This window comes from Amblyomma mixtum, chromosome 1 (genome assembly GCF_055824585.1).
Source record: "Amblyomma mixtum isolate Tamu chromosome 1, ASM5582458v1, whole genome shotgun sequence".
In the NCBI taxonomy this organism is placed as follows: domain Eukaryota; kingdom Metazoa; phylum Arthropoda; class Arachnida; order Ixodida; family Ixodidae; genus Amblyomma; species Amblyomma mixtum.
This window is the reverse complement of record NC_143012.1, coordinates 178531142-178603230: the sequence shown is the minus strand read 5'-3', so window position 1 is coordinate 178603230 and position 72089 is coordinate 178531142. Positions and strand designations below refer to the sequence as shown.

The window sequence follows — 72089 nt, the reverse complement described above, 5'->3', positions numbered from 1 at the left end:
CGGGGATAGGGTGGCAGCAGCTGGCACAGGACAGGGTTAACTGGAGAAAGACGGGAGAGGCCTTTGTACAGCAGTGGGCGTAGTCGGGCTGATTATGGTGACGATTCATATCTCATTAACTGTAGAACGTTTTTGGAGAGCTCTATCACTCGCTCCCTATACCTCGCAAACAAGAATTGAACGCCATTAACGTTTTTGCGCCACTGACATGTTACGTGGCACTGGAAACTGCTACTGAAAATATTTTTGTAGTCAGTAAGATTTGCACGTATTTTTCTGTTTACATCCCGCTCTTTTACACTGTCTTATTTGTGCAGATCACCGAAGTGTGAGTTGTATGCCACGTGTCATGCACGTGTATGTATGCCACGTGTCAGAATCTCAATGCTCAGACGCTATGTCTGTTTGTGCGTAAGTCAGAGAATTTAATGAGGTCTGTTGTGTTGCTGAATTCTTCATTTGTAATCTTTTGGAGCAAGTGTTTGCTTGAACGTTTTCTATGACTACAAGCTCACTATTTGTATTAGCTCATTCTCCCGTGCCTTCTCTTCCTTCCTAATTGTGTGAGCGCCTGATTGTATGTTTTTTTTTTATCTGCGCAGCTTATGCTTGCATTAATGGAAATTTCTGTCCTCCGTATGTGCTGAAACACAAGCCGAATTCACTCTGAAGTGCAGCATTATTTGCAGCACTCTTATGCCGTTTGTGCACAGTAGGCAAATGGCTTATCACGCTCTTTACGCGTACATTTTTAAACATGTGTTGTGCCTAATTCAGCAGCCTCTTGTTGCGCCACTATTCTGAGTGTCAGTTGTGTGTTGTTGTTCACCGAGAGCAAACTCGGTGAACACAATTCTGTCGCAGCCCAGTGCTCTCTGCTCGAAAGCAGCTCCCAAACAGGGAGTCAGTCTACTAGAACTGTGCTTCTCGGGGATTGAGATGAATAGCTGGGCCTCTTGATATATCAACCCCTTAAAATTCAAAGCGATACATTAGGCAAGGTCGCTGTGCTTCGCGCATGATAGCCTTAGCCGCTTATGCGCCATTAAACACAAAACAACATAAACAACTAGGCAAAGTGGAAGGTCAAAGGAACAACCATCGCTGACTACATAAAAATTGCGTTGGCAATCAGCACTCGTGTGTTCTTTCTTACCCTTGTCTCGAGTGTCGCGCTCAACGTCGAAGCATCCGAGTATTTCTTTTTCGCGCCAGACATCACGTAATGTTGTTTTTTTCTTGCTTTATACTAGATTGCAACTGTTCAGTCGTCCACTCTGCGCTGGCTCTGCACTAGAACAGGCCGAGTTTCTCACACATGGAATTTTATTGCAGCTACGCTACCGCACTACTTCTACCTTGACACATATATCAGCAGCAAGTTTTTACGCTCAGTATCGTGTTTTGTCCTCCGCCCCGTTTTCATAGCATTGAAAACCTCGCGTTGGAACGGCTCTTACTTGATTAAAATAAAAAAAGCATCATGTTTACCTGACTCCATTCAGGAGGAAAAAAAAGAAGAAAAATCACGCACAGCAAAAAAAAATTAACCTGATAGAAGAGTAGAATGGGCCACCACATGTAGGCCTTGTAATGCCACGCTGTAAATTCCAAAAACAGGGGAAGTTCTGCACATAAGTTTACTCCAAGCAAGCGCTTCCTCCTAGTGCATTTGTTTTCTGAATTGGAAAAGTGTCATAAAGCTGTCATAACGCGGCGCAGCGGCCACGCACGCAGCAGGGTTTGCTTCTCTGCGACACACGGTGCGTAATTTTGGTTTGCTTCATCAATATTACGAGCTTACAGGGTGTTCCACCTATGACTTTACACAACTTTACGTATTGATTTTTGAGTTAGACGAGCGCTTTCTTCGGCACAGCATTGCCAGTGGTGTAGTACATCAGAGTACGGCTAATACTTACTAACTAGAAGGCAAGGTAATTATTATTGAATAGTGAAGTTAGCTGTTGTTAGGCTCCTTAATTATTAAGAGGCATGTAGCCCACCGTAACTAATATTCACATCAGTTTCTAGAATTTCTGAAACATGGTTTCCCTTGGCACTGTGGCCCAACAAATTTTCCCTACATCGAATCGAAATACATGCACCTTGGAGACGTTTGCAGGCAAAGCAACCTCTCCAGTGCACGTAACAGCACCGAGGGTAACCGCTTTTTCGAAATTCTAGAAACTCATAAGGATATCTCTTACGATCGGCTACATGTATTTCAGTAATTAGGGACCCTAACAGTAATAAGTAGAAAGTTAACTATGGAGTATTAGTTAATTCTAATGTACTACACCACTGACAGTGCTATGCTGAAAAAAGCGCTCTTCTTATCCAAAAGCCCATTTTTTGACAATTGTGTAAAGCCTTAGGTGAAACACCCTGTACATTGCATGCATATCCCTATGAAAGTGTCTGAGTGAGACTGCTTGTTAAAAACTGCTTGATAGAAAGGACGGCAGTCGACGAGCCGGCGGGGGCAGTTCTTAACTGAGCGTTGAAAGGCAAGAAGTGAAGTGTGGTTAAGTCGCACACCATGCCGATGATTTCTGAGCGGAATGGTTGGTGCAACTATTTCTCTTATCGTTCAGAAAAAACTAAGACGAAACTTTGATTCTTTGCGACAAGCACACAAACACATCGCGCTTGTTTTCACGAACAACGCAACTAAGTAAGGTTGAAATTTGGGCGAGTTGAATCTTATTCATGAAGTAGTTAGCGCCGAAATCGAGGGCCAAGGTTGAAGAAAGACACAACACTAGCGCTGTTCCGCAACTAAAACTTTAATGGAAAAACACATGATATATATCCATCTCGTGTGTTTCTTTTGATTTACTTTCACGAGATGGGCATATATCATGTGTTTTTCTATTAAAGTTTTAGTTGCGAAAAAGCGCTCGTGTTTTGTCTTCCTCCCACTTTGGTCCTCGTTTTTGGCGCTAACTTTATCGTGGACAACTATATTCGTAGGGGTTATGCTGGTCCAGTCTCGAATAGAAGCAGATAACATGAGCGGCGTGCCTGTATTCGCTCATTATATTATTCTCTCTCATACATTATCAAGCGGCTTAAAAGTACGGCATACGCATATAACAAATAATTAAGCTTTTTTTTTTCATTGCTAACGTACTTGCATAGAGGACGGGTGAGTAGCACTCACCGTTTTCAGTACAGCTGACAAGAGTGTTATTTCCTGCAGGTACGCTTATTTTCACTGGGCCTTTACTTAAACACATGTGCTCCACCGGCCTCAACAGAAAATTCGCTCGAATGCCAATGAGCATTTATTCCTTGTGCAGTTTCTTTTCAGTACTATGATGAATACCGTGACACCACTGGTCATTTTTTTTGAGCGAACGCACAACCCCTTTTCTTGAACTATAGCGTGTCTTGTTTTAGAAGGTCTGAAACTAAAAAAAAACATAACTTCCTTTAGATTTATTTTTGCCCTGCAGCTTATTGCGGCTACGGTGGCCACTAGGTAAGAGGCAGAATGCTTTAGTTCGCTAATGAATAAATACGTCCGTTAACTTTTCAGATCTTTATTTACAACATATTATATTATATTGCCACCTGGTGTTCTCAGGTGGCGCATGAAAGAGGAGAAGTTGAAGTGTCTCGCGCTGGCTGGCTGCCGTATTCTGCTGGTTAGCGACTTGTCGCCCTATCTTCCGTGACATATTTTGGTGGAGGTGCGGGGTATTGATCCCCGATCCCTCCGAGATGCCCTCCGATCGGCCGACTTAACGCTCAAGCCGGAGAAGTGCCACTTTGGGTACAAAAAGTTGATGTTTCTCGGTCACCTTGCGAGCACCGATGGCGTTAAGCCCGACCCTTAGAAAACTGCTTTTGTCGCCGACTTCCCTGTTCCTGCAACAAAGAAAAGTAAGCAACGCTTATTGGGTCTGTGCGCATATTACCGCCGCTTCATAGCCGACTTTTCAAAGATTGCCGCACCTCTGTACCACCTCACGCGCGATGATACACAGTTCGTGTGGGCCGCCGAGCAACAGGAGGCTTTTGCCGAGCTGCGTAGACGACTGCTAAACACCTGTTCTTGCGCACTTTGATGCAGAGGCTGAAACCGAAGTCCACACCGACGCCAGCAACGTCGGTCTCGGCGCCCTACTCGTCCAACACCAAGGTGGCGTGGAAAGAGTCATCGCGTATGCAAGCCGCACGCTTTCTCGCGCTGAAACAAATTATTCGACCACAGAAAAGGAATGCCTTGCGGTTGTGTGGGCAACCATGAAATTTGACCCCACAGCGAGCTGACCCAGACCTGCGACCTATCATTGATTATCTGGAGGGCCGAGCTTCTGACGTACCTCGACAATTTTCTACGAACCTGCCGGCCTTCTCCCTCCGGAACGGCATTTTGTTTTGAGAAGAACTCCAGCAATGTTGACCGAGCGCACCTCCTCGTCGTTCCGACAGACCTCCGCGCCCATATCCTTCTTGCTTGTCACGATGAGCCAACCTCTGGCCACTTGGGCTTTGCCGGCACACTTGCACGCGTACGCCAGGCGTATTATTGGCCCAACTTTCTCACGCCGTCCAACGTAACGTCAGAGGCTGCCGCGAGTGGAAACGTCGTAAGGCGCCTCCTCTCAAGCCAGTGGGTTCGCTCCAACCTATTGAACCTCCTCGGTCGCCGTTTGATCAAGTCGCCATCGATCTTCTGGGCCCATTCCCTGTGCCATCGGCCGGTCATAAATGAATCATAGTCGCGAGCGACTATTTAACAAGGTATGCAGAAACTAAGGCGGTGCAGCGCGGCACGTCATCTGAGATCGCCCAGTTTTTTATGCAACAAATCGTGCTGCGTCATGGTGCACCGTCCCACATAATCACTGATCGAGGCACGGCGTTTACGGCACAGCTCATGCGCGACGTGTTCGAGCTCAGTCACACGGGCCATCGCAAAACCACTGTCTATCACCCACAGACGAACGGGCTCACAGAGAGACTCAACAGAACGATCGCCGACATGATCGCAATGTATAGTGGTGAGCAGCCTTGTCTAGAGCGCTCGGGCGGTGCACTTCCTTGCAAACAAATCCAGATTTTGTGGCAGCCTCTAGGGTCCAGCTGCAACGCTTGCACGGAAGTAGCGCCAGATAGCCTCGTAAACAAAGCAGGCACGAAAACTTTGCCCTGTAATAAGGGGCTGCTCTCTAATTTCAGTTTTTGTTACCAAGTGCGCACTGCTCAAGCGCTCTAGACAAGGCTCCTCACCACTGTAAATAGACTAACAGCACAAAACATGAGACGAGATTCTCCCGTACGTCACATACACCTACACCACAGCTAACGCAGGAGACGACCCGCTTTACACCATTTCGTCTGGTCTACGGACGTGACGATCAGACGATGCTGGATGCAATGCTTCCATGCTGCACTGATGATACCCCACTCACGCCGGACGCCGAGCAGTTCGCTCAGCGCGCCGAGGAGGCACGTCAACTTGCCCGTATTCACATTCAGCGGCAGCAGAGCACGGATGCGCGCCGCTACAACCTCCGTCATCGGCACGTCGAATACCATCCCGGTGACCAAGTTTGGGTGTGGACCTCGGTACGCCGCCCAGGCTTGTCTGAAAAACTGATGTGCCGCTACTTTGGAACTTGCAGAGTTTTGCGCCGCGTCACAGAAGTGACCTACGAAGTTCTTCCTGACGGGACTGTGCAGCCTCAGCGTCGCCCAACCCGCTCTGAGGTTGTGCACGTAGTCCACATGAAACCATACTTCACGCGGTAATCAACAGTACGCTCAGTGTTCCGCTAGTTGTCGCGTGCGGGACACCTTCGCCCACCTCCCTTGTACATTTTTCTCTGCTTGTGCTGTTGTTTTTTTCCCTTTCGTTGCTCGTGCTCTAGCCCCGCTCTTATATTCCTTTTTTGGGGGGAGGGGAATAATGCCACCTGGTGTTCTCAAGTGGCGCATGAAAGAGGAGACGTTGAAGTGTCTCGCGCTGGCTGGCTGCCGTATTCTGCTGGTTAGCGACTTGTCGCCCTATCTTCCGTGGCAATATGAAATTGCCCATATTTCTCGCGAGAGAGACGCCAAATTCAACACATACCACATGACGACATGACCACCCTAGTAGCGAAGATATCATCCAGCACCGCAGAACAACTTGTCATTGTGGCATACGATAGAGAGAGTGGACTGCTTCGAGTAGTGCAAGAGAGGTCGACGGACGTAGGACTCGCAGCTCAGAAGGCTACGAAGACCACCAACTAGAAGTTGCCTCTGCACCTACACCTTAATACAACCTCCTAATTCCCCAACAGCGGGCAAGTGCCACCCTGCCTTTCACTTGCAATAAAGGCTTCATTCATTCATTCATTCATTCATTCATTCATTCATTCATTCATTCATTCATTCATTTTAGAGGCTATGTTGTAGTGGCAGAAGTGGACATCCTCCTCCAAAGAGTCTAGGTTGGAGACAAATTTCGTGAATAGATTTTTAGCGCGCGTTACAAGGCGAGAAAAAGTTACCCCGGAGGGCGGATTCACACTGTAACTTAGCAGCAATGAGCGCCTCTGTGACGTCCAACGCTCCGCCTTGCACTTTGCATCACACTGCTGTCGTCGCCTGCGGACCAGACAGGCGGGCCGGCGGTATCGTTGACAGTTTCTGTTCGCTCCGGGGCTTCGTGGATTTCCGCCGCGTCGGAGCCCAATGTGAGCTGTCATTGCGTTTGCAATACGACCTCAGAGCGACTGCGTGGCCATTGTCGTTTGTAGAAGGGAGAAAAAGAAAGACTCAAGCCATTCCCGCGAGTGGCGTGCCACAGCATCGGCCTCGGGCGTCGTGGAGTGAAGGAAAGTTCTCCCCAATAAAAAAAATGGACATAGTTGGCAGGTGAGCCGGGCAAGAGTGACGGCGAAAGCTAAGGGGCTCCTGGAGTGAGGGCCCACACAAACAATATTGATTGATTCTGTGTGTGAAATGTTTTGCTCACTCATTGATGGTTGTCGCACACGTAACCATGGAGAGGAAAAAGCGTCTGGCGGCACACGTCTTAGCTTCCAAGTACCCGAGACACCGGCTACTTTTGGAGACATGGTTTGTATTTACAGCAGATTTGCTTCTACAGCTTCGGTAGCGTAAGTACTGGACGAAGAGTTTTAAATCATCATGCTTGCGTTCGTAAGAACGAAACCAGAAGCCAGCATTCGACAAATAACCCACGGTGCCGGAGCAGGCGTGACGTCGGTGGGGACATTCCGTGTCAGGCACTACATGTATCATTTTCTTGTGAGTCTCTACCAGCAGCTTAGTGCCATAGTCTTTGAACGAATGCAGAATTTCTGTAACTGGGCCTCGATTCAGTTAGGCAGAGATCCTAGCTTTGTACTGAAGGAGATCTGGACGGATGAAGCACAGATCTGTCGCAATTCTTCTGTAAATCTGCACAATGCCTAATACTGCGATGATGTTCACGCTCACTGGCTTGGAGCGCACAAAAACCAACAAAAGTGGGCAGTGAACGCTTGGTGTGTAAAGAAGAACACGCGTGACAAAGGCGAAGATGAACAATCGCTTCAGCAGCATCGCTATCGCCGTCTGTTTTGGTGGTCGACCTGGATGATCTCGGACTGTTTCCGCGGCTGCTCCCGTCGTCGCAGTTACTTTAAATAAACCTAAGCCTTACATTTCGTGGCGGTGCGCGGTGCAGCCCTATAACTCTGCAGCCGTACCCTCCCTAACCCTGCGATGCTGGATGGCATTCAATATCAGGCCTTGCAAGTGGGCCGAGCTGTTATCTGTGCCGGCTCCCTTTGCTAACGGGACTCGGCCATCTACAGCTGTACCGATGAGCAGGGTGTCGAAGACTGGCTCACGTCTCGCGAATGCGTGAGCCTCTGTAATAAATGGGACTTTGCGACAAAAGTAAACAATGCCGTATTTTATCTCGCCTCTGTTTCTAACCTGTTGTATCGCAACCATGAGGTGGACATCCGAACTTGTTATGCCTTCTAGACGAAATTCTCCAAAGTGCTTGATCGTCAGGAAACTCCTCGCCAAAGCACGCTTGCGCGAACGGCCTCGGCAGGTCAGGGAAATTTTCACAAGCTACATAAGGTGTCCTTGACTTATGCAAGCGTGGAAACCTCCACATGTCGGAAGCTGACAAGATGAAGCACATCTTGAAGGGTATCGACGACGACGCCTTTCAGATGCTGATAGCACGCGACATGCGCACCGTTGCTAAAGTCTTCACCCTCTGCCAAATCTTCGAAGAGCTGAGCAAGTAGAAGATCACTCGTCAGCACCCCAGACAGGTTGATTAGCTTGCGGGGCTGACGCCTGCAGCTGACACCTCTGCTGCAACAAATCAAGGAATTTGTGAAGTGGCCTGCCAGCTCTTTCCTTTGCCGAGTCATCCAGAGTTACAACTACCACATTTGGCTCCGGCTCTCCGAAATGCCATCCAAGAGCAGGTTGCTGAGGCTGTTTCGTCTGCACATCCACCACACCTGTCCCCAGAGAACTCGAAGCTCCTCATCTTCCGCCCCACCAACCGTAACTTTCCCACCACGCCCATAACCGTTGCTCTGAACGATTGCCCCATCCCGGAGGTGGACAATCTTCGGGTCCTGGGCTCTCATACCCAAAAACAACGGTAGAAACAGCCTTACCATAAATAAATTTAAGCAGGTGACCAGTGCTATCTCACACCTCATCCGCAAAGTTTTGGACCACCATAAGGGTATTAAGGAGCACTACCTACGTCGTCTCAATAACGCCTTTAACCTAAGCCGGTTCCTATACACGCGCCGGTACCTCAGACTTAGGGGTGAGAAGATCGCCTGCTTGTACGCGATGCTTTGCAGAGCGTTCAAGACGGCCCTCAACCTACCCCTCAACTCTTCCACAGAAAAGCTAATCCAGCTGGGTCTTCACAATGCTGTTGAGGAGTTCGCGAAGGTCCATAGACAGACCCAGTATGTCAGATTAACACAGCTAGGCTACCACCGGACGCCACATCCTCAAGACTCTCGGCATTCACATCCCGGATAACAACTCCACACTGCCCTCCATGCTACGCCCTATCCACTCCAATCTCCTCGTCAAACCCCTTCTGGGAAACACGCATCCGCAACACCACGGGCCACGCCGCCGAGCCAGAGGACAGGATCTCCACAAATATTAGGTTCCGAGGAGTATGCCATGTGGGTGGACGCCGCATGCTCAGGCGAGGAAGCGGCGGCAGCCGTGGTGGGCCATACCTTTCAATCCCTTGCTATCTCCCGCTGCCCTCGGTGTTCTCCTCAAAAATGGCAGAAGAGGCAGCCATCGCCCTTGCGATTGGCCACACTGAAGTCCGTTATATTCTCACAGGTTCGAAAGCTGCAGTGCTAAATTTCACGCACGGGCGAATTCATGTCCCTGCTGTATGCATAATGACCTCACCCGGTGCCAACCCGCCCCGCCGCGTGGAGCTGCTCTGGGCGCCTGCGCACTCGGGAAGTCCCAACAACGATGCCGACGATAGCTTAACCGAGGTTTGATACGCCGGGCACAGGAGGCCCCCCGAGTCGGAGTTCTACCGGGAGCGCATGCGCACATTCGCTGAGCTGACTCAGGCTCACCGAGCCGAGAGAGCGCTCTACTCCCAACCACACCACTCACTTCATAATTACAACGAAACCCTACGGCGCCACCTCCAGAAGCGAACCCTCCCATCCCCTTATACTAGGTCCCGCTACTACCAAACGCTGAACAACCCTTCTTGCATCCTCTGCAACCACCCCACCACCATCCTCCTCAAAATTCTATTCCAATACCCGGCAGATCCTCTTCCGCGGGGCCTGGAGCACCTCACCAGCTGGGAGGGCTTCGAGACCCTGCTACGCTCTTAGGTCCCGGTCCGACAGAACACAGCCACGGACCGGGCCGCCGAGGTCATGGATCGTAGGAGCATGGACGTTTGAGTGTAGTTGGGTCGTGCGGAGGCCCAGGCGCCTCTGTGCCCCAAATACCTCTGTTAAATGTTTCTACCACCACCACCACTTGTCGCCGCTCCCCTTATATACGCCGACGTCGTACTTTCAGCGCCTCTGCGAGCGCCAGCACCTTACTGTCGACCGGCTCCACGAGTCAGAAATCCCTGGCTGACTGCCGACAACCGTCCTACTTGCTGTACCCGCGGTTTGCCAGACCATGCACCACGGCTGTGCCGTCGTCATCTCCAAGCCACAACACCATCTCCTCAAGCTCCTGGGTACTGGCCTTGTTCTAATCAGTACTCGGGCTGCGGAGCCGCCATCAACTTGTCCTATTTCCCCTGTTCGTTCCACCCTCTGTAGCTACCGTTCACCTTCGCCACGACGCCACTCCACCTCTCCTATGTAACGTCGCCCCAACATTACTCAAAAAGAAAACTAGGTGCCGCAGTTCCTGAGGCGAGAACTGCGCCCCCGTCGAAGTTTCAAAGGCCTCCTATATCACCTGCTAATCTTATTGAACTTTTTTTCTTGGCCGTTTGTGTCATGGCGCTTGTGGCAACGGTACGGCGATTGCAGTAATGGACAAAAGGCTTTGTAGCTCGTTAGGAAGGGTAAAAGCATTAACTGCTTGACTATCGCTGCGCACAACTAGCGCTCATCACATCAAGCCATCCACAGCGAGTACCCCCAGAGTTGTGATACAGGACTTGCTCTATACGATTGAGTTCGTCGTGCTGCCTTATTGTTATCATGCTATTATTCTGAGCTGGGATTCTCTGCCACGCCATCCGGCTATCATCGACTGTGCTCGAGCTGAAGTCGGCTTCTATGCTCTGCCCAATCCTTTGCTGAAAGCTATTCCTTCTGTTTCCTGTGTTAAAGCTCTCTCGCCCAAGACATCATCCATCCTCCATGCTCTTTCGGCCTTGTGCCCCTCTCTGACCCGCAAGTTTCTTCCGCTACCATAAGCCGTACTGACTGCCTCTGCTGGGCTATCGTTCATTTTGGTCTCTAACCAATTTTCCTCCCCTACCGCTTTGCACCTTAGTGAATGTCTAAGCAGTGTACAGCCCATCACGTCTCTGTTCATCCGCGAGGAAACTGACGATGCCCCACCTCGCCATGAACCCGCTTAGCCCGTATTCTTCTGCACCCTATCCCTCTTCTACTGTAGTGTTCTTTCTATCCATTGACGCTGATCTTCCTTTGCCGCAACGGACACAGCTTCGCAGCCTCCTTCACTAGTTCCGCTCTTCCTTCAACTCTCACCAACGTTCCTTGGCCATAACTTCCACTGTCACTCATCGCATTGAAATTAGTGCCCACACCCCGCTGCGGCAGCGCCCCTATCGCGTCTCTGCAACCGAGCGCCAGGTTTTTGAACTACAAGTCGACGAGATGTTTCGAAACGGGGTCATTCAGCCCTCAAGCATGACCTGTCATCCTTGTAAAAAAATGAAAGACGGCGCCATCCGCTTTTGTGTGGATTACCACCGCCTAAATAAGATCGGGCGGAAGGACGTCCATCCCCTCCTGCGCATAGACGACGCTCTGGACTGTTTGCAAGGGGTAGAACTTTTATAAATGCCCTTAAGGATTCAAAACTCTTTACTGTGTATGTTCAGATCATGGTGACTTCGGGTGCTCAGGTGTACAATAACTAGAGGTGTATACTTTTGTGTTTGTGCATTATGGCGCTTAATCTTAAGATGTTCTTCCCGATATTAAGTCTCCCTTTTTTTTCGAACACAGAATACCCCTGGTCGAAGGAGCATCATGAGAGGCGGCGATGCGGAGAAAAAAATTGTGCAGGACCGCTGCTGGCTCGTGCCTGTGACGATGGGGTGTGCGCTATTTCTGGTCGCCGTGCCCTACTCGAGCTTCGGCCTATTCTACGTGTTCTTCATGGACAAGTTCGGCGTGTCGCGGGAAGACGCATCATGGCCGCGGAGCGCTTCTTCCATTGCCAGTCACTTATCAGGCAAGAAAAAATATCGACCTGGTGGTCATCATTTGAGGTTACATGGTCGTATGCGTCTTTTGCAATCAGATAGCAAGTTACTCGCACCTAATGATCTCGCGTTGATCGGTGCCACCTTTCCAAACCAGAATAATACTCCACTAACAAGAAATCCCAATAAACGATCCAGTATTTTCTTGAATAGAGGGTCTAAAGGTACCAGAACAAATTTTCAGCGCGGTAATGAAAAAGGGCGTTAAGATAAATAGCAACAAGAGTTAAAGATGAACCAAGATGGTTTTACCTCTGCTTTATAACCACGTGAATCTCTCAGAGAACCAAACTGATATGATTTATAATGTCTGCCAGGTATACCAATAGAGGCAGCAGGCTGTGAACCGAGCAGGCGTTCACTTGTATTTATTGCTACCTTCCAGCTGTGGCTGAATGTGGCTACTCCAGCGCGGTCCTGGGGACATAACTGCTTTTTAAGCGCCAGGGCTATCTGCTGCTGAGCGCAGAAATTGAGAACTGGGTAAGATCGCCATTAGGTATCGTTGCGCGCCATCTGTCTGGGACGGTTCACTGTGCATAAAGAGATCTTACAGGGCTTCCACCCTTTCTGTGTGCAAATGCTTTATACGACTTGGCGATTGCCATTTTGTTCTTTATGACCAAATCGGCAAAACCACAAATCATGTGAGACGAAAAACCACTTCCAACGCTTCGCTACCTTTCGTAAGTTGATTTCCCCTTCCAAATTCTTGAACATACTTCAGTTGTCTGGATGTGTAACATCGGTTTATTTGGTGATGCCGAGGTCAACGGAAGCAGCAGCGGTCCGCTGTCGGTCAACCTAAGCAGGGTCTCGCTCGGAGCGATGGCAATGCGGCTGGGATAATGCCCACCTTCCCCACATTGGCCCCGGAGAAAAATGGGGCCCTCCTGGCGACTCATGGTGCCGATAACACAACCGGGTAGTAGTACGGCTTGAGGCGTTGAACATGCACAGTCTCGCGGCCACGGCGGCGGATATCGGCAGACGACGTGAGTAGCGTGAGGGGCTCAATGATGTAGTTAACTGGGGATGTACGCTCCAGGACGCGATAGGGGCCTTTATATTTCGAAATAACTTTCTTGGAGAGGCCGGAGTACTGTAGGGTATCCACAGCCACACGAATAAACCGGGTGGGAAGGCCGGTTCAGACTAATCTTCGGGATGACAGAGTTTTTGGCGCCCCTGAGTGTCTGCCATGAGCGGCCGTGCGATCTGGTGCCAGTGTTCCGCATGCGGGGCAGCTTCAGAGACAGTTGTACATTCAGATGCGGAAGGTCGGTACGGGAGTACTGTGTCGATGGGAGCGGATGGATGGCGGCCGTAAAGCAGAAAAAATGGAGAGGAGCCGGAGGTGGATTGTGTAGTAGTGTTATAGCCTTACGCTATATTGAGTAGAACGAGGTCCCACTTCGCGTGGTTGGCTGTGACGTACATGACCGCCATGTCACGAAGGGTGCGATTAAAACGTTCGGTTAGACCATTAAATTGTGGGTGGTAGGCGGTAGAAGTCTGATGAATTATACCGCACTCGGCGAGCACAGCTTTAACGACGTCTGTCAAGAAGACGCGTCCCCCTGTCACTGAGGAGTTCAATGGGAGCAGCGTGGCGAAGAATGAAACGTTGTAAGATGAACGACGCCACATCACGAGGTGTAGCTGCCGGCAGCGTAGCGGTTTCACCATACCTGGTCAGATGATCAAGGGCAACATTGACCCAGCGGCTGCCAGCAGCGGTGTCGGCAGATGGCCATATAAATCGATTCCAACGTGAAGGGCGAGGCGGGCAGGGTAGTGGCAGCAACTCGGCAGCCGATGAGGCTGTTGCTTAGGCGTTGATATGCTACGCACCAGTGGACATACTTGAGGATGAAGTTTTTTATTCTGCATCAGTAGTACCTGAGATGGATGCGACTGTACGTCTTGAACACGCCGGCGTGACCACATTGCAGGTCAGCGTGGAAACGTGCAGATTTGGGTGCGTAAAGGTTGTGGAATGGCGAGAAGCCATTGGCGTCCATCAGGGTTGTAGTTACGCCTATAAAGGAGGACAAAATGTGAAGCTTGGTGACGACGGGCGCGGGATAGACTCTAATCGCAGATTCAAGTCTATCCAAGGGTACGCAAGCTGAAGCGTGCGTACCCTTACAAGGTGCCCATGGCACTAAGAAAGGAAGTTGACCGACAGGTGGCAGAGCTAAGGTCGTGGGGTTTGATATATCCGATAGAAAGCTCCCATGCACATCCCGTGGTGTGCGTTGCTAAGAAAGACGGCAGTGTCAGGTTATGCTGTGACTATCGCAAGCTGAATGAACCAACGGAGCCTGATGCGTTTCCTATGAACCTGCCAGGTGACCTGATTTACGAGGTAGCGCAGGCAAAGTACATAACCCTGCTCGATATGCTAAGAGGATATTGGCAGATTGCGTTGGACGAAAAAGCCCAGGAGTACACAGCATTTGTCACCTCATCTGGACAGTACGCTTGGAAGGTTATGCCGTTTGGACTGAGAAATTCGGCAAGCACCTACCAAAGAATAATCAATCAGATCCTTGTAACCACATCGTGAATATGCGTGCGCATATATAGACGACATGTGCGTCTTCTCGCAGACATGGGAAGAGCACCTCGAACACCTCGAAAGGGTACCGGCTTCGCTAGCGGCCGCAGGGCTCACAGTTAATGTCACTAAGTGCCATTTCGCGCAAAAGTAAGTGCGGTTTCTGGGTCATATCGTGGGGTCAGGAAAACACGGCGCAGATCCAGAAAAGCTTAGAGCCATTCAAGAAATTCCTGTACCACAAACAAAAAGGCAGCTGCGTAGGTTTTTGGGGCTAGCAAATTATTACCGGGATTACGTTCCGGAGTATTCAAAGGTGGTGCTACCACTGACGAACCTGACCGGAAAGCGCGTGCCTCAGAAGATACCGTGGAAGGAGGATGCCGAGGGTGCTTTTATAAAGGTAAAGGAGTGTTTGACAAAGGCCGCAGTGTTGAGCGCACCCGATCTGAACAAAGAGTTCATTCTGGCCACTGATGCTTCAGATTATGCCGTCGGAGCATGTCTAGCACAGTTGGATGACGAAGGAAAAGAGCAACCCATTTCATTCCTGAGCAAGAAATTAAGCCCGGCCGCGTATTCGCCAACTGCAGCCTGTACAGCCACAAGGCTTGAAACCACGGTGAATTGATCACGGTGACTGAAGATTGTCACTACGGCTTACCTAAAAGGGATAATAAATCCTATTAAACGGCGTTATATGGCACTAAGCATCACGATTTGCGACCTAAAAGGGAAAAATGAAAAAAAAAATGAAAATAAAAAAAAACAATAAAATTACAGTACAGAGAGCGGAGTCGAACGGCCGACCTTCCATACGCAACACGTGGCTGTAATCCACTGCGCCATAGCGGCGATGTCAAGCCGTCGTTCTGAATGAATATTTATAACCAGCCTTAATGTGGCTGCTACCTGCCGGTGGGCGGCGCTGTCATCGCTGGCTGTACCGGCTGCATTTGGCGAACACGCAGCCCGGCCCAGTCACGATGGGCTACAATCGAGAAAGAAGCCTACGCCATCATTTGGGCGCTGGGAAAGCTTGACACGTGGCTGTTCGGTGCACGAATCAGGGTAATTACTGACCACAATCCCTTGAAATTTCTGACTCTGACCATGCCACTAAGCGCGAAGCTGACAAGGTGGGCGCTGGCTCTCCAGAAGTATAACATTGTAGTGGAGTACAAAAAGGGGTCTCTAAACGCAAATGCCGACGCTATGTCGCGTATGGTCGCCAATGACGAAAGCGAGTAAGATACCGTCGTCCGTTTTCGCGGCCTCGGTTTGCGAGAGGTATGGCATTGTTGGGTGCTGCGTTGGCGGGGGACCGAGGGGTACTTGTTGACAGATGAAGTGGGAGCAATGCGTCGAGCTCCTGTGATTGTTGTGTGCAGCAAGTTCGAAGACTGTGCCGCACAGTTTTGTGGGGAGGTGTTGGGCTCGACGCGCCGTCTGCAGCGACGACAGTTGGCTCCAGCGGGACTGGGCTACGTGAATAACGGCCGGTTTCAGCACGCTGAGTGTGTATGTGTATTTGTGTACGCGTTTGCTTGCGGTGTCCCGTTCTGGGAATTGTTTTGGTCGCGCACACGTGCGCCCGCCGGTGGCTCCTTACCCTCTCCTTCGAGGTCGAGAAACGGCCGTCGCCCCCTCGTTCACGGCCGAGAGACACTGCTGGCTAACCTTTGCGGCAGCTGTTATCGGCGGCTGCTGCGGGGGAAGCAGGGCGGCGCAACCAGGGGACGGAGGCCCCTAAATCGGCTCTCGGCGGAAACGCGTCTGTTTGGATTCTCAAGTTCGTTCAAAACTGACAGCGGACTGACAGCGAAAGGGAGTCCATCACGGGGCGGAACGGCTCCGACTTGACAGCAAGAATGTGTATATCATCTTAGTTGCCGCCAAAGGACTCCTAATTCCACGGAACGATGGGTGAACAAAATACACAAATCGACCATCTGTGCGTGGGAGGACCGGCGAGAGTGTGAATGTCCCGCCTTTTTGTCACGGTGGGAGGATCGGCGAGAGGGTGATGTTCCGCCCTTTTGTGGGCGGGTTTCGTCAAGTAATGTGATTGGCGATGTTCGAACAACCAAGTTTCCCCAGATAGGTACCTGGGGAATTGAAAATGTATAAAACGTGGCTTCAGTGTGCTTCTAGAGAGAGACTCCTGATAACCTGCTATGTAAATAAAATCGTCTATCTTGTCTGGCAGTAACCGGCTGCATCTTATTCCGCACGTTGCTGGAGAAAGGAACAACTTCGGGGACCATCCCGAGGTACGAACCACAGTGCACTAACCTATCTATGAGAATAACAATTCGCCGTCCTTCGGCGTATACGCTTAATCCTGCGCTTAATCCGCTGGATCCTGCGCTCGACACTTCGACTGCAGACGTTTTCGTTCGCTCCATCCGCGGAACCCCTCCTGCACCTCAACGCACTCAACCTCTTGCACTGCTTCATCAATTCGGTTCTTCCTTCGATTCACATTAACCCGATTTGAGCCGCACGTATACTGTCGCGCACCACATCGACACCGGTGGCGATGCGGTGGCGATGTGGTCTGCGTCAGCGCCCATATCATGTCTCCGCAACTGAGCGCCATGTTATTCAAAAACAGGTTGACATCATGCTTCAGAGCGGCGTGATTCAGGCCTCTCACAGTTCATGGGCCTACCCCGTGGCACTCGTGAAGACGAAAGATGACCCTATTCAATTCTGCATTGATAATAGCCGCCTGAAAGGAAAGACGCTTACTCTCTCTGAAGTATTGATAACGCTATGGGCTGCCTACAAGGAGCGGAACTCTTCTCTTCTCTCCATTTACGTTTTGGCTACTGGCAGGTCCACTTGGTTGCCGAATATCGCCCTGAAACCACATCTGTGACCCCTGACGGCCCGTATAAATTTAACGTTATGCCTTTCGCCCTCTATATGCTCCACCTACTTTCGAGCGTATGATGGACACTATATTGCTCAGCCTGAAGTGGAAGTCGTGCTTCTGTTATCAGGCCGACGTCGTGGTCTTTTCGCCTTACTTGGATGCTCATTTGTCCCGGCTGAAGCACGTCTTCACCTGTCTTACCGACGCCAGCCTGCCGCTCAACTTAGAAAGTGTCGCTTTGCTCCTCGCGAATTTACACTTTTAGGCTACGTTGTTTCAAAGAAGAGTGTCAGTCACGATTCCGTCAAACTTCGTGCTGTGTCTGGTTTTCCAAAATCTACTTCCATTAAAGAACTACACTGCTTCCTATGTCTATGTGCCTGTTTTCGGCATTTTACCCGCAACTTTGCTGCTAATGTTGTTCTTTTAACTCAGCTCCTAGGCAGCAACGTGGATTTCTCGACTTGGTCGCTCGCATGAGGCGACGCCTTCATCACCTTGGCCAATATCTTCACGGCAACCCCCATCCTGCGCCACTTTGACCCCGAAGCACCAGCTGAAGAACACGCAAAGCCCAGTGGTATTGTGCTCGGTGCTGTACTCGCTCAGCGGAAATCTGGATTCGGAGAATATGTAGTTGCCTACGCCAGCAGCACACTGACTAAAGCCGAGTCCAACTACTCCATCACGGAAAAAGAGTGCTCGGTCATCGCCTGGGCAGTCGGCAAGTTTCGCCCTTTGCATTATTTGGAGTGATCACGGACCACAATGCTGTTTGTTGGCTTTCTTCGTTAAAACATCACACCTGCCGGCTGCCTTGATACGTTCCCCGCCTACACCGCACGCGTCGTCTTCCGGTCGGTCTGCAAACATCAGGATGTTGATTCCTTGTCCAGCTTCACGCTAAAGGCCGAGATTGTCAGCCTCTCCGCCCTCCAAGCCTTTGCGCCTTTGCTCTTCATCTGCCACATGCCTTCAGAGCAGCGCAAAGGCCAATGGGTTGCCTCTATTCTCCACTTTCTATCTAATCAATCTGCGATTCAAGTCTATCCGGCGCCCGTCGTCACCAAGCTTCACATTTTGTCCTCCTTTATAGGCGTAACTACAACCCTGATGGACGCCAATGGCTTCTCGTCATTCCACAACATTTACGCACCCAAATCTGCACCACGCTGACCTGCAATGTGGTCATGCCGGCGTGTTCAAGACGTACAGTCGCATCCATCCCAGGTACTACTGATGCAGAATAAAAAACTTCATCCTCAAGTATGTCCACTCGTGCGCAGCATATCAACGCCTAAGCAACAGCCTCATCGGCTGGCGAGTTGCTGCCACTACCCTGCCCGCCTCGCCTCTTCACGTTGGAATCGATTTATATGGCCCTCTGCCGACACCGCTGCTGGCAGCCGCTGGGTCAATGTTGCCCTTGATCATCTGACCAGGTATGGTGAAACCGCTACGCTGCCGGCAGCTACAGCTCGTGATGTGGCGTCGTTCATCTTACAACGTTTCATTCTTCGCCACGCTGCTCCTCATGAACTCCTCAGTGACAGGGGGACGCGTCTTCTTGACAGACGTCGTTAAAGCTGTGCTCGCCGAGTGCGGTATAATTCATCAGACTTCTACCGCCTACCACCCACAATTTAATGGTCTAACCGAACGTTTTAATCGCACCCTTCGTGACATGGTGGTCATGTACGTCACAGCCAACCACGCGAAGTGGGACCTCGTTCTACTCAATATAGCGTAAGGCTATAACACTACTGCACAATCCACCTCCGGCTCCTCTCCATTTTTTCTGCTTTACGGCCGCCATCCATCCGCTCCCATCGACACAGTACTCCCGTACCGACCTTCCGCATCTGAATGTGCAACTGTCTCTGAAGCTGCCCCGCATGCGGAACACTGGCACCAGATCGCATGGCCGCTCATGGCAGACACTCAGGGGCGCCACAAACTCTGTCATCCCGAAGATCAGTCTGAACCGGCCTTCCCACCCGGTTTATTCGTGTGGCTGTGGATACCCCACAGTACTCCGGCCTCTCCAAGAAAGTTATTTCGAAATATAAAGGCCCCTATCGCGTCCTGGAGCGCACATCCCCAGTTAACTACATCATTGAGCCCCTTACGCTACTCACGCCGTCTGCCGATATCCGCTGCCGTGGCCGCGAGACTGTGTATGTTCAACGCCTCAAGCCATACTACTACCAGGTTGTGTTATCGGCACCATGAGTCGCCAGGAGGGCCCCATTTTTCTCCGGGGCCAATGTGGGGAAGGTGGGCATTATCCCAGCCGCATTGTCATCACTCCGACCGAGACCCTGCTTAGGTTGACCGACAGCGGACCGCTGCTGCTTCCGTTGATCTCGGCATCACCAAATAAACCGATGTTACACATCCAGACAACTGAAGTATGTTCAAGAATTTGGAAGGGGAAATCAACTTACGAAAGGTAGCGAAGCGTTGGAAGTGGTTTTTCGTCTCACATGATTTGTGGTTTTGCCGATTTGGTCATAAAGAACAAAATGGCAATCGCCAAGTCGTATAAAGCATTTGCACACACAAAGGGTGGAAGCCCTGTAAGATCTCTCTTTATGCACAGTGAACCGTCCCAGACATATGGCGCGCAACGAAACCTAATGGCGATCTTACCCAATTCTCAATTTCTGCGCTCAGCACCAGATAGCCCTGGCGCTTAAAAAGCAGTTATGTCCCCAGGGCCGCGCTGAAGTAGCCACATTCAGCCACAGCTGGAAGGTAGCAATAAATACAAGTGAACGCCTGCTCGGTTCACAGCCTGCTGCCTCTATTGGTATACCTGGCAGACATTCTAAATCATATCAGTTTGGTTCTCTGAGAGATTCACGTGGTTATAAAGCAGAGGTAAAACCGTCTTGGTTCATCTTTAACTCTTGTTGCTATTTATCTTAACGGCCTTTTTCATTACCGCGCTGAAAATTTGTTCTGGTACCTTTAGACCCTCTATTCAAGGAAATACTGGATCGTTTATTGGGATTTCTTGTTAGTGGAGTATTATTCTGGTTTGGAAAGGTGGCACCGATCACCGCGAGATCATTAGGTGCGAGTAACTTTTTATCTGATTGCAAAAGACGCATACGACCATGTAACCTCAAATGATGACCACCAGGTCGATATTTTTTCTTGCCTGATAGGTGACTGCCAATGGAAGAAGCGCTCCGCGGCCATGATGCGTCTTCCCGCGACACGCCGAACTTGTCCATGAAGAACACGTAGAATAGGCCGAAGCTCGAGTAGGGCACAGCAACCAGAAATAGCGCACACCCCATCGTCACAGGCACGAGCCAGCAGCGGTCCTGCACAATTTTTTTCTCCGCATCGCCGCCTCCCATGATGCTCCTTCGACCAGTGGTATTCTGTGTTCGAAAAAAAAGGGAGACTTAATATCAGGAAGAACACCTTAAGATTAAGCGCCATAATGCACAAACACAAAAGTATACACCTCTAGTTATTGTACACCTGAGCACCCGAAGTCACCATGATCTGAACATACACAGTAAAGAGTTTTAAATCTTTAAGGGCATCTATAAAAGTTGTACCCGTTGCAAAGAGTCCAGAGCGTCGTCGATGCGCAGGGGGGGATGAACGTCCTTCCGCCCGATCTTATTTAGGCGGTGGTAATCCACACAGAAGCGGATGGCGCCATCTTTCTTTTTTTACAAGGATGACAGGTCATGCTTGAGGGCTGAATGACCCCGTTTCGAAACATCTAGTCGATTTGTAGTTCAAAAACCTGGCGCTCGGTTGCAGAGACGCGATAGGGGCGCTGCCGCAGCGGGGTGTGGGCACTAATTTCGATGCGATGGGTGACAGTGGAAGTTCTGGCCAAGGAACGTTGGAGAGAGTTGAAGGAAGAGCGGAACTAGTGAAGGAGGCTGCGAAGCTGTGTCCGTTGCGGCAAAGGAAGATCAGCGTCAATGGATAGAAAGAACACTACAGTAGAAGAGGGATAGGGTGCAGAAGAATGCGGGCTAAGCGGTTTCATGGCGAGGTGGGGCATCGTCAGTCTCCTCGCGGATGAACAGAGACGTGATGGGCTGTACACTGCTTAGACATTCACTAAGGTGCAAAGCGGTAGGGGAGGAAAATTGGTTAGAGACCAAAATGAACGATAGCCCAGCAGAGGCAGTCAGTACGGCTTATGGTAGCGGAAGAGACTTGCGGGTCACAGAGGGGCACAAGGCCGAAAGAGCATGAAGGATGGATGATGTCTTGGGCGAGAGAGCTTTAACACAGGAAACAGAAGGAATAGCTTTCAGCAAAGGATTGGGCAGAGCATAGAAGCCGACTTCAGCTCCAGCACAGTCGATGATAGCCGGATGGCGTGGCAGAGAATCCCAGCTCAGAATAATAGCATGAGAACAATAAGGCAGCACGACGAACTCGATCGTATAGAGCAAGTCCTGCATCACAACTCTGGGGGTACTCGCTTTGGATGGCTTGATGTGATGAGCGCTAGTTGTGCGCAGCGATAGTCAAGCAGTTGGCGCTTTTACCCTTCCTAACGAGCTACAAAGCCTTTTGTCCATTACTGAAATCGCCGTACCGTTGCCACAAGCGCCATGACACAAACGGCCAAGAGAAAAAGTTCAATAAGATTAGCAGGTGATATAGGAGGCCTTTGAAACTTCGACGGGGGCGCAGTTCTCGCCTCAGGAACTGCGGCACCTAGTTTTCTTTTTGAGTAATGTTGGGGCGACGTTGCATAGGAGAGGTGGAGTGGCGTCGTGGCGAAGGTGAACGGTAGCTACAGAGGGTGGAACGAACAGGGGAAAGAGGACAAGTTGATGGCGGCTCCGCAGCCCGAGTACTGATTAGAACAAGGCCAGTACCCAGGAGCTTGAGGAGATGGTGTTGTGGCTTGGAGATGACGACGGCAGAGCCGTGCTACATGGCCTGGCAAACCGCGTGTATAGCAAGTAGGACGGTTGTCGGCAGTCAGCCAGGGATTTCTGACTCGTGGAGCCGGTCGAAAGTAAGGTGCTGGCGCTCGCAGAGGCGCTGGAAGTACGACGTCGGCGTATATAAGGGGAGCGGCGACAAGTGGTGGTGGTGGTAAAAACATTTAACAGAGGTATTTGGGGCACAGAGGTGCCTGGGCCTCCGCACGACCCAACTACACTCAAACGTTCATGCTCCTACGATCCATGACCTCGGCGGCCCGATCCGTGGCTGTGTTCTGTCGGACCGGGACCTCAGAGCGTAGCAGGATCTCGAAGCCCTCCCAGCTGGTGAGGTGCTCCAGGCCCCGCGGAAGAGGATCTGCCGGGTATTGGAATAGAATTTTGAGGAGGATGGTGGTGGGGTGGTTCCAGAGGATGCAAGAGGGGTTGTTCAGCGTTTGGTGGTAGCGGGACCTAGTATAAGGGGATGGGAGGGTTCGCTTCTGGAGGTGGCGCCGTAGGGTTTCGTTGTAATTATGAAGTGAGTGGTGTGGTTGGGAGTAGAGCGCTCTCTCGGCTCGGTGAGCCTGAGTCAGCTCAGCGAATGTGCGCATGCGCTCCCGGTAGAACTCCGACGCGGGGGGCCTCCTGTGCCCGGCGTATCAAACCTCGGGTTAAGCTATCCTCGGCATCGTTGTTGGGACTTCCCGAGTGCGCAGGCGCCCAGAGCAGCTCCACGCGGCGGGGCGGGTTGGCACCGGGCGAGGTCATTATGCATACAGCAGGGACATGAACTCGCCCGTGCGTGAAATTTAGCACTACAGCTTTCGAACCAGTGAGAATATAGAGGACTTCAGTGTGGCCAATCGCAAGGGCGATGGCTGCCTCTTCTGCCATTTTTGAGGAGAACACCGAGGGCAGCGGGAGATAGCAGGAGATTGAAAGGTATGGCCCACCACGGCTGCCGCCACTTCCTCGCCCGAGCATGCGGCGTCCACCCACCTGGCATACTCCTCGGAACCTAATATTTGTGGAGATCCTGTCCTCTGGCTCGGCGGCGTGGCCCGTGGTGTGGCGGATGCGTGTTTCCCAGAAGTGGTTTGACGAGGAGATTGGAGTGGATAGGGCGTAGCATGGAGGGCAGTGTGGAGTTGTTATCCGGGATGTGAATGCCGAGAGTCTTGAGGATGTGGCGTCCGGTGGTAGCCTAGCTGTGTTAATCTGACATACTGGGTCTGTCTATGGACCTTCACGAACTCCTCAACAGCATTGTGAAGACCCAGCTGTCTTAGCTTTTCTGTGGAAGAGTTGAGGGGTAGGTTGATTGCCGTCTTGAACACTCTGCAAAGCATCGCGTACAAGGAGGCGATCTTCTCACCCCTAAGTCTGAGGTACCGGCGCGTGTATAGGAACCGGCTTAGGTTAAAGGCGTTATTGAGACGACGTAGGTCATGCTCCTTCATACCCTTATGGTGGTCCAAAACTTTGCGGATGAGGTGTGAGATAGCACTGGTCACCTGCTTAAATTTCTTTATGGTAAGGCTGTTTCTACCGTTGTTTTTGGGTATGAGAGCCCAGGACACGAAGATAGTCAACCTCCGGGATGGGGCGATCGTCCAGAGCAACGGTTATGGGCGTGGTGGGAAAGTTACGGTTGGTGGGGCGGAAGATGAGGCGCTTCGATTTCTCTGGGGGCAGGTGTGGTGGATGTGCAGACGGAACAGCCTCAGCAACCTGCTCTTGGATGGCATTTCGGAGAGCCGGAGCCAAATGTGGTAGTAACTCTGGATGACTCGGCAGAGGAAAGAGCTGGCAGGCCACTTCACAAATTGCTTGATTTGTTGCAGCAGAGGTGTAAGCTGCAGGCGTCAGCCCAGCAAGCTACTCAACCTGTCTGGGGTGCTGACGAGTGATCTTCTACTTGCTCAGCTCTTCGAAGATTTGGCAGAGGGTGAAGACTTTAGCAACGGTGCGCATGTCGCGTGCTATCAGCATCTGAAAGGCGTCGTTGTCGATACCCTTCAAGATGTGCTTCATCTTGTCAGCTTCCGACATGTGGAGGTTTCCACGCTTGCATAAGTCAAGGACACTTTATGTAGCTTGTGAAACTTTCGCTGACCTGCCGAGGCCGTTCGCGCAAGCGTGCTTTGGCGAGGAGTTTCCTGACGATCAAGCACTTTGGAGAATTTCGTCTAGAAGGCATACCAAGTTCGGATGTCCACCTCATGGTTGCGATACAACAGGTTAGAAACACCGGTGAGATAAAATACGGCATTGTTTACTTTTGTCGCAAAGTCCCATTTATTACAGAAGCTCACCCATTCGCGAGACGTGAGCCAGTCTTCGACATCCTGCTCATCGGTACAGCTGTAGATGGCCGAGTCCCGTTAGCAAAGGGAGCCGGCACAGATAACAGCTCGGCCCACTTGCAAGGCCTGATATTGAATGCAATCCAGCATCGCAGGGTTAGGGAGGGTACGGCTGCAGAGTTATAGGGCTGCACCGCGCACCGCCACGAAATGTAAGGCTTAGGTTTATTTAAAGTAACTGCGACGACGGGAGCAGCCGCGGAAACAGTCCGAGATCATCCAGGTCGACCACCAAAACACACGGCAATAGCGATGCTGCTGAAGCGATTGTTCATCTTCGCCTTTGTCACGCGTGTTCTTCTTTACACACCAAGAGTTCACTACCCACTTTTGTTGGTTTTTGTGCGCTCCAAGCCAGCGAGCGTGAACATCATCGCAGTATTAGGCATTGTGCAGACTTACAGAAGAATTGCGACAGATCTGTGCTTCATCCGTCCAGATCTCCTTCAGTACAAAGCTAGGATCTCTGCCTAACTGAATCGAGGCCCAGTTACAGAAATTCTGCATTCGTTCAAAGACTATGACACTAAGCTGCTGGTAGAGACTCACAAGAAAATGATGCATGTAGTGCCTGACACGGAATGTCCCCACCGACGTCACGCCTGCTCCGGCACCGTGGGTTATTTGTCGAATGCTGGCTTCTGGTTTCGTTCTTACGAACGCAAGCATGATGATTTAAAACTCTTCGTCCAGTACTTACGCTACCGAAGCTGTAGAAGCAAATCTGCTGTAAATACAAACCATGTCTCCAAAAGTAGCCGGTGTCTCGGGTACTTGGAAGCTAAGACGTGTGCCGCCAGACGCTTTTTCCTCTCCATGGTTACGTGTGCGACAACCATCAATGAGTGAGCAAAACATTTCACACACAGAATCAATCAATATTGTTTGTGTGAGCCCTCACTCCAGGAGCCCCTTAGCTTTCGCCGTCACTCTTGCCCGGCTCACCTGCCAACTATGTCCATTTTTTTTTATTGGGGAGAACTTTCCTTCACTCCACGACGCCCGAGGCCGATGCTGTGGCACGCCACTCGCGGGAATGGCTTGAGTCTTTCTTTTTCTCCCTTCTACAAACGACAATGGCCACGCAGTCGCTCTGAGGTCGTATTGCAAACGCAATGACAGCTCACATTGGGCTCCGACGCGGCGGAAATCCACGAAGCCCCGGAGCGAACAGAAACTGTCAACGATACCGCCGGCCCGCCTGTCTGGTCCGCAGGCGACGACAGCAGTGTGATGCAAAGTGCAAGGCGGAGCGTTGGACGTCACAGAGGCGCTCATTGCTGCTAAGTTACAGTGTGAATCCGCCCTCCGGGGTAACTTTTTCTCGCCTTGTAACGCGCGCTAAAAATCTATTCACGAAATTTGTCTCCAACCTAGACTCTTTGGAGGAGGATGTCCACTTCTGCCAATACAACATAGCCTCTAAAATGAATGAATGAATGAATGAATGAATGAATGAATGAATGAATGAATGAATGAATGAATGAATGAATGAATGAATGAATGAATGAATGAAGCCTTTATTGCAAGTGAAAGGCAGGGTGGCACTTGCCCGCTGTTGGGGAATTAGGAGGTTGTATTAAGGTGTAGGTGCAGAGGCAACTTCTAGTTGGTGGTCTTCGTAGCCTTCTGAGCTGCGAGTCCTACGTCCGTCGACCTCTCTTGCACTACTCGAAGCAGTCCACTCTCTCTATCGTATGCCACAATGACAAGTTGTTCTGCGGTGCTGGATGATATCTTCGCTACTAGGGTGGTCATGTCGTCATGTGGTATGTGTTGAATTTGGCGTCTCTCTCGCGAGAAATATGGGCAATTTCATATTGCCACGGAAGATAGGGCGACAAGTCGCTAACCAGCAGAATACGGCAGCCAGCCAGCGCGAGACACTTCAACGTCTCCTCTTTCATGCGCCACTTGAGAACACCAGGTGGCATTATTCCCCTCCCCCCAAAAAAGGAATATAAGAGCGGGGCTAGAGCACGAGCAACGAAAGGGAAAAAAACAACAGCACAAGCAGAGAAAAATGTACAAGGGAGGTGGGCGAAGGTGTCCCGCACGCGACAACTAGCGGAACACTGAGCGTACTGTTGATTACCGCGTGAAGTATGGTTTCATGTGGACTACGTGCACAACCTCAGAGCGGGTTGGGCGACGCTGAGGCTGCACAGTCCCGTCAGGAAGAACTTCGTAGGTCACTTCTGTGACGCGGCGCAAAACTCTGCAAGTTCCAAAGTAGCGGCACATCAGTTTTTCAGACAAGCCTGGGCGGCGTACCGAGGTCCACACCCAAACTTGGTCACCGGGATGGTATTCGACGTGCCGATGACGGAGGTTGTAGCGGCGCGCATCCGTGCTCTGCTGCCGCTGAATGTGAATACGGGCAAGTTGACGTGCCTCCTCGGCGCGCTGAGCGAACTGCTCGGCGTCCGGCGTGAGTGGGGTATCATCAGTGCAGCATGGAAGCATTGCATCCAGCATCGTCTGATCGTCACGTCCGTAGACCAGACGAAATGGTGTAAAGCGGGTCGTCTCCTGCGTTAGCTGTGGTGTAGGTGTATGTGACGTACGGGAGAATCTCGTCTCATGTTTTGTGCTGTTAGTCTATTTACAGTGGTGAGGAGCCTTGTCTAGAGCGCTTGAGCAGTGCGCACTTGGTAACAAAAACTGAAATTAGAGAGCAGCCCCTTATTACAGGGCAAAGTTTTCGTGCCTGCTTTGTTTACGAGGCTATCTGGCGCTACTTCCGTGCAAGCGTTGCAGCTGGACCCTAGAGGCTGCCACAAAATCTGGATTTGTTTGCAAGGAAGTGCACCGCCCGAGCGCTCTAGACAAGGCTGCTCACCACTATACATTGCGATCATGTCGGCGATCGTTCTGTTGAGTCTCTCTGTGAGCCCGTTCGTCTGTGGGTGATAGACAGTGGTTTTGCGATGGCCCGTGTGACTGAGCTCGAACACGTCGCGCATGAGCTGTGCCGTAAACGCCGTGCCTCGATCAGTGATTATGTGGGACGGTGCACCATGACGCAGCACGATTTGTTGCATAAAAAACTGGGCGATCTCAGATGACGTGCCGCGCTGCACCGCCTTAGTTTCTGCATACCTTGTTAAATAGTCGCTCGCGACTATGATTCATTTATGACCGGCCGATGGCACAGGGAATGGGCCCAGAAGATCGATGGCGACTTGATCAAACGGCGACCGAGGCGGTTCAATAGGTTGGAGCGAACCCACTGGCTTGAGAGGAGGCGCCTTACGACGTTTCCACTCGCGGCAGCCTCTGACGTTACGTTGGACGGCGTGAGAAAGTTGGGCCAATAATACGCCTGGCGTACGCGTGCAAGTGTGCCGGCAAAGCCCAAGTGGCCAGAGGTTGGCTCATCGTGACAAGCAAGAAGGATATGGGCGCGGAGGTCTGCCGGAACGACGAGGAGGTGCGCTCGGCCAACATTGCTGGAGTTCTTCTCAAAACAAAATGCCGTTCCGGAGGGAGAAGGCCGGCAGGTTCGTAGAAAATTGTCGAGGTACGTCAGAAGCTCGGCCCTCCAGATAATCAATGATAGGTCGCAGGTCTGGGTCAGCTCGCTGTCGGGTCAAATTTCATGGTTGCCCACACAACCGCAAGGCATTCCTTTTCTGTGGTCGAATAATTTGTTTCAGCGCGAGAAAGCGTGCGGCTTGCATACGCGATGACTCTTTCCACGCCACCTTGGTGTTGGACGAGTAGGGCGCCGAGACCGACGTTGCTGGCGTCGGTGTGGACTTCGGTTTCAGCCTCTGCATCAAAGTGCGCAAGAACAGGTGTTTAGCAGTCGTCTACGCAGCTCGGCAAAAGCCTCCTGTTGCTCGGCGGCCCACACGAACTGTGTATCATCGCGCGTGAGGTGGTACAGAGGTGCGGCAATCTTTGAAAAGTCGGCTATGAAGCGGCGGTAATATGCGCACAGACCCAATAAGCGTTGCTTACTTTTCTTTGTTGCAGGAACAGGGAAGTCGGCGACAAAAGCAGTTTTCTAAGGGTCGGGCTTAACGCCATCGGTGCTCGCAAGGTGACCGAGAAACATCAACTTTTTGTACCCAAAGTGGCACTTCTCCGGCTTGAGCGTTAAGTCGGCCGATCGGAGGGCATCTCGGAGGGATCGGGGATCAATACCCCGCACCTCCACCAAAATATGTCACGGAAGATAGGGCGACAAGTCGCTAACCAGCAGAATACGGCAGCCAGCCAGCGCGAGACACTTCAACTTCTCCTCTTTCATGCGCCACCTGAGAACACCAGGTGGCAATATAATATAATATGTTGTAAATAAAGATCTGAAAAGTTAACGGACGTATTTATTCATTAGCGAACTAAAGCATTCTGCCTCTTACCTAGTGGCCACCGTAGCCGCAATAAGCTGCAGGGCAAAAATAAATCTAAAGGAAGTTATGTTTTTTTTTAGTTTCAGACCTTCTAAAACAAGACACGCTATAGTTCAAGAAAAGGGGTTGTGCGTTCGCTCAAAAAAAAATGACCAGTCGTGTCACGGTATTCATCATAGTACTGAAAAGAAACTGCACAAGGAATAAATGCTCATTGGCATTCGAGCGAATTTTTTGTTGAGGCCGGTGGAGCACATGTGTTTAAGTAAAGGCCCAGTGAAAATAAGCGTACCTGCAGGAAATAACACTCTTGTCAGCTGTACTGAAAACGGTGAGTGCTACTCACCCGTCCTCTATGCAAGTACGTTAGCAATGAAAAAAAAAAGCTTAATTATTTGTTATATGCGTATGCCGTACTTTTAAGCCGCTTGATAATGTATGAGAGAGAATAATATAATGAGCGAATACAGGCACGCCGCTCATGTTATCTGCTTCTATTCGAGACTGGACCAGCATAACCCCTACGAATATAGTTGTCCACGATAAAGTTAGCGCCAAAAACGAGGACCAAAGTGGGAGGAAGACAAAACACGAGCGCTTTTTCGCAACTAAAACTTTAATAGAAAAACACATGATATATGCCCATCTCGTGAAAGTAAATCAAAAGAAACACACGAGATGGATATATATCATGTGTTTTTCCATTAAAGTTTTAGTTGCGGAACAGCGCTAGTGTTGTGTCTTTCTTCAACCTTGGCCCTCGATTTCGGCGCTAACTACTTCATGAATAAGATTCAACTCGCCCAAATTTCAACCTTACTTAGTTGCGTTGTTCGTGAAAACAAGGGCGATGTGTTTGTGTGCTTGTCGCAAAGAATCAAAGTTTCGTCTTAGTTTTTTCTGAACGATAAGAGAAATAGTTGCACCAACCATTCCGCTCAGAAATCATCGGCATGGTGTGCGACTTAACCACACTTCACTTCTTGCCTTTCAACGCTCAGTTAAGAACTGCCCCCGCCGGCTCGTCGACTGCCGTCCTTTCTATCAAGCAGTTTTTAACAAGCAGTCTCACTCAGACACTTTCATAGGGATATGCATGCAATGTACAGGGTGTTTCACCTAAGGCTTTACACAATTGTCAAAAAATTGGCTTTTGGATAAGAAGAGCGCTTTTTTCAGCATAGCACTGTCAGTGGTGTAGTACATTAGAATTAACTAATACTCCATAGTTAACTTTCTACTTATTACTGTTAGGGTCCCTAATTACTGAAATACATGTAGCCGATCGTAAGAGATATCCTTATGAGTTTCTAGAATTTCGAAAAAGCGGTTACCATCGGTGCTGTTACGTGCACTGGAGAGGTTGCTTTGCCTGCAAACGTCTCCAAGGTGCATGTATTTCGATTCGATGTAGGGAAAATTTGTTGGGCCACAGTGCCAAGGGAAACCATGTTTCAGAAATTCTAGAAACTGATGTGAATATTAGTTACGGTGGGCTACATGCCTCTTAATAATTAAGGAGCCTAACAACAGCTAACTTCACTATTCAATAATAATTACCTTGCCTTCTAGTTAGTAAGTATTAGCCGTACTCTGATGTACTACACCACTGGCAATGCTGTGCCGAAGAAAGCGCTCGTCTAACTCAAAAATCAATACGTAAAGTTGTGTAAAGTCATAGGTGGAACACCCTGTAAGCTCGTAATATTGATGAAGCAAACCAAAATTACGCACCGTGTGTCGCAGAGAAGCAAACCCTGCTGCGTGCGTGGCCGCTGCGCCGCGTTATGACAGCTTTATGACACTTTTCCAATTCAGAAAACAAATGCACTAGGAGGAAGCGCTTGCTTGGAGTAAACTTATGTGCAGAACTTCCCCTGTTTTTGGAATTTACAGCGTGGCATTACAAGGCCTACATGTGGTGGCCCATTCTACTCTTCTATCAGGTTAATTTTTTTTTGCTGTGCGTGATTTTTCTTCTTTTTTTTTCCTCCTGAATGGAGTCAGGTAAACATGATGCTTTTTTTATTTTAATCAAGTAAGAGCCGTTCCAACGCGAGGTTTTCAATGCTATGAAAACGGGGCGGAGGACAAAACACGATACTGAGCGTAAAAACTTGCTGCTGATATATGTGTCAAGGTAGAAGTAGTGCGGTAGCGTAGCTGCAATAAAATTCCATGTGTGAGAAACTCGGCCTGTTCTAGTGCAGAGCCAGCGCAGAGTGGACGACTGAACAGTTGCAATCTAGTATAAAGCAAGAAAAAAACAACATTACGTGATGTCTGGCGCGAAAAAGAAATACTCGGATGCTTCGACGTTGAGCGCGACACTCGAGACAAGGGTAAGAAAGAACACACGAGTGCTGATTGCCAACGCAATTTTTATGTAGTCAGCGATGGTTGTTCCTTTGACCTTCCACTTTGCCTAGTTGTTTATGTTGTTTTGTGTTTAATGGCGCATAAGCGGCTAAGGCTATCATGCGCGAAGCACAGCGACCTTGCCTAATGTATCGCTTTGAATTTTAAGGGGTTGATATATCAAGAGGCCCAGCTATTCATCTCAATCCCCGAGAAGCACAGTTCTAGTAGACTGACTCCCTGTTTGGGAGCTGCTTTCGAGCAGAGAGCACTGGGCTGCGACAGAATTGTGTTCACCGAGTTTGCTCTCGGTGAACAACAACACACAACTGACACTCAGAATAGTGGCGCAACAAGAGGCTGCTGAATTAGGCACAACACATGTTTAAAAATGTACGCGTAAAGAGCGTGATAAGCCATTTGCCTACTGTGCACAAACGGCATAAGAGTGCTGCAAATAATGCTGCACTTCAGAGTGAATTCGGCTTGTGTTTCAGCACATACGGAGGACAGAAATTTCCATTAATGCAAGCATAAGCTGCGCAGATAAAAAAAAACATACAATCAGGCGCTCACACAATTAGGAAGGAAGAGAAGGCACGGGAGAATGAGCTAATACAAATAGTGAGCTTGTAGTCATAGAAAACGTTCAAGCAAACACTTGCTCCAAAATATTACAAATGAAGAATTCAGCAACACAACAGACCTCATTAAATTCTCTGACTTACGCACAAACAGACATAGCGTCTGAGCATTGAGATTCTGACACGTGGCATACATACACGTGCATGACACGTGGCATACAACTCACACTTCGGTGATCTGCACAAATAAGACAGTGTAAAAGAGCGGGATGTAAACAGAAAAATACGTGCAAATCTTACTGACTACAAAAATATTTTCAGTAGCAGTTTCCAGTGCCACGTAACATGTCAGTGGCGCAAAAACGTTAATGGCGTTCAATTCTTGTTTGCGAGGTATAGGGAGCGAGTGATAGAGCTCTCCAAAAACGTTCTACAGTTAATGAGATATGAATCGTCACCATCATCAGCCCGACTACGCCCACTGCTGTACAAAGGCCTCTCCCGTCTTTCTCCAGTTAACCCTGTCCTGTGCCAGCTGCTGCCACCCTATCCCCGCAGGCTTCTTATTCTCATCCGTCCACCTATCTCTCTGCCGCCCCCGGCTACGCTTGCCCTCGCTTATAATCCAGTCTGTTACCCTTAACGACCACCGGTTATCCTGCCTTCGTATTAGATGCCCTGCCCAAGCCAATTTATTCCCCTTGATTTCGATAAGCTGGGAAAGGGAACCAGCGCCTCGTTATGTAGGTTAGATAATTGTATAACATCCGGAGACCCTGCAGTGAGAAATTGGACAAAGGTGAAAGGCAAAGGAATCCTGGTCCGACAGCCATAGAAGCAATTATTTAATTTATATATTGTACCCTAAGGGCCAAGCTACTACAGAGGCTAGTAGATTAGAAATGTTTTAGGAAGAAAGCAATAGACGCAATATAATAAATGTTATTAGAACACAAATTCAACTTTCTCCAGCTTGTACAATGTTAGCTAGTGCATCGCGAAAACGTAGGTTATCTTCAAAGGCAACAATATCGGGGGGAAGGCGGTTCCACTCGACTCAAGTGCGGGGAAGGTGTGTCTGAAAACAGGCCTTGATATGGCATTTTGCGATCGTGACCTTGTGACGATGATCAACGCAACGGGTAATGTATTCGGGTGACGAAATGAAATCATCATACAGCGTTGATATATCTTGCGGAATAAAGTTTGGCGACCGATTCTCTAGCGAGATTGTTAGGATGGGCGGGAAAGGTGCCCTTTCATGGTTGTAATACTTGCGACACGGTTGTGACTGGAAAGAATGAAGCGAACAGAATTATTTTGGATCATTTTGAGAAAGATTACAAGGTTTTCATGCGTAGGTCCCGTATGGATGCTGCGTATTCAAGTTTACGACGTATTATCCTAACTTGCAATTAACGTTATTAATCACGCATTAAGTTTGGGTACGCTATGTTAAGTTTTGTCTGATATGCACACCCAGGTACTTATATGCCAGGTACTTATATGAAGAGCAATGCCATTCAAATAATATAAAAGGAGATGGTCAAGTAGAAAGCCTTCAGGTATATTTAATATGGTTGGTTGGTTTATGGGGTTTAACGTCCCAAAGCGACTAAGGCTATGAGAGACGCCGTAGTGGAGGGCTCCGGAAATTTCGATCACCTGGGGTTCTTTAACGTGCACTGACATCGCACAGTACACGGGCCTCGAATTTCTCCTCCAAAGAAATTCAGCCGCCACGGCCGGGATCGAACCCGCGTCTTTCGGGCCAGCAGCCGAGCACCATAGCCACTGAGCCACCGCGGCGGCGTATATTTAATATAGGCGCGACACTAAAGTCGCATAGATTAACGCGTCTTGAGGTGCTTTCAGAAAGGCGGAAGTCAGCGCAACCTATTTTGCCGTGGTAGAGAAAAACCTAACTGGATTCACGTGCATTTGAAAGTGCCGTAAATAACTTTTGAGCACTTCTTAGCACTCGGCACAGTGATCGGTACCCTACACACACACATAATAAGACGACGGTTCTAAATTTCCTCGAAAATGTCACCATTACTTTGGGTATTGACTTCAAGAGTCATCCCTTCAAGGTAACAGCATCATTGACATTGAGGCACTTTCCTCCATTTTTAGAGCGAAAAGCTGTAATCCTCCCATGTTAAGCCTGAAGGTCATCTGGCTCTTAGATTTGACCTCTAACGGGAGGCGCGACGCATGGGCAAAATCGCGCGCGCCAGGTGGCTCGATCTTCTTCATCGACGCCATAGCTGCGCGCTTGGCAGTCACGTCCGCCGCTGTGATGGCTGCTGCTCGCCAACTCTTCCTCGCCAGTTGTGACATATGATGTGTATCGTGATTCGCTCTTGCACTTGGCAGTCGCGTCCACTGCTGCGCCGACCGCCGCTCTTGACTCTCGCTTTTGTACTTGTGACACGTGGTGGATCACATGATTTCCTCTCGCTGAACCAATTTGCTCTCGCTGAAGTCTTGAACATAAAAAGATGAACCAAAGCTAAACGGTGTCTAACCATGCTTAACAGAGCTTTCACTCTGTGTATCCTGGCTCATCTGAGTTAAGCCACAGCCACTTTTTCATCTTTGGCCTGTACAGAATGCAAGAGCACTTCACTGAAACTCGAGGAGCGCACTCGCCGTGGTGTCTACTTTACGTATGGCATTACCTGAGGTGTGTGTGGGTTTGAATCTAAATTCCAATCGTCAAAAAAGAGCGGCCGCGTAACAGAAAACAATGTCCATCTTGATTTTGCTTTGCAACAATTTCGTAAAGGATACAAAGGTGCTGCCAGATTCTGAAAGGTGATGAACATGCCACCTTCTTCTTGGTACTCTGCGTACCAGAAAATGTCGGTAAAGTTGTCTCGAGCGACGCAAATTATTGCCATAAATATGAGAAGATCTATGGTTAATGCTAACGCTGCTAATGAAGTTTGTAATGGTATTGAGGGCAACGAGTGTCGAAGGCCTGCACATCGTAGATGCTCGGGCATTCGTCACTGAATGAGAGTGTCTCATTGATATCTGTCGGTACCAGCGAAGTAATCGACGTAAAAGGATTCTTCAGCAGATGAGCTTGCGAAATGAGACGTAAGCTGAATTCTTCAACTGTGGAATACCTTGAATGGAAGGCAAACCTCACGAAGTGTCACACCAGCCATGCTAGTGCTACAGGTGCTATGGAAGCGGTCGGTTTTACGCATGTTTGAGAGGTTGGGAACGACGCGGCATCTCAAGTACGTGGAGTTTTATGGCCACAGCGACTCCAAAGGTCGCGCTGTTGTGAAAGAAGTATATGGTAAAGACAACGTGCTTGAATGCATAGGGCATGTGCAGAAGCGTGTCGGTTGCCGCCTAAGGAAGTTGAAGAAAACAGAGCGCAGTTTTGGATGCAAAGGAAAATTTGCAGATGCCCTGATTGATCGGCTACAAATTTACTGTGGAAGTTCCATTAAGGCCAATGTTGGCAACCTGAAAGCAATGAATCAAGCCACACTCGTAAGTTTATTTCATTGTAGCTCCACGGGGTCTCTTTCCTCAAGAAGCTGGCAGTTCACATGGCTTCAACCGAGCAAAAACACTGAAGAAAGGCTGCTAAAAAGCACAAGGAAGTAGTTCCCAGCGAAATTCTGAGCAAGGTGCAAACCGTGTACAGTTACCTCTGTTCAGATGAACTTCTCAAGAATTGCCTACACGGAAACACTAAAATGCTATTGAGTGCTTCTATTGAAACGGGGGTTTGTAACCACAACGGGCATTGCCCCTTTACCTTGAGACAAGTGGGCGCTGGATGCGCCGGACTTTCTGGCAAGACTACCTTTGAGGGGATTGGATTCTTTCTGCGGAAAGTAGAGTCTTCGTCGTTCGCTGAGGAAGGAGAGGGGGAAGCCCCGGCACAGTCGTGCAGTTGGCTGGAAGACGGGGTAAGTGTTACCATAGTCCTTGTATGGTATTACTTTACTTGCCGTTGTCGGTAATGGAGAGTGCCGCCTTTCTCCTCCATCTAATAAATGTCGGATGTTGTGTTACAGAAAAAAGAATGAGTGTGGTGAGTAGTTGATAACGTCGATCGCATCCCTCCGTTACTACAGCTTCAATGGAATCATCTTTCAAAGGGTACCGAAAGATGTACATAGGACACTGCCCATTATTTTATTAGGATTGTATGATGCCGTCTGTCAGTTCAACGATGGAAACAGGCATTTTGGACGTATTGAAGTAGGCAGGCATCGGACTTGGCTGCCACAGGACGCAGGCGTGCCTCAACAGTGACTGCAACCGCGTGCGTAAGGCTGCACGTCAGTAAGCTGGGCACTCGAAACAGGTGAGATAAAGAGACTGCTGCATATAAGGAGGGCCAAAGCTGTGAGTCTGATAGTTTTTAGACGTATTGGAAGCTTTTATTAGCTGCATATTTAAATGTTCCAATCCTAAAAACTATTTTTCGTAAGAAATTTTTTTTGAATCTCAGTTACGCGAGCAGTGATAACCTCTCTTAAAATGAATATTTTGGCATGAAACTGCTGGCTGTTCTTTATAACGTAATGTGTGCAATGGAGCAGAATGACAGAGAATTACCTTTAACTTTTTATGTTAAGGGTGACTGTCTGAAAAAATCCCGCCAGATGTTAACTTCATCAGCACTTTAGCTCAGAGATATTGCAATTATGGTGGTTGGTTGCACAGATTATTGTCGTCTACACGTACCTGCCAAGTTGGTTTTGAATCGCACCTCCCGCTGCAGACTTATGACTCTTGGTACAATGCGCAGATTTCTGAAAAAATTTTATTAAGAAATTTTTATATTTTATAATTTTTTAAACAAAACGTTTCACTTGCTTAAGGTTTGAAAGGCAAACGAGAAATCTATGTTTTGGATTAAATTGTAACTTTTTTCTCGAAGGTTATCCTTGGTTATCTTGCCATCGCATTGCATAGCGTGCCCAAGCCCACTTGATTTCGGCTAGGATGTCAACAACCCGCGTTTGTTCCATGACCCACTGTGCTGTCTGACTGTCTCTCAACGTTACACTTATAATTTTTCTTTCCATAGCTCGCTGCATTGTCGTAAATTGAAGTTGACCGTGCCCATTAGCATCCATGTTTCTACCTCATAGGTGAGTACCGGTAAGATACAGCTGTTACATATTTCTATTTTGTGGGATATTGGTAAACTGTCGTTCCTAATCTGTGAATACCTGCGAAATGCACTCCACTACAATCTTGTTCAAGTTATTTCACTCTCGTGAAGCGGATCTGCGGTCGGTACCTGCCTTAAGTAGACGCATTCTCTTACCACTTCCAGCGCCTCGCTGACAACCTTAAACTGCTGTTTCCTTCCGAAAAAGGAACACGACGAGCTCGCTGCATGATCGGTACTGCTCCAGGTTCCAGGACCGTATGATCAGGTTTCTGCTGGCAACCAAGTCCTTCGAAGGTATGCCTGAAATACTTCAGAGGATGACATTTTCAAGCCACGTTCACAACATTCAAAGTACGCTTAAGCGGCCTTGAGGCTTCACTTGCTTGAAGACTCAGTATTGGCTGGTGACCATTATTCACAGTGAAACGTTTCACCACAGTCTTGGTATTTCCAACAAGCACACTTTAGGCACTGTACCAAACGACGCTATAACACCACCATTATGCGTCCAGAGTACTGTGCGCGTCGGGTGTGGTCAGCAGATGGCAGCTTTCGATAGAGAGAAAACGGTGAAAGGCTTGCTTGCAGCCTCATGTCTATCTCTGAGGCGATTTCCTGACCATTGATGAGCTTTTGGAGTCCACTTATTCGTGGTTCCACATTTAGTGCTGACACTGTGGCAGTCAAAGTTGTTTTCTTGAAGTCTGCCGACTGCGGTCACTTCTTTGGAGTACCTCCAGGATTTAGGAAAGTTGTTAAAGCCGTGGCACACGCAGTACTTTTTGCCCAATGCTGAGGGCTGCATCCGCCTCTACTTGTGGTTGCACCTTCTGCACCGCAACTGTTCCCCGCCGACCTTGCGCTCATTTGTGCGCCTTGAAACGGCATGAACGCAGCCATCTGCTTTTTGCCGCACGTTATTCTGTTGTGCGACTGACTGTAATTTAGCTTATTTGTTGCGTTTTTGGAACGTCAACCCCTTCTCACGAGAAGTTTGTCGTGTAGCTAGAGCTGCTGCTACCAAAGACGATCTGGTCCCTTACCATGCATGAAGTCATGCAACGGGCCACAGTTACATTGCGAGGCTTGCTTTTTTAAGTCACGCAGAAATTTGTCGAACAGTTCTCATTCCTCTTACTTTCTCGTTCTGCGCCAGGCGCAATGTTGCGGTGTCTTCAGCCGTTCCATGCTTCGCAGTACACCGCTGTCAAAGCTATACCGTCGTAGCCACTTACTTCTTACACCATGTATCCTAGCATGAAAGGGCGTGACAACGGAATGATAGCCAGAGCACGAAAAAAGAAAGTTTATTGGCAAGTGTTGTTTATAAAGCCCACCAAGTGATACGGGGCCGGTCGCACCACGCATGTGAGCGACACAGGCGAGCCGACATGAATGCACCCGATACACTACTCTCTCTCATTAACGTCCCGATTGCTTTGACTACTCTGTAGTTTAGAAACAATATTAGAACCTATTAAAACCATTACTGAAAAGCAGACACATCTGATTTCTGTCAACGCCTAATTTTCTCTTGGTTGCTTGTAGGCTACTTCCGTTCCCAAGAGAATGCACGATTCTCTGCATAATTTATATCCTTACATCGGTTACATTGCGCTTATTGATTAGCTTTGATAGCTATGCCAGTTCTATTCTGTCTGCGAGGTTAGATGCTTTCATACTTTGGTGGTTCTTAATCAGGTCATCCGTTTTCTGAGGTAGATTGTCCGTATCCTGTCTAACCCTCCACCGCCTACTTTTACAGTGCACTCCGTAATTACTGCTGTGAGATGATCGTTCATTGCCTAAACACTGAGATCGTCGTCCCCGGTTAAAGGCGGATATGGTCAAATATAACTGCGATTTTGAAATGACAGGAACAACACAGGAACGACATCAACACTGGTGCGCGAACTGTCAACTGAAGTTTATTGCAATGGGCACACTTATATACGCTTTTACAAATTTGTGCTTTTACAAGTTTACAAGTTGCGCTATTACAAAAGCACAATCACATATGACCATGTTTTTGACTTGTAAAAGTGTATATGTGTGCACACCGAAATGAACTTCAATTGACGGTTTGCGCACTGGTATCTGCGTCGTTCCTCTGTTGTTCCTCTCATTTCAAAAGCGCAATTATGCATGACCTTGTTAACAACAAATTAGCCCCTTGGAAACCGTTTCAAAGGCGAATATATCTGTCCTGCAGCTAGGTGCTGATTTTCCTAGTTTCCCTCTTACCGCTAACCCGTTGATCGACTTGTTCGCTACTAGTTTTTTTTCGTTCCCTTTTCAAGTCAAGGCTAATTCAAGATTTTACCATCCTATGATCGCCACATCGCACCTTTCCTAGGACCTCCATATCCAGCACGATGCCATTGTGAGTGCGCCGTATGAAGTCTATTTCTTTTAAAGCCGAAAGCCTTTAATGCCTCATTGTTGTCGACAGAAGGTTGTCAACAGAGGAGTCACACTTTTTCTAGAGAGACCAGAAAGGAAATCTTTGTGCACGATGTTATTCGAACCACCATCCTTCCGTTGCGCAACCGAGCATGCTAATGGCTACGCTACTTCCTGCCAACGCATATGTAGTTGTTCTTGTCTAGGACGCTGGAGAGTGTTGCAGAAAGGCGTCGGATCAGACGAATGCCTCCCAAACGCCCTCCAGTGTCTCTACCATTTAAGACTCCCAAAAAATTGTGTACTTAATTAACATCTTAACCACACATCAGTGACACAAGCAGCAACACCGCGTTATAAAGGCATTCGTCTCAACGCACATTAGGTCAACAAAGTGTCCCCCTGAATTTTTTAGTCTGGCTATTGGGACTCTTCGACATCCACTTCTTGTTCTCCAGTTTGTGGAAGAAGGTATTCATGATCTGGAAATTATTTCTGTCTGCGAACTCTGCTAATAAGAGTTGCCTTTTAGTGAGCATTCATACATTTGGAAATAATCGCCTGCATACAAGACAGGGCATATGTGTGTCCCTTTTCGTGTCCTGTCTGGCATCTGCGCAATTATTTCCAAAAATCTAGAGTAACTCCCCTCTACCATTCCTAGAGCCTATGCCATAGTCACCTATTGCCTTGCCTACAGCCTGTTTCTTGCCTGCCTTGGCATTAAAGTCGACCATCAGTACAATGTATTGCGTTTTTACTTTGCTCATTGCAGATTTCACGTCTTCATAGAAGCTTCTGACAACCTGGTCATAATGGCTGAATGTAGGCGCGTACGCCTGTGGCACCTTCAGTTTGTACCTATCTATAGTCTTAATTATGATAACCGCCGCTCTCTGGTTATACTATGCCGGGTGTTTCAAATTATTAAACACATATTTTTCATAGAAAAGTCGTGAGAAATACACCACAATATGGTTTGTGCATGTGCATTCTAGGTATATCTTGTAGAGCTCTATACGTAAACGATTAAGTAGATAAGTTAAAGTAATCAACTTTTTACTTTCGATTTCATCGGGCAAGATTAAGATTATACCATAAAGTTGAAACCTAGAAACATCACACGTAAGGCCAGGTTTAAAATTTTTTTTATTCTCAATGTGTTTCGAAGTATCGAATGTAAAAATACGCAAAATACCCATAAGCTGAAAATTTGTCGAAACTTGGAGAAGAGCACTCAAAGCCGCTGTCCGCCTGTTCCACTCCTGAAGAAACGGCCGGCACAGCCTCTGGAAGAACAAAATGCAGTGTTGCGGCTGTGTTGGTCTCGTGGTCAGCAATCACTGGTTAATCATGGTGAACATGGCTGTCATAGAATATGTCCGATCTCACAGTTGCGCTGTGCTTGGAAGCGGCAAGCGACACAGTAGAAGCGGCAGGTGCCGATGCGGTTGCTAGCACGGGTTATGTGCGTTTGCGGCTATATCGTCCGAAGTACTCGAAGGCCGCCTTTGCTACGAGTGATGCTTTTGTTGGGCTTCTTGATTGTAGGCATGCCGTCATCGTGCTTGAGACGACAAGCTTCGTGCATCGAAAAACAAGATAGATTGGACGGGCTCGGTTCGCCTGTAGGCTGAAGGAAATCGATGAACCACACACGTGAGCAGCCACTCATAGCTATCACTTCACGTCGTCATAGGCGCGGTGGCATGGAATGTTCGTGGCCATGCTGATGCTATAGCTAGAGCCTTGGAGTGTGGTTGCCAGCAGAGAAAAAAAAACAATAAAAATAGTGGCAATCACAAATGCCACCTTTCTACATTTATTCTATTTTATAGATACAAATAAGCGCAGTGCATCCCTAACGTTGTTTATTTTATTAGTATTTACTGGTACATGGTAAAAATGTATAACATTTTTTCATGCATATAACTATCGCAAAGGCCACTAGAGGTCGCACCAGAGGAAAATTCTCTCCAAAGTGCTCATTTCGCATATGTAGTACTGACCATGCTATCCCTCCACAGAAAGTAATTTTCGACTTAGAAGGCGGAAAATTAAACATCTCAAATAATTCGAGGTATCGCCTTGCATTGCGCAACAAAACCTACCACTTGTTCATTATAGACAGGTGCTATGTAGCAATGACAGATTTTCATCGGCAGATGTGGATCTGGCTGTGTCTGAACGGCGACGCAGCTGTCACACATCACATGTGCTCTGCCCACTGTTTCTTTTTTCCTCCTTTCTCTAATGCCACGTGTAGCGGCCGAGGACAATGAGCTGCGTTTCTCGAGTAATCTATGTGAGCGGCAGGGTGAGTTGAATGAAGGCTTCGCCGCAACGGTTGCCGCAAAACAAAGAGGCGGGACTACGCTCTTTTTTTTTTCTTTATTGCCTGGCTTTTGCAAACAAAATTGGACAAAACAAACAATCAACAAAACACAATAAACGCTATGTACATACGACTCATGGTAAGCCAGCATGAATCTGGCTTCGTCTAATTAAAATTCAGGCAATGTACAGAGCGGCTCTAATTTTGAGAGCCACTCCGGAGGGTCCGCAGCGGCCTTCTGAATGGCCAGAAACATGTCCATATTTTCGCGAAAGTAAATCCTGGCAGGTCTTGCGTCTCGGTCGCAATGATAGCCTGGCATTCTGGAGCGCCATATACAGTGGAGGCCTGTCAGCATTATTAAGTCGAAAGGCACCCCATCCTCATTTTCAACAGATAAGTACCGAATGCCGTACGGGTCTAGGGAAATTCTTTCTTTAAGGTTCGCTGCAACGCATCCCAAAAATAAACCCCTTCCCAACAGTGTAAAAAAACATGGTCTATTGTTTCCGGCTTCCTGCAAATAAAACAGTGAGATCCCCAGGGTAAAAATAATTCCTTTCCCTCTAAAAATTTTTTAACCGGTAAGGTTCCGGTGTGCAGCTTAAAAAAGAAGGTTTTTGTTCCTGGCGGCACCTGCATTTTTTTCACTCTCTTTAAAACATCTTTGCCTGGGCCTCCCCTGTACAAGGCCCTGTACAAGGGCACGGGGAAAACTATATCACACAAAGCACGGTACAGCTTCTTTCGTTTCACAGTGGACAGAAAGTCATTCGAAAACCGCGCAGAAAGAAACCTTACACTGGCAACGATTTCCTGGTAAAAACCGCTGACCCTACTGTAAACCTCAGCAGTTCCGACTACGTACTGCGGCAGCAGGCGCCGCAGCCTAACTTGGCATACGGTGCGCAAAAACGGGTCTCTTGTGTCCCGAAAAAACAAGAAACGATTCACCAGCTGCTGAAGAAACAAATGGCCCAGTCACAGCCCACCTTCCTGTACCCGTCTGAACAGGTTGGCCCGGCTGCAGCGCTCCCAGTCAGACGACCAGATGAAGACGGCGAAAATTCTGTGCAGCTTTTGAATGCTTAACCGTGAACAGTGCAACACCTGCATGACGTACCAGAGCCTGCTGATGAAGAAGAGGTTGCAAACAGTGGCTCTGGCGAAAATTGACAATGTCGTCCCTTTCCACTTATCAGCTCTCTCCCGTATCTCTTTGACCTGCCCTGCCCAATACTGTTCGCTATCACGGTACGCATCGAGCGGAACGCCCAAGTACTTATCTGGTGTCGTCGTCCAAGGCACACTGGCGAACCGTTCAGGCGTAGACGCCCACCCGCCATGCCACAGCCCGAGGCACTTCGACCAGTTAACCACGCTTCCCGTAGCTTGGCTGAAATCGCGAACACATTTAACTGCCTCGCTTATGCCTCCCTCGTCCACGGCAAACACTGCAATCTCATCAGCGTACGCTAAGAGCTTAACTTCGGCTGCTTGCAAACTGAATCCGTTTATACTCCTGTTTTTCAGTATCTTCAAACAAAGAGTCTCCACATAAATACAATATAAAAGGGGGCTGAGGGGACAGCCTTGGCGCACCGAACGCTGCACGCTGATGAGGGCCCCCAAACTCTTGTTAACGATCAATCTCGTCGTGCAGTTCCGGTATGCCAGGGCCACCCCCTCGCGGATAACAGAACCTACATTAACGTGGCCTAATACTGCAAACAAAAGTTCGTGGGCGACGCAGTCAAATGCCTTTTCTAAATCGATCTGGAGAATTGCCACCTGGCCACTAGCGTCATCACAGCAGTCTAAGACACTGCGCGCAACGTGAATATTTGTAAAAATAGACCGCCCTTTAATCCCGCAGGTCTGACGCGGACCAACTAAGTAATGAATCACGGTCTGCAACCTTCGCGCCAGAACCTTCATGTAAATTTTGTACTCGACGTTCGTGAGTGCTATCGGTCAGTATGCTGTTACCAAACGTAATCTGTCTATGTCGTCCGTTTTGGGAATCAGCACAGTATGGGACGAACCATAGTATGGAGGCAGTGCTTTTATTTTAAAGGCTTCATTAAAGATAACCGGGCCGCCGCGGTGGCTCAGCGGTTACGGTGCTCGGCTGCTTTCCCGAAAGACGCGGGTTCGATCCCGGCCGCTGCGGCTAGAATTTCTTTGGAGGAGAAATTCTAGAGGCCCGTGTACTGTGCGATGTCAGTGCACGTTAAAGAACCCCAGGTGGTCGAAATTTCCGGAGCCCTCCACTAAGGCGTCTCTGATAGCCTTAGTCGCTTTGGGACGTTAAACCCCATAAACCAACCATAAACCATCATTAAAGATAACCTTCAAGACCGGGGAAATTACAAGTTTAAATTCTTTGTAGAACCCGTCGGGTCCAGGCGACTTACCTGGGTTCAAACTGTCTAGTTTGAACCCCGTAGCTCGAACCCAGTTTGTAGTGGGAACTCACTAAAGAAGCTTTAAAATTAAAAGCCATAGAAAGAGCCACCTGTATACGTCATGTGGAAAAAAAAAAAGAGGAAATGGAGCTAAAGGCACTGCTTCAGAAGATGATAAAACAGGAATGCCGAGCGCCTGGTAAATGGATTGAAGACATAAGAAAAACCAAACAAAAGCTAGAGCTTATCGAAGAAGAACGTTATCGGGGAGCATTGGTGAGGGCAAGGGCAGAAGACATGGGTGCAGGCGAAGCGCCAACGAAACGAGCGCTTGGTTTAGAAAAGGCCCATGCCGAAAGAAATCACATTAACGAAATGGAATGGTTAGGTGTTTTAAAAACGGACATCGACCACATCAAAGCAGCTTTTTTCGAGCATTACCAGGCGCTCTTCGCATCGCATCCGGTGGATGCTATCACATTTAAGGAGGCGTTTCTAGCCGAGATGCCGCGTCTGGACGACGAAACTAAAGACAGATTAGAGCAGTAGATAACTCAAGGGGAAGTTGAGCAGGCGGGCCTCCGCTCGGCGCCAGAGTGACCCAAATAAAGACCGGAGTTTCGCAAGAGGCCTCGCTATGTGTAGAATGCGCTTGACCGCTTCTTTCCGTCGGCGTCGGTGGTTCAGTGTCAACACATCATCAGCGTAATCTTGTTGCTTCAAGACTTCTCTTAATTTATACACATGTTCCACAAAATAATCACATACCGATCGTGCATCCAAGTCACAGTGTCAACTTGTGTTAATGAAAGTCCATTAGACACGGTTGTCTGCCAAGGGGCATGACAACTACGATATTTTAGTTATGTATTCATTCATGCAATAAAGAAAAAAAAAAAAAAGCGTCGGTGGTTCAGTGGTAGAATACTCGCCTGCCACGTGGGTGGCCCGGGTTCGATTCCCGGCCAACGCATTGGTTTTTGTATTTTCTATATTGCCTGTGCTGCTTCTTTGGAGCGAAAGTTTTAATTTAAGCTCCGTCCGCACTAACGCTTGGCTGTGTTTTGAACTAAGACACGCATATACCGTTTGTCATCATATCTGGAGAGGAGACGAGAAAAACTTTTCTTTGTCTGTTTTCGTGTCCCCCTTGCTGAGCTCCTCAGCACAGGACACAAAAACAGTGAAAAAAAAGTTTTCCTCGCCTCCTCTCCAGATATGATGACAAACGGTATATGCGTGTCTTAGTTCAAAACATAGCCAGAAAAATTTTTTTTCCTCTGTTTTTGTGTTTTTTTCTCCAGCCCTTGATGGGCCCCTCAGCGGAGGACACAAAAACAGATAAAAAAAGTTTTTCTCGCCTCCTCTTGAGATATGATGAAAAAAGGTATATGTGTGCCTTAGTTCAAAACACGGGCATGCGTGAGTGCGGGTGGAACTTAATTTAAATCTTTCGCCGGAAAGAGGCAGCAGCACGAATTCAAAAAATATAAAAAGCAATGCGTCGGCCGGGAATCGAACCCGGGCCACCCGCGTGGCAGGCGAGTATTCTACCACTGAACCACCGACGCCGACGGAAAGGAGCGGTCAAGCGCATTCTACACATAGCGAGGCCTGTTGCGAAATATCCGCTCTTTATGTGGGTCACTGCGGCGGCGAGCGCCTGGTGAGGGAGTCCCGCCTCGTTGTTTTGCGGCAGCAACACGAATACGCCTATATGGGAGTAAAAATGGAATAAGCTGTCCTCTGGAGCACTCCCTTTCACAAAAAGGGAGAACGGCAGAGGACAGCCTACTTCTTTACTCATTTCTGCTTAGAGTGTAGATGTGAGAACAAGCTAATATTTGCGCGCCTCTCGCTGCGATAATCAAGTCACGTTCACGAACGGTGCGCCCGAAAGTGCATTCCACTATGAGTGAGTGGGTATATCAATAACACTTCAGCAGCATAAGAATATAGGTTACACCAACATATCCCAGACCTGCTAAAGCAATATTGGGCTGCGCCAACTGGCAGCGAATATGCACAGCACGTCGTACCTGCATGATAGCGTGCGTGAAAACGGGTAAACGGTAGTACCGTACGAACATACACCACTCGCACCAAGGAAAAGAAATAAACATCAACATGCATGACAGTGTCGTTGTCCAGTGACATTGAAATATGGCGCGACAAGCTTTCTATTTCGCAGTGCACTAAACTATGACACCGCAATTATTTATTTATTTATCCATTCATTTATTCATGGACATTGTGATCTTGTACACAAGATCATAGCAGGTGGGAAGCAGTGTGTTAAGAAACAAAAATACAGACACATACAAAGAAAACAAAATTGCGCATAGAAAATCAGCAAGAAAGTAACGCGGCAAATTCATCAACAACAATCATTTAGAGTGCTCTTCGAACAAATGCAATGATGTCTGCCTGACAACACCATCAGTTAGGTTATTCCAATCAGTGATAGTTCTTGGGAAAAAAAAGTATATTTAAATTTTAAAACAATTAACTCGCGAATTTAATGGTGTTATGGAAAGAGAATGGCGATTTCTAGTTTGGTACCCCAAGGAATAGGTAAGGTTATTAGAGGTGTCAACAATGGAATTATTATTTATTCATTGAAAGAAAACGCTTAAGCGACATAGGCGATTTCTGTTAGGAATAGAGGGTAAGCCGCTTTTTTTGAGGAGGTCACTGACTGATGCTTGCCCACAAGTGTTATGTAGAAACCTTACTGTTTTCTTTTGGATTTTTCAAATTTACTTATGTATGCCTTCGTAAAAGGGTCCCAGGTAATTACTGCACATTCTAAGATTGGTATAATAAGAGTGTTGTAGGCAATGAGGCGTGTAAAAGGGGTCGCTAACTTAAGTGATCGTCGCAAGAAAAAAAGCTTTCGGGGAGCGATTGCTGAAACACAGTCGACATGCTTGGCTCAAGAGATGTTCTCAAAAATTCATAGGCCTAGATACTTATACTCTGTAACTTCATGAAGAAAATTATTATTAGCAGTGTAGTGATATATTCGAGGATTCTTTTAGGTGTTATTCTCATAAATACTTTTTTTTTTCCAAGTTAATTGATATTTGCCACTTCTCACACCAAGAAACTATTTATGCAAAATCATTATTCAGCCTAATTTGATCATCATACGAACTTATTTTCTCACACAGCACGCATATAATAGCTATTACAGTCAATTTATGTCGCACTCATACCCGCTTTTGATCATTAAAAGTGGGAAGCACGGGGGATGTAAACAGTACAAAATACCAAGTAAAAAACTAAATTCATGCAAGTAATTGCTTTGGAGTTCATGTGAAAACTTAAGGGAATAATTACCAATTTATTTTTGATAATTATCTACGCGGCATTGGGTGACGAGTGCGTTCTTTTAATGTGCTTACCTGGAAGCTACAGGTGGCTTCCTCATTCCTGAGCAAGTTTCTCACCATAATGAGATGCGCGGCTGCTCGTTGTGAAACAAGGTTTTCCGGCAATCATCTTCCAGGACAGATTCACGTATTTTTCCCGGCACTGAGAGGACCGTCTGTACACCAGTCAGTGCTAAAAGTCGTATTCTCGACTCCATAGAGAGATAAAACTACTCGCTGTTTAGACTAAGAACCGGAGATGCCTGCCGAGCATCTGATGCGAGGAATGATTAATAGAGTCCCGGCATTACAGCTTTGATGTTCAGGCCGAGCCGTGAACCACGAAGGCCTAATCGATCTTTGTTTGTTTGTTTGTTTATTGATACTGTTAACCCTATTGAAGGGTCATTACAGGAGTGGTAGGAAAAAAAAAGAAAGCAAAAATACCAACAAATCTGTCATCAAGCGCATTGTACGCGTAACAAGCCATTAAATAGCCAAATAGCCCGCGTTAAATCCGTCAGGTGCGGGATCCCTCCACTTTTATTAAGAATGCGAAAGCATTACTAGACCCATTACGAGAAAAACGGCGGCGTGTGTATGTAGTTAGTGTGTGTACTCGCAGATGACAGAGAAAATCTCAGCGATGGCAAGAAAACTAGGGTGACGTCCACAAGCTGCGGTAATAAGCACACAGCAAACCGAGAATCGCCATTTAAAAAAATCATATACTTGTCGCTTTCTGGCCGATCATTGTGCCCCCACATGGCGAACTCAATGTTGCGCTAAGTGTCCCGACTAGATTCCTAAAAAATAGCGAGAAAACGCTTGTCGCACGGCGTTCGCGGTGGTGTCCTGCGATTTCTCGTTGCATACAGCTTACATATGCTACTCAGGTTGGAGGCTAGCTTGTGACACCAATTCGAATCGACGACATATGCACTTTCAACTGCATGCCTTCCCAGACTCTTTACCTCCTCCCTTAAGGCGTGGTTGAGGTGTCCTTGTAAACAGTTACTGAGCAATTTCCTTCCCTTGGACCCACTTTCTTGTGAAATTTTGAGTCAACCGTTCGTCGTTCACCGTTCCGCGCGGTGTCATACGATCTCTCGCCGTTTGATTAATAATTTGGATTTTGACGAAAGCAAATTGCGCAGTATCTGTCTCACATATCTCGGCGGACACCTGAACAGCGCCGTAAGCCAAGGGAGGAAGGTGGAAGTGAAAGAAGAGAGAAAGATTTGCCGTTGTGGAGGTCTCCGGAATAATTTCGACCACCTGGGGATCTTTAAAGTGCACTGACAACGCACAGCACACGGGCGCCTCTTGCGTTTCGCCTTCATCGAAACGCGGCAGCCGCGGTCGGGTTCGACCCCGGGTACTCCGGCTCGGTAGACGAGCCAAGTCGAAATCAAGAGGAAGAAATGGGCTTGGGCAGCGCAGAAGGCAAGATAACCGCTGGTCTTTAAGGGTAACGGAATGAATTCCAAGAGAAGGCAAGCGTAGCAGGGGGCGGCACAAAATTAGGCGGGCGGATGAGATTAAGAAGTTTGCAAGGATACGGTGGACGCAACTCGCAAAGGACAGGGTTAATTTGAGGAACATGGGAGAGGCATTTGCCCTACAGTGGGCGTAGACAGGCTGGTGATGACGATGAAGCTTTCTTTACTCATGGAAGTTGCCTGGTGGACACTTACCACTCCGTTCTGCGTTATTATGTGGTAGCCTTACAACTGAATGACCAGCTCTGAACTAACTCGTGGTGCGAGGTGACGGCTTTCTCTTTTTTCACCAGCCTTCGTGTAGTGCTGCCGACCTTTCATTTTGATGCATCTCTAGTTTTGGAAAATATGCTATTGACTCTTACTAAAAATCATGGCAAAATTTTCGAGACGATACTGAGGAAACGTTTCGGTCACCACTGACAAGAAGAGTAAAAAATGGCTGCCTGCTTAAGATTCATGCAGTCTCTACCATCTAGCGCAGGAGTTCCCAGATCTTTTGTCAGTACTGGCGTTGGGTCCGAATCTTCCCGCGGCCCCCCCTGATTTTAAGCACTGCACCTATGATAGAGTGAAGAAGAAAGCACAAAATCGATAGGCCTACTGGCCTGATCTCTACAAGATATAGCGTCACACTGTACACTGCCTTCGGAAATCGCATTCGGTGCCATAGGACTTGCAAAGGTGCCAGAAAATAGTGCTAAGCAGCGGAGTCTCAACTTCAGAGCTATTATGAAATCTTAATAGAAGGGGGCAGGTTCCTGCCAACACAACAGTTTTCGATATGTGCCAAGGTGAAGTTCAAGACGTCTTAAATTTTTTGTCAGTCATAGAGCACATAGAGGCATGTGTGGTTCTGCGTGAATTTGCCAAATCTGTATTTTTCATGTGCATCCAATAAGTGTCAAATAGACCTGACAGTGGTGGTTTCAGGATTTTATTATTGGGATTACTATGGCTGCTTTCCACTCTTCCGACAGTTTGACTTCTTATGATGTACGAGTGAAAAATAATGATAATGATACCACACAGCCAACAACCTTAGCAGTGACTAGAGCCACCTGGTTGAATCTGCAACGGCAGCTTCCTCGTAGCCGGGAGGCAACCAGGCTTTATTCTACCGGCAATTTCCTCCAGATCCTGTTCACTTGGTATACTTTTCCTTACTGTAAATGTTTGGTAAATTTGTACCATTTCCTTAAAACCTGGCGTTGAAAGTCAGTTTAACACAGCACACCTCCCTCGAAGGCTCCGATTATGCACTTCAAGCTGAAACGAACCATTCAAACACCGGCATGATCCGCTCCGAGTGGTGAAGGACCACCAACTGCATTAATACTCACGCCAATTGCACCTGCCGTGGGTTACAGCTTCGTTGCAGTTCTCGCAAGACAAAGAGGCGGGTGTCCGCAGTACAGAAGCGCCCACTTGCCGCCGTGTGACCCACAAAGCAGGGGAATTCCGTAGGAACACTCGCTGCGCACTCATTGCGCCCGGCGAACTGGACCGTGGGCGACGACGGCTCAGTGGTAGACTAGTACTTTCCCGCAGCGCGGGTGGCCCTGGTTCAATTCCCGGGTGATGCAGGTATTTTTTAAAGTAATTTATTCTCTTCTAAACGCATTTCTGCCAGAACACATGCATTGCAGTTAGTGCAATCCTTTAAGGATGCTCCTGTTTCCATCTTTCCCTTGATAGAGGAATATGCTTAAAGAATTGCTCAGAGAGATGCTAGCCTTTCGCTAGAAGAGGCAGTGCTGTACACAGCCGGGGCCGCAACTATTCCACCGCGCTTATGAAAAATACTGCAGCCAGCCACTTGGGTCTCCACAAACTCAAGAACATATTCTGAGCGATCAGAAGACCTATTGGCTGTTTACATTCCTTCCATACGTGCTCTAGGCTCTCGATGTTCAAGACATGGCGGCTCATTGGGCTCCCCAGTGCACCTGGGTAATTGGAAGGGGGGGGTGGGCAGTTAATTTGTGACGTCACGACTGCGTGCGTTTTTGATGCCGATTATCAAGCATTTTCCCGGGTTCGCGAAGTCCCTGTCTGGCTTGAGGATTGTTGCCTTTCAGCGGACGCCAACCTTTGCCGCTCAAATGTGCGCGGGTCCCCGCAATCGGTGTGCAGCCGTCTCCCCACGAAAGCGGCTAGCAAAAAAGGCGGCACAAAAAAACCAGCAATCCTTCAGGAGAGAGGCTGAGCTGAGCATAAGGAACTGTTTTGTGAGCACTGCTACAGCGACAGCAACAAGGCTTGCAAATTCGCGCAAACATTGCAGACCCCGTTATAACACCGAGCGCAGTAAGCGTGCTGCAATAAAATTACGAAATTTAATGAAGGATTTGCTTATAAGCCAAAGCATTTAAGTATCTAATGCAGTTTCCTTGGTCCGCAAAATATTGGTTTAATCATTTTACACCAGGGCTGTTCGGCACCACTACACCTTGGCTTGCTGCCATCGCTGTAGACCGGGTTTGAGTCTCTTCTTTGCACAGGTTTTAACGCGACAGCGTTAACGGCCCCGTGTTGCAGAAAAGCCGGTGTCGTTGGCGTTGGCCGTGAGCGAAAAATTCCAGAAGCCCGCTACTTTTCCTCTGCGCTCGGCGCGCACGTAGCGCCATCAGACGGCTCCAGCTAAAACCTCGACCACGCAATGTACGCACTGCCCCAAGAGATAGCGCACGACGGCAGCGCCTCCTATTGCCTCCCGCTCGTCACGTTCGGGCGCAGTGGGGCCGTGCGGGGAGGCGGGGACGCAAGAATCACGCGGTGAGCGGCGAACAACGCAGCGCACATCCGAGGCGCGTTCACCACGAAGCTTGCGGCTTGCTGCCGGTTCGTTCAGGAAGCTATGCTGGCGTTTATGGCATCGGGTATGTTGAGAGGTCTCCACGCATACAAGATGCGGAACACGGGCCATACACCATCGGCTCGAGGGGCGCACCACAAGCCGCGGTCCTGTCTCTCCTGCTCTTCAATTTGGCAATGCTTCATCTTCCCTCCAAATTGTCTTCTTTACCCGGGATACATCACGCTCTTTATGCGGATGACGTTACAATCTGGGCCACGCAAGGTAACCGGGGCTACTAGGATTCCTGCCTGCAAGCAGCGGCGACCCTAGTCGACGACTCCACGGCCTACTGCGAACTCCAGTGCGCCCCGGCTAAATCAGAATTTGTGCACGTACGCCCCTGCCTTCCGGGAACCAACTCGGCTTCGCATCAGCCTCCCCTCGGGACTGATCCGGGAGGCCAAGGAGATCCGCGTCCTTGGCCTCTTCATGTACCATCAACGTAGGGTCCACACCACCCTAGCCAAATTTCGCATGGTGGGAGACCAGGTGAGCCGCATGGTCTGCCGGTTCTCCAATAAGCAAGGATGCACTGCAGCTTGCCCATGCTTTCATAACGAATAGAATCCTCTACTCAACCCCTTGAACCTGCGCAAACACGATGATGACCAACTGGAGGTCATCCACCGGAAAGTCATCAAGCGAGCACAGATAATACAGGACAGGCACCATGCTCTCACATAAAGCCATGCTCTTTGTGACAGCCAAACAATTTCCGATACAATCCATGGCTGAAGGAACTAGGAGTTGAGTTGTTTGATGCTACAGGTGGAATTAGCCTTGCTTATTCTGCCGGAAATTGCTCCACCGTTGCGTCACTTATATGTTAATGTCCTAAAACCGGTCAGATGTACCCCGCTATGCACAAAGACGCTTATAATAGAACATAGGCCACTCCCGCAGTCACCATCTATGCACACATTCGCTCGCAGCACAACAGCATCTACTCCAGAAGTCACCATCAGTAAAGTTTCACAGGTTCTTTCGTCTTCCTTATTGCACCAGCGGTGCCCCGCCAGAGACGGTTGGGTTAACTCGAAGAGTGAAGCTCTTCGCACCAGGGGTGCCCCGTCAGAGACGGTCTCTCGATGAGTACAGACGCAGGGGTGAAAAAGGCAATAACTGAAGATTTATATACAAATATACACAGAATATACAAGTTCAGGCACAACGGCAAAAAGACAAACAACAAAAAGGGTGGAACTGGCTAATACTAGGGGAGGCCCCTACTCGGCGTTGCCGAAGATGCGTAGCATCTCACCTTAGCGCAGAACCCCGCTTCCGGCTCCGGGGCCCAGTTTTAAATACTTAAAGGCCCGGCCCACATTTGGTGGCTTCCAATCATGTTACGATGTTCACATGATTGGTTTATCGAGAGCCTGGCCAGCCCTCCAGCTTCCGTAGGGCAAAACGCCCTTTCCACAAACCCAAACGCACGGTCGTGTCAAATGAAAATAAACACAAATATACATTCGTGCTCGGTACCGTGTGTCGGGTGGACACCCGTACTTCCCGGCGCGTTCGCGAGCGGCCGCGTTCCAAGAAAGGAGACGCTCCGCTTTGAGTGCCCCCAGCCGCGTTCCGATGACCCCCGCGAACGCTACCGATACCTTACACGCCCTTCCCAAGATTCTACAAAGGGCTCAAATGGCACATTTAGAATTACAAACAAAAGGGATCGATGTCTGACACGAAACTACCCTTCGGGTGACATAACATAAACAAAACGTACACATTCAAATGCGCGTTTCACACCTGTAAAACCAGCACATTCACCGAAGTCCAAGCTGTCGCGCTGCGACCAGTTGCACCAACAGAACCAAAAACAACACTGTACACGGGCACCAACACAACATTACTCAAAATGCACACTTAAATACACCCAGTGGCATGCCTGCCGTGCGCCGTAACACAGCGTCCAAGTTGGTGCGTTGCACCCAGTTCATCACCACCAAGTAGACACCCTCGTCCTGCTCGCGAACGGGCACACGCACACACACAGACACTCGCAACTTGAGCGTTCAGTAGCACTCGCACGACGTCCGTAAGTGGCCACGTGAGCCTCCTTAGTCGCACCGAGCGTCCTTGTGTGCGTTCGAGCCACTACGCGTCTCAACACAATTAACGCCTAACTGCCACTCGGCTCATTAGGCTGGTGCCACAGCAGGGCAAGAATTCAAAAATTGCTACCCTCCAGGATCGAAAACAACGTCCTGATCCTCGATAAGTCCAAATCTTTGACCCCACGACGCACCTGAGAGCCCGCTCTCTCTGGCGCGCCGGTACGACACGCGTGGTGCGTAAAGAGCATAGCCTCTGGCCCGTCCAAATATAGCAGTACAGTCAGTCTTGCTACACTTGATATGCCGACCTCTAGCACGGAACATACTGTTCCTCGCGTCGACTTTCAGCGTGAAAGCCACGCACCTGCCTCCTGCCACTCCACCTCGCCCGGGGCCATCTGCACCTTTAATGCACGAGCAAACTTTGAAACCGTCGCTCCGTGCTTGATCAGCACCCGCTGGCCCCGTGGCATAGTCTGACTCCGAGGCTCCATGAGCTCCCTGACAGTCACTTGACCCGGGCTTGCCTTGCGGCAAGTCGCCACTCATTTCCGGGTCCTCAACTGACCTGGTCGGGCACACACCGGGTGCGTTCAACAACTGCGCGGCGTTCTGCCCGGTCGGCCCAACAGGCCCACCTCCGCTCTTTGCCTCGGATGAAGGGCTCTTGCCACCAGAAACGATACGGGGCACTTCATGCCCCATACCCGACACAGTGTGCGGCTGCGGCAACGCCAGATTTTCACTGGCTGTTACTAGCTCCGCGTCAGAGGTCACAATCTTAGTCATAGAGCCTACAGGAATTCCACCGCTGTCCTGTTTGTTATCGGACACCTTGGTCACGATTGGCCCTAGATCACTAGAATTGGGCTGCTCCTGTTCTTTGCTAGCCGCCCGCGGTGGCGGAAAAGCTGTGGTATTTCCGCGTCCTTCAGGAATCCTGTTATCACTTCCTGAACCTATCGCGGCGTTTCCTAAGAAAGATGCGTTCCCACATACCGGCTGATTGCTTTCAGCGTCCTCACTGCTTTTTTCCTGACCTGTGCATGACAAGCATAATCCTTTGTCTTCCAGCACAGGCTGCCTCACCTCTCGGGACTCGGAGCAGTTCTCCCTGGTTAGTTCACTAGCTTTCCTAGACGCCTTGAGCTCAGCGAGCTCCAGCGCTAGCTGCTGGCGCTTTGCTTCTAATTCATCCAAGACGCACTTAACATCCTGAGGTTTCTCCTCGCACAGCGGCGTCTTTCCTCTATTCACTTTCGCAAGTTCAGCCTGAAAGTACGCTAAGCGCGCCTTCGCTAATTCCACTCGGTACCTCACGTCGAGTGAGGGCCGGCATGGATAGCCCTCCATACCGCCGTCTGTACTCCTCAACTGTCCTACCGGCTCAAACACATGCACAGGGACGCTAACAATGCGACGAAGGAAACTCACAGTTTCGATGCGTCGATCCGCATTGCCAGCTCCTTGGCGTCGCAGTCCACCGCCACTTTCACCGGACGCTGCGATGAGCTGTCGCACGCCGTTGGTCCTGTGCACGTTGTCACTTGCTGCGACCCGCCGGTGACCGTCAAGTCCTCGACGCGCTGCTTTCCTTCACCGGACGCAGTCTCGCGTCGCTGGTCCGCTGCCGTGGTCCTTGCGTCCTTGCCGCCGTCTCTCCGCAGGTCCTTTCTCGAACGCTGCTGTTGCCTGACCGTCGCCTTTCTCCCTGCGTTCAATCTTCTTCCTGCGCCGTCTTCCGATGGCCGCAGGATCCTCGTCGACTGCGCCAGTAAAGATCACAGGTTGTTCTACTTCTTTGCACCAGAGGTGCACCGCTAGAGACGGGTTTGTTCCAACTGGAAGACTGAAGGTTGATCTCTGCACCAGGGGTGCCCCGTCAGAGACGGTCTCACGATGAGCTGAGACGCAGGGGTAAGGCAAATACTTGAAGATTTATATACAAATATACACAGAATATACAAGTTCAGGCACAACGGCAAAAAGACAAACAACAAAAAGGGTGGAACTGGCTAATACTAGGGGAGGCCCCTATACACATATTCACTCGCAGTAGAACATAGACTATTGCAGAGTCATCATCCATGCACACATTCACTCACAGAATGACATAGACCACTTGAGAAGGTACCATCTGCGCGCACATTAAATCACAGAATACCATAGACCGTCCCTGCTGTCACTATTTAGAGTAAATATAGAGTAAAGCCTCTGTTGTGCAGATTCTCCACCAAGCGTAGAAAGCTTATAGACAAGGTGTCAGTAGGGAACCCGTGCTCTAACCTCTGAAGGGCAGATTTTGAATCAGGATGACAACAGGTTGAGCCCGACAAGACCCTAACTTCCATAAAGCGGCCTCAATAGCCACAGTTTCGGCCGTTCTGGAGGATACGACAGCAGAAATGCATACAGACCACTTCAGGCCAAAGAAGGAATGTAAAAAGCCGCTGCGCTAGCTTGTTTGACCTCGTGCACAGAACCATCCGTGAAAATTTGAAGATGGCGGACATACTCTTTTTCCAAATGTTCAAGTATGAGTGAACGCGTTGCTGCCAAAGGAGAGCTGCGCTTTGCGCTCACATGGGGAATTGTGACCTTACAGTCGAGGGTTGCAAAAGACCACGGTGTTTTGAACCGTTTCCTTTGCCTCGGAACATTAAGACCTAAAGAACTAAGAGTATTAAGTGCCAAGTAGGCCTTCGACTCATATCTCTTGCAGAGACGCTGGAGAAGGGATTGCCCAGCTACTTTCTCTCCTAGGCGGCCAAGATGCAGTAGTAGCCTCTGTGAAGTGACAAGGTTAACGGCTTCGACAGTGACTCATGAAGTACTGCCTTGCTCGAAGCTGCCTGAGAAACTCCAATGGCTCTTCTTAGGCCCTTTCTATGGAAAACTTCGAGACGTTCACGCTGTAATGCCGAGGGGGAAATTAAAGGCAATTGATACATTATGCGACTGATTACCAGCGCTTCATGAATTGTGACCATTGAAGAAGGATAGTTTCCCCATTTCTCAATAGCAATTCTACGAAGCACATTGAGAATCGAAGATAGAGAAGAGACAATCGCATCGACAGCTTTTCACCACTGTAGACGGGAGTCAATAATGACGCCCAGAAAATGCGTGCGATTTAACTGACGGATGCAAGAGTGACCAAGGTCTATCCGCAACCGCGCTTGACGTCTTCCTACACCTGGAAACAGAATAAAGCAGAATTTTTCCACTCATAGAGACAATCCAACACCCTTCTCGTAGGGACAGTACCACCTTGCAGATGCAGCCGTCCTGGAATATTCAAATAAATCTAGGTAGAATAGGCAAAATTAGGTAAATAACCAGAGCTGAGGCGACAGTAGGTCGAACAACGTCTTCGTCTTCCTACTAGGAACTAGGAAGCGCACAAGATCCCACATGATATATCAGAAGCAACCTCGTGGCATGCACAGTCACGTATATGAGGACTATTGTGATAGTCTGTCCGTCTGAAGCAGAGCACACCTCAAGCCCATTCGGTCCACAGCCACTGTAGCCTTGTCACCTAGACCAAGAAAGCAGTCATTATTGTACACCCTTAAGCTGAACGCTCTTTGTTGGCCTCCACCCTTTTGCCCCATAGGTGAGTACCGGTAAGATACAGCCGCTGTATACTTTTCTCTTGAGGGACATTGGTAAACTGCCATTCATGATCTGAGAGAGCCTGCCAAATGCGCTCCACCCCATTCTTATTCTAGTTATTTCCCTCTCATGATGCGGATCAGCGGCCACTACCTGACCTAAGTAGACGTATTCCCTTACCACTTCCAATACCTCATTACCACTCCACTGATACCTCCTACCTATCCTGTGTTATTGTGGTCACTGTTCCTGTTTTCTGAGATGAAAGTTTTCTGCAAAATGCACTTCATCGATAGCTGCTTGAGCGAATTGGGAAGTTCTGGCCTAAATAATTGCTGAGGCAGTCCCTTATGTCTGACTGTTGGGTGCTTGCATAAGGCCTGCCGACGGGCTGTGGATAGTCTTCTGATTCCGTAGCTAAAACAATGGCACCCCACGAGTCATCATAAGCTTCTGAATGCTGCTCACAGAAGTTGTGCAGCACGCATGCTGTGAGGGCAACGGTAGGCACAAACTTATAATGAATGTCTGTGCGCTTCAATAAAACACGCCAACGCCCCTTCAGCCTGCCAAATGCCTGCTCCACAACATTCCTCGCAGTGCTGTGGTAGACACTGAAAGACTCGGCTTCTTTTTAAAGCCTCCCCGTATAACCTTTCAAGATCCAGGGCAGGGGGGGATACGCAGGGTCAGCGAGAAGCATGAAGGGAAGAAGCTTCCCCTCTTTGGCATCAGCTGGTCACTGTTCTTGTACAGCGTCGACATTTTCAGTGCTGTGGAATCATGTGCACTGCCTGGCGCAAGGCAGGAAATGCTGCGAAACCTGAATGAAAAAAAAAATTGGGATACACTTCAAGACAAAGAACATTTTGCAGGTTATTGTTTACACCATGTATTGGATGCTGGAGCACGGCTTGCAAAATAACAGCAATAAGTTCATATGTGAATTGCTCCATAGGGAAGCAAAATCAGCCAGCAGTACAATATATAAAAATGGAAATAGACGTAATTATAGAATATCTTGAAAAAGCAAAAACAAGCTGTAAACCACACAGAATTGCATTCTATAAACTTTGCGACATCACTGCCATGAAAAGTGCCGCTGGGAACTTCCACAGAAATCGTGCCGAGCTCCTTTCTGCCATCTTTATATTTTTTTTGCTACAGCTAGACCCTAACTGTAGGTTATACAAGCATTGCATTCCTATAGCTTGTTTCTATTTAGGTTAAAAAAGACTAGTACTTGTTTAAACAATATAGTTCACAAGAACACCGCTAGACTGCCAAACAGGCAGTGTGCTGAAAGTCTGTTCTGAGATTTTAAAGGCAAACAGATTACTTATGGCTGTCCCACACAGCTCAAATAGAATGAGATACATGCTAGTTAATCATGCTAAGGATATCTTAGCACACAAGAATGTCAAGTTTGAAAATTCATCATGCTTTTCCTTGCACAAAAAAAAAACCACCAAAATAATTATTTAGTTTCAAATCTGAGAGTTATTTGTGTGGAGCACTTAATCAGCATTCTTCATTACTATTTTCCTTAGCCTTAGTCGCTTTGGGACGTTAAACCCCATAAACCATAAACCAATCATTACTATTTTCCAGAAGATTTGAGTTAATGTTGTTGTATACAAACAGCAAGAAAGCTTAGTTTAAATAATGAATAAACAAGCACTTACAGTCCACTGTCGTCCACAACTGCCTGCATGTTGTAGGATGCCCACAGTTTGCGATTTATAAAGTCTCTGTAGCCTTTTTTTGGCGCAGTGATGGGAATATGGGTGCCATCAATGGCACCACATATCTGTGGGATGTGGCACTTCTCGCAGAAATTCCTGGCAATCAATGTGGCCTCTTCTGTTGATGGCAGGTAGATAAATTTGCTTGCCAGGTGGTTTCTTACGGTATTGCAGAAGAGGTACACATATTTCTACACAGTGCTCTTGTGAATTCCGAACTGGTTTGCTACCACTCTGTACTCGCAGCAGCTAGCCAGCTTGTACAGAGCAATAGCAATTGTTTTGTCGACTGGCACTGGCTCTCGCACATAATTGCAATCCGGTGACACAAACGGAGCAAGGGCAGCAACCAATTCACAGAAATTTGCCCGTGACATTCTGAAGTTTTCCTTCCAGTCACCATCATCAAAATTTGAGCAAAGAATTTTGTCCCACCAATCACTGCCCCTGCTCTTCATCCACATGCGCCGCTTTGGTGGTGGTGCCAGGGATTCCAGTCCTGCAAGATATCTCGTGTTACCACTTTGACGCACACAATTTTTTTTCACTACCCTTTCATGAATATGCAGAAACTGCAGACCGTGGTGCATGCATGAACCACAGTCCTAAGGAACGAGTGGCACAAAAGATGCCATGATGCTACATAAGGTATTCACAAGCACAAACTCTGTTGCTTGATTTTGAGTATTTCCAATTTACTTGCAGGTGGTTTTTGTTGCAGTTATTAAAAATAATCATGTATAAAAGAGGGATGCATATTTCTTTAGGTTACTCCAGCTTACTTGAGTTTATGAACTTATGCAGCACTTATCAAAATCCCGCAACGTTATATCATTAGTTTTACGCACATGTCCTTGATTCCTGCTACCCTAAACCAAGGAGCAATTTACGAAAATCTTGCGACTGATGAAGCGTCATGAAATAACGATAATTAATTTCACGTACTGCGATCATTTACTGCCACGTCACCATGCTGTTGAGTACTACACCAAACACAGGATAATGTATTCCCGAAACAGCGCAGCACATATTTGGCAACGAGCTGTAACGGCACTTCCGCGCTTTTCGTCTGTTCACACACAACTATTAAAACTGATGCAGCCGCCTGTATCTGGAGATATGTAGCTTGAGATTTTACACATGCCACATCAACCTCTATATTAGTTTCTGCACACCAGGATTAGCGCGTACAGGCACAGAAAAATAGATATTAACGTACCATACATCACGGCGACTTCATGGTGGGACCAACCGGCGGTGAGCGGTGCTCGGCTGTTCGACATACTGCGTATACGTTGGCAGCGAGCCCGGTAATGAACCACCGCGGCAGACAGCAGCAAATTGTGCACGGTTATCCATGACATCAAAAGGGTCATGAAATAAAGCTGATGGAGATTAAGGATTGCGATCAAGAGAGCAGTCGACACGGCCATCGCGAACGCGCGGGAAAACTCGGGCCAAGAACCGGAACCGGAATTGTCGGAAGCTTGCACGATAACTGCGAACCTCGACGCTAGGTGCCGCTGCGATGCTTACGCGCTTGAACCGAGTTCATGTAGACACCAAGCGGGGCGAGTCAGTGGCGAGTCGCGTAACCCGACGCTGACTCGACCCGGTCCTGTCGGGTTCATGTAAACAGGTAGAGGGACGCCGTTGTGAAGGGCTCCAGAAATATCGACCACCTGGGGTTCTTTAAGGTGCACTGATACTACACTGTACACGAGCCTCTAAAATTTCGCCTCCATCAAAATTCGACCACCGCGGCCGGGATCGAATCCGCGTCTTTCGGGTCAACAGCCAAGCACCATAACCACTGAGCCACCACGGCGGCCCTAAGGCAGATTAAGTATAACCCACAGGCTGCAGATCCAATACTATTGTCTCTAATAAAAATAACAATCTGTAAGGTGCACGTTCTTGTGTTGGTCGAATATGAATTCAAATATAAGCCCTTGGGAAACCTATAGACCCAATATAAATTTCTATAAAACCAAAAACCTTTTCTATTTTTTTTTCGCTGGGACATCGCATCAGAAATGTGTTTCATGGTGCACCAAAACGCAGAATGGGGGCGGCGCTTCTGTCGTCGTGGCAGAAACGAATCCGACGTTCGTGGAGTCAAGTTCATGACGCGTGCGCAAACCACTGTTTCCGAAAACGTCTTGTCGCACGCAAGGTAGCTTTCAAACACAGTACACACATGAACCATATGAAATCAATGATGAATACGTCACGGAAACAACGTCGTGCGCTCACTTCTTCGCGATCGCTACAAGCATCGCAAAAACCGCGAGGTACTGCTACTCGCTGTTGTCGGTGAAGATCCTAGAGAGAATTAGCAACTCTTAAAACAATCACGGACGGTTTCAAATGAACACTTCAGGACACCGCCACCACTGACGTTTTGAATCGGTTTCAAGACCACTCCCTTAAAACAGCGCAACTCACTGCAGAACTTAGCATGAGGGAGAACTCTGGCTTTCTGCATGCACACGACGCAGTTCGCTGTAGCTCTGAAAACTGGTAATCACCACCATCTAGACCTTGGTTTGCACTCCTCTTCCTAGACGGACGTCTTTGCCCTGGCAAAAGAGAAAAAAAGGGGCCTGTGCGCCATATAAGAGAACAGCCAATGGTTGAAAACCACAAGAGATGCTTGTCCGCACAGCCGTACAAAAGTTGGAAGTAGACCAACTTTGTGTGAAAGCCTCTCGGGGGTTCCGCACTGTGCAAAGCGGTCGCCGTCATGTGGTGCGGAAGACGTAAGGTTGGGCGACATGGCGCCGTCCACTCAAGCGGTGCCGTGCGCCTCACTACCAATTCGTCACTCCCGCTTCACACAGCCGCAAGTTCAGAGTGAATGATTGGCGCACGAGGCTTCTCATTTGATTCAAAATTCTCGCAGTGGAACAAACATACAGTTGAGTAACGAAATGCAGAAAGGCATTCTTCCGGGCTAGTGGGTGTGATTCTATTCGTGGGGCCAGCTTGAACATTGGGACGTATGTGTTCTGAGTGTCGGTAGCAGCGGAGGTGGCTCAGTGGTTATGGCGCCCGACTACTGACCCGAAAGACGCGAGTTCGATCCAGGCCGCGGCGATAGCATTTCGATTGAGACAAAACTCTACAGGCCCGTGTACTGTGCGATGTCAGTGCACATTAAAGAACCCCAGGTGGCCGAAATTTCAGGAGCCCTTCACGATGGCGTACCTCATAGCCTGTAGGAGAACTTTTTGACGGGTTAGTTGGTGCATCGTCTTGAAAGAATGTCGTACGCCAAAAAAGGACGAAACAGAAAGGAAACACAGAACAGGAAAGAGGCGCACTTTCCTGCTCATAGCCTGAGTCGCTTTGGGACGCCAAACCCCGTAAACCGAATCAAATGTTCTGTGAACATATGATTCGTGTGTCTCCTTGTTGTGAGATACTGGAAAACTTCCATTCATTATCTAGAGGAACCTGCCATATTCGTCCCACCCATTCTCATTCTTCTAGCCAGCTTATAGCGAACGTGTAAGAAAGACACAGGCGAGACCAGTTTTAAAACGAAGCGAATGGTCCTTCCATAACTGAAGCTCACTGCAGCAGGGCACGAACTGCTCACTGAAACCTGCGGGTAACGAAAGAACAAAAAACAAACGTTGCTTGAGGTATTGAAGCCTGCAACCAAGCCAGGAGACAAGGCTTTCAAACTCATGGTAGCTGTGGAGGCCGTCGTGACTGGATAAAGCAAGTTGCAATACAGTTAGCGAAATAAAATTTTGTTTTTGCGAAAATTCATTGCTTTTGTTAACATTAAGGTTGTCTTAAAATTAAATCTTTTAATTGCTGAAAAAATACACGCGCCTATGCATTTATTAATTTAAAGATATCGCTTTTGCTTCCTACTTTTATTTGAGCTCCATTTGCTCTAGGTTGATTTAGGTGGCAATTGGTTCTAGACAGCATTAAAACCTTAGTTTGGCGACCCAATTCTTTGTTGCTTATCTTACTGTGAGAGATTCTTTGCGTTTAAACACGTCCAAGCGTCATTCGAAACCAGAGAAGTTGGGTTTAGTGGGGCCTTTTCTGTCTTAACAATGAAAAAAGAAGCTGCACGGCGTGTTTATGCGATATTTCACTCGGTGCTTAACATTTGTAAGCTAACTTTTTTTTTATGACTCTCGACACGCAGCAGCATGCATCCCCGTGTAACAGCTCTTTCATTCCCAAATGGTGTGTTTCTGCCCTCCACAGGCCGCAGCTTGCTGGCTGATAGAGAGAGAGTTGAGACGCGCAGATTTATTGAACACCTATATATGTACATAAACTGAGGACGATATGACTCTCGCACCATATGAAACATACTCCCTACATAACACACTGTCGTCCCGTGGCCCTTGCAGCCGTAGACTTGATAGAAATGCAAGCATCAGGACTCTCCAGTCTTTTGCTTTGAGCGATTTTTGGTGTGGGCGGCCTTTCTTTGCAGTGCTGTAAAAATATGAAAGACGAAGAAAAGAAGAGAAGAAGCTAAGCTGGTGACTCCAAGCATGCGGTAGAAGTTGTCGTATGACCCTGCTGCGTCCCTAAACAGCCCTGAAATATGTGGAAGCAGAAGGGATGGAAACAGTGAAGGTCAGTAGCAATAAAACTCTGGAACCGTACCGTTTATTACTTTATAATTCCCTTTTGTTTGTACTGCAAGCCCGCATCTCACTACCCACTGTTCAGCAGATTAGGTCAGGAGAAAACTCTAGAAGAAAGTCTTGATAGTAATTTTAATTCGAGGCGTGTGGGATAAGACGCACTCCATGCGAAAACTTTCGTTCACCTAGGCTAGCGCTTGCTGTGTGCATACACTACAGCGCATACTATACTGAGCTGCTCTTTGTATGCCATCCAAAATTTTCGCCAAGTAAGCTTTTCAATCTACTTTTGACTGTGTTTGGGCAACTGTCACTAGTGCAGTCAGTTTCATTCCCGTACCCGTACTAGCTCCTCTAAGCCCTTAGCTCAGCTTAGCTGGGATTCCCTGCATAATCGTATTAAACATTCGCTCTTTGTGATGATACCGGTAGGGAAGGATGGTATCCAGTGTGCTTGTGCACTCACCTACTATCCATGGGCTCAGTGAAGCCGGTAGTACCATGGCGAGGCCAACCAGACCGCAGCAGGCTGCCGTCCGTTCGATGCCCAGATATGACGCAATCAGCACGTACTTCATGCAGAGGATGTACCCCTGTGACACCCCCAGCACGATTGACAATGCAGCCAGGAATGGGTAGCCGAAGACGTGGGGCACAGCCGTCATGGCTGTACACAGCACTAGAAAGTTGAACGCGTAAACAGGGCCACGGAAAGAGGGCAGCAGGTCGGACAGCGCCGGCAACGCGATGCGACCCATTAGCTCGCCCACAGCGAAGAGGGATATCAGCTGCTTAGCTGCGCTCAGCTCGATTCCTTTGTCGATGGCGTAGTCCACGATTGTCGTCGTAAACTCTACGCATATGTAGTCCCCAGCCAGGATGGTGATTAAGAGAACGTAGAAAGCCGGCATGGTGAATAACTCCAAGGCTTGTCTGAAGGAAGCACCCTCTCGAGTTTCCGACTTGTCTGCTTCCAGTAGAACTGAGCGTTGCTCTGGCTTCCTACTGCGAAGGAGAAGATACGTTTCCTGTAACCTAGGAGACACTGTCGCGCCCAGTCCACTGAGAGCGAAGAGAAGATTCTGGGCGTCCGAATGCGCGCATTACCCCGTGAACTTTCTACTCTACCCCCCCCCCTTCTTAGAAGTGATGACACTTCTGCGTTTCAGTGGGCGAGCATGACGGGACAGACACAGCTTTCTTTGAATTGTCATGATAGCCTGTTTGTCCGTCTATCACTTGTTTCCTTTTTTTTGTCCCGATAAAAGAAATTGCATTTAAGGCAATGGCTGGCGTGATATTTTAAAGGTTCGGCAAATGAATCCTTCCTAAAGGAGACAGTGTAGCGGATGTTAAGGAGTGATCGTTGAAGAACTGTACAGCTCTGTTTAAAGTTGTATCTACGACTCAAAATCGCCCGTGTGACTGCAAGATTACGCATGGTGCTCAGTATAAATCATGAGTAGATAGGTAATAATCCATGAGTAAAAAGCTCGTTAAATGCTGCTTCTCTTGGAGTCGCGTGGTACTGTTACTGGCATGCTTATGTTAACGAAAGCCTGGGACGCAAAGGATACAGAACATTTATCGTAAGGGAATAGAGGCGCCAGTGTTGCCATATACTTATAACATCCCGGCTTCTATATTGCCTCTGATCCTTATCCCGTGGGCGTCGGATACGAAGCGCTGTGCATACCGAAGCAAAAGGATATACTCCCTGTCGTGTACAGACCTCTGCTTGGAAGTGTTACTTTTAGAGAATTTCTTGGATGATTTGTCGCCTCTTTTAAATTTTATAGATATGTTCTTAAACCGACGGCGGTCTAAATAATCACGGCTTAAGACACTGAACTGTTGCTAGAGAGCGATTAACGATTTTAAAACGCAATAACTATCGCAATATTACAATGTCTTACTCGCCCTAACATTCTACGGGGTTTTTTGATCAACAGGTTTCTTACAAGTGCATCAAACAAAAGTATACTTCATATCCTCAGCTGAGACATCATTGAATACTTTTCTTTTTTAATATCTAAGCAGCATCGCTCATATCCAACACCCACTCAGGCCGAACTCATGTACCGCCATATATCTAATGGCGAGGTAGAAACTTTTACATGAAACAGTTTGAACATTGGAGCATCATATCTTTCCTTGAGGAAACTAACGAATAAAATTATCATTTTGAAATATTTTGAAAGGACAAAACGTGTATCTTTTCTAAAGCGAACATACCGTCCATATAAAAAGTCGCGCAACCAATGCATTACCAGGGATCTGTTAAGCTCATAACCTGGAAAACGATGTCGAAAATTCGCACACTCTCGTGATGCAACTAAGATGCTCGAATTTAAAGCGTTTAAGAAAATGTCGGCGTAGACACTCAAGAGTGCTTACGTGTGAGAAGGCGTAAGCCCGCCCACTCACTCTGTAAACGCAGACGCAGCGCGCTGCGGCATGATGTAACCCGATGCCATGCAGTTGGCGATTTCACGTCTGCATGGCTCTACGTATCAGCTGCAGCGACGCCCCCGCACCCATTTTGATCTGCTTCGTGAAGGCAGTCGTCGCCCAACCGCGACTCGCACTCTGCATTAAGGGTATGACGCGGCAGCTAATGGCTGAATGACCATATATGCAGAATTTGTCTTTCCCTAATTAACATTCATTGATCCCTGGGAGTCCTCATGCCACTCCTGTCGTAGTGATCCAGCGGTTAAGCGAAGCGCCACTCCCCTGGGATGGCAGGTGCTGCCGCCTGTGGAATCTGTTTGATACAGGTTGCTCTTCCAGAGCAACCTCACACGGACAGTCATTAATTTAATCGCCATCCGCCATGTCGAATGTTGACGCCATATTTTTTGGATACCATCGAGCGTCGCTACACACACACACGCACAGACACGCGCACGCGCACACGCGCACACACGCACACACACGCGCGCACATACACATACACACACACAAACGCACGCACACACAGGCACGCATACCTACATACGCACACGCTCTCAGTGTCACACACACACGGATTTTTGCTTAATGGTGAAAGTAAGTCTTCTGCCTTAATAAGTAAATAGGTCTATTGTGAGACTGAAAACGCCCGGAGCAGGCTTTACTGCCACCCGCAAGAATGGTCTTGTGATGAAGTCGAAGATGGGCGATGATGATGAAACAGAGAAATAAAGATAAGGCTGACGCACAATCCTTACTCTAATTGCCCCCCCCCCCCCTCCCCTTTCGGACGAAAGCGACCATCGCGGTTGCGAGTTAGAGTGATAACGGGCGACGGGCAAGAGGCATGAGGCGGGACACGTGCACGATCTCGATGCCACGGCAGCGACCATCAGTAAAAGGTGAAGGGGATGCGACATGATAATTAACAGGGGACATTTGTTTAAGCGCTGTGTAGAAGCGAATATAGCTGCTCATAAGTTTTGCACTTATGCTGTGCAGAGCTGTCCAGTCCTCACCACCAGGGGAATAAGAAACTGCACTTTGGGTAAGGCCATAACTTCGTTTCCGGGTGGCCTGGCAAGCTTCCGTGTTCAGTCACGCAAGTTCGTGGCAGTGTGCGATGCTGGAAGTATAGTATTCGTGGGAGCGTGCTGAAGAGACGACGGGGACAGAACATAAAATATGCTTCCATGACGATGGTAGGGGATCGGCCGTAAACAAGGAAAAAGAGAGAGTAACGGGTTGTTGGTTGCAGCGCAGTATAGTAGGCAAAGGTAACAAATTGGAGCAGGGAGTCCCAGGAGGTATGGTAAGGTTAAATATTGATGGAAAGCATGCCGGAAAAGGTCCGACGGAAGCGTTTTGTGATTCCCATGGCTTGGGGCTGATAAGCAGATGCTATTTTGAGGGTGGTAATCGAGGCATGAAGAACTTGCTCCAAGACGGCGGAGAGAAAAGTCTTGGCACGGTAGCTGCGAAGAACGCGAGGGGCTCCGTGACGCATAAGAAAAGGATACAGAAAAGAATGGGCGATTTCGGCAGCGGAGGCGGAAGTAAGAGTAGCAGTTTCTGCATACCTGGTGAGGTGATCCACGGCGGTGACTACCCAGCGATATCCCGCAAGTGTCAACGGCAGATGTCCGTATGGGTCGGTGCCGACTACTTCGAACGGAGTGAATGGGCAAGGAAGAGCTTGTAGGAGGTCCGGAGAAGAAGATGTATCTGTCTCGCATATCTCGGTGGACACCTAAACCTCGCGGTAACGGGGAGGGAGGAAGATGGGAGTGAACGAAAACACCGTATTCACTAGACGCTCCTTTGTTCATTCCAAACCTACGAGCTGGCATGGCGGAGTTGTTAACATACTGGTCTCGCACTCCGGAGACCGGGGTTCGATTCCCGAACTCGACCAATTTCCTACTCAGTTTTATTTACTTATCTGGCCTGACTAGAGAGGTTAATTAGGCTAATTGGGTAATGAAGCAATTAACTAAACTCAGTCCCACTTATTTGGAGCATCATTATATGATCCCTTAAATTGGTTGCATGGTTACTAGCCACAGTAGAATTAGCCCCGTTTGAAATTCGCGCACTGTGACCTCACGACCGTTTCGACCAATTGAAAAGCGTGACATTTCTGTCGACAACTCCTGCTTACAACGATGAGGCATTAAAGGCTTCCGCCTTAACAGAGCAGAGTTCGTCAGAGTTAACGATATCCTTCTTGAAACGGAAACGAACAAATGGGCTTGGGCATTTGTTGAACATCACCGTCGAACAGTGCTGCTCACCAAAGTTGAATTGTAACTGCACGTTCGTGCTGATGGAGAAGAAGGAGGAAACAACTTTCTTTACTCCGAGCAGTGCGAGCAGTTCCCAGAGCAATGGCGGCTTCTTCCGCCTCGATTGGTTGAGCTACCCGGTCGAGGGTGGCTCAGCAAAGGAGGTTGGGGGCATTATCCGAGACTCCCACTGCGAAGGCAGGGCGGTGAGAATATTCTGCCCCATATGCATAAGCGGCACGGGTGGAAGGTGTGTAGAGCTTATGAAGCGCCTTTAGTTAGGTCAGTTATGTCACGTGTCAGTTTTGCTTTGGTCATTTGGGAATTACAGATTTAGAACCTCCTTCCATGGTAAAACAGCGCGGAAAAAACACGAGGACGGATCAAAAACGACAACACGAGCGCTGACTTTCAACTGACAATTTATTACGCACATGTGTACATATATAGCATTCCCGCCAAACACTAAACAGACCACATGTGCGTACACATGTGCGTAATAAATTGTCAGTTGAAAGTCAGCGCTCGTGTTGTCGTGTTTGATCCGTCCTCGTGTTTTTTCCGCGCTGTTTTACCATGGATAATAATAACCAACTTGCCCACCTTTCTGTACTTCTAGAACCTCCTCTTTGAGTTTAAGCATTGCATCCTGGGTAGGCAGCCCTGACCTGAATGCAAACATGGTGGGAGGTAATAGGTAGTCTTGCTCCATGAATCTATGTAGACGATTGAGGATGACATGCTTCATGAGCTTGCCTGCACATGAAGTGAGGGAGATGGGCCGCATATTGGCTAGGTCGAGCGGTTTGCCTGGCTTTGGAATGAAAGTGACCTTACGGTGTTTCCATTGTGAAGGTGAAGTCCCTTGCTCCCAGTGCTGGTTAAGACATTCGGTAAGGGCCCTAGTCGAGCGTGCATCCAGGCTTCATAGAGATCTGTTGGTGACGCGATCGGGGCCGGATACTGAGGTGGTGGGCAGCTGATGGAATACTGCACACCCCTCTGCTTTCGTTACGGGCCATTTAGTTCTGGGTTAGTGAGGTGTCGTGTCTTCCGAGGGGAAACGACACTGTAGCCGAGGTGCAACAAGAACTCGGGTTTATTGTCAGCCGGCCGTCAGACCGCGCGTCCCGCTGGTCGACGACTCCCCGTGCAAACCAGCACGCATGTGCTTATATCGAGATACAGACAGGCGAGGGGGCGGTGCCCGAACACCGGCACGTGGCCGTGAGTTCGCCGTTTGCTTATCGTTATACAAACACTACAGAGGCCTCTGTGGTCTGATATGGACTCGATCTCGGGCTGCGGAAAGTAGCGTTGAGTGAGGGTCTGTAATAGGTCCTGCTCTTGCTGTTCCGGTAGGTGGAGCAGCCGTGTGATCATTTTGCTAGTTTCCGTTTCAATAGGTGACTTAAGAAGGACCACGTGTTTTTAAATTGCAGATTTCCATCGAGCTTATTGTAAGTTTTCGTCCATTGTTGTCAGTGGCGTGCTTTGTGATTAGGCCGAGAGTGGCGGCCATGCGACGCTGCAACAACCGGTTATGCTTTTGTCCGCGCCAGCGTCTTTCTACACTTTGATAGGCTTCCCATAGGTACAGCAAGAGGCTGTCGACCGGCTCGTTGTACTGTACAGCGGGGGCTTGCTTAGTCGCTAATTCCATATCGTGGTGTAGCTGTTAGGTCCGCTATTATCTGTTCCAAACAAGCAAATATTTCCGCGATTTGTGGAAGCCCCGGTAAACTCTCCGTTCTACTTGGTTAATGCGCTTCGCAAGAACTTGGATTCAGGTGGCTGAGATATCGCTATTGGTTTCCAAGGTACGTTTTTTCTAGGGTGGGCAGGCCTCTTCCAGGGGCAGCTTTCGACCTGTAGGATCGACAGCAACCGTGGGGAGGGGGTCGTGGATTTCGATTTGTTCTTCGCAAAAAGTGCGTTGCGTAGATTTGGCTTGTGTGGCTTGTGTGAGTGTATGAAGGACAGCCAGAGTGTACGATGGACAGCTCGAGAATGAAGGACATTTGCTAGAGGTCCAGGTTTTCTTTTGCTAGACTTTCTATAGTGGAGTGATAGCCCTGGTTTCGGGAGTCTAAGCGACTACTGGAACAATGGGACACTCCATCTCCTCAGCTCACCTGTTGAGAGTCCTGCTTCCGCTTGGCCCATTTGAGGGGGGGGGCCTTTTAAAAAGGTCTTGCTTCTGGCGCAGTCCATGTTGATTTCAGGTGCAATGGGGAATGAGGCCTTGTCTAACTGGAAGTCAGTATTGGTCTGTCTCAGACGCAGTCTGGAAATTCTGGTTTGCCGGGCCATTACCCGCAGGTATTTCCGGCGCAAAGTCTGTCGCCAGTTCGGTGTTTCCCGCCGCACGCAGTGCAAGTGGGGAAGCGTTGTTGGTCGGCCGGGTGTTGCTGCCCGCAGTTGGGGCAGTGGGAGCGAATGGGTTCCGCGCACACACCCCGTCGGTGCTCTGTCTCTCGACAATTCGTGCAGGTCTCTACTTTGAGTCTGAAGGCGTTGATTCCGAAGACCCAGACGAAGAACTGCCGGACTCGGGAAGCTTGTCAGACATGAAGTGGATTAGCACGGACTTTGAGGGGTAGCCCATATCCCGGGCCTGCACAATGGGCAGCAGCTGGTCGGAACGCCGAAGTTTTCGCAGAATCTCCCGAGGTGATTCGCCGTTGTAGGCTCCGTAGTAACACCCTGTATTTGCTGATCCGGGGGTGCAATCTAGCCGCGGACTTTTCGAATTTCTTCCCTCGGATAGTCACCTGTCTTATCTGTGCGTACTTGGCCACCCTCTCCTGGTATGCCGTTGACATCGTGAAGATGTACTTCGGTAGACTGGTGCGCGTGAGGTCGCCCTGGGTGTTGGACACTGGGTTTTGACTCCAGTGCTTGGTCGATAAAGAACCCTGAAGCCATCCGTCGGCAACCGCGGTGTCGGTCCTCGCCTGAGGGACGTTGCAAATGCTGTAGTAACCTTCCGTTCCGCCGATGTGTCAGCCGGAGCCTGCGTCTTGACGGCTTCTTGGCGGACGCCTTGTTTCTTGACTCCCACGTCAGCGTTCCCCTAGTTGGAGCGCTCATCGGTCTTGCATTTCCTCTTATGGTGGTGTTTTCCGACGTCGAGTACCTCTTTCCACTCATCCGGATTGAACACTGTGGTCGGAAGCAGTGTACCTCAGAACAGCAGTATAGGTTTGTGATGGAACAAAACAATTTTACA

At 48.7% G+C, this 72089-nt stretch overlaps 1 protein-coding gene, 1 non-coding gene and 1 pseudogene across 2 annotated transcripts; all 3 read right to left on the bottom strand.

Moving 5' to 3' along the window:
• Positions 1-22588: 22588 nt before the first annotated feature.
• LOC149370080 (uncharacterized) lies at positions 22589-61074 on the bottom strand (annotated as a pseudogene).
• Positions 45829-45899, bottom strand: TRNAG-GCC (transfer RNA glycine (anticodon GCC)). The gene has a single exon. It is a non-coding gene; the product is annotated as a tRNA-Gly (tRNA).
• A 1641-nt stretch (positions 61075-62715) lies between the features above and the next one.
• Positions 62716-65204, bottom strand: LOC149370079 (monocarboxylate transporter 12-like). Its single transcript, XM_089559829.1, has 2 exons — positions 64585-65204; positions 62716-64068 (listed from the first exon to the last, which is right to left on the bottom strand). Exons 1-2 carry the CDS (start codon positions 65027-65029, stop codon positions 63902-63904), a joined length of 612 nt encoding a protein of 203 aa, XP_089415955.1. The 5' UTR covers positions 65030-65204; the 3' UTR covers positions 62716-63901.
• Between the last annotated feature and the right edge of the window lie 6885 nt (positions 65205-72089).

Coding starts and splice junctions, on each gene's coding strand:
- LOC149370079 (XM_089559829.1), bottom strand. CDS start 65,029: ATGCCGGCTTTCTACGTTCTCTTAATCACCATCCTGGCTGGGGACTAC. Junction 64,069..64,584: donor ACTGAGCCCATGGATAGTAG/GTGAGTGCACAA, acceptor CACATATTTCAG/GGCTGTTTAGGGACGCAGCA.